This window comes from Actinia tenebrosa, unplaced genomic scaffold (genome assembly GCF_029948245.1).
Source record: "Actinia tenebrosa isolate PJP-AT-01 unplaced genomic scaffold, QUT_ActTen_1.0 PGA_scaffold12__29_contigs__length_12842862, whole genome shotgun sequence".
In the NCBI taxonomy this organism is placed as follows: domain Eukaryota; kingdom Metazoa; phylum Cnidaria; class Anthozoa; order Actiniaria; family Actiniidae; genus Actinia; species Actinia tenebrosa.
Window position 1 is genome coordinate 287,801 of NW_028292572.1, and position 72,089 is coordinate 359,889.

A 72,089-nucleotide genomic window follows, 5' to 3' on the forward strand; every position below is an offset into this window, starting at 1 on the left:
CACAGAAATAAATGTTTGAGTTAGTTGCTCACCTTTTCAACAGTAAATCTGATGAAGTAAATGTTACAGGAGAACAATGTCAACGGAAATGGATTAAACTGGAGCAAAAATACAAAGAGATTGAAGACAACAAGAAGACAGGGAGTGAAAATAAATCATGGAAATTTATGGAAGCAATGGGTGAAATTTTTGGAGACAGTTCAAATATAAACCCAGCATTTTTGATACTTCAGTATCTGATTCTCAAGTTGTCTCACCATCTAGCTCAGCATCTAGTGATGCTAATATTGCAACAAGTGAAGCCGATGACACTGACAACAGTGACTCCAAAATAGAACTAAAGATCAGGAAGAGAACAAGAAAAAGTCATTCAAGTGCAAGTGAAATGCTTGAATTTCTTAAAGACTACTCACTGAAAAGAGAAAAAGCTGAAAATGAGGAAGTTGAACTGTTAAGACAAATACATGAAGAAAAACGTTTTTCAGACAATTTCTCCAGATAATGAAAAGCAAATAAACATTGTTTGATTCTTTTAAAATACATTTCTAGAGCGCAAACATTAAAAGTATGCAATAGTGTCACCATTAATTAGAAGTAATTAATTACACTAACTGGTTAATAGTGATAATTATTATGCACACTTTTAGTGTTTGTGCTCAAGTACGATTTTATAGGATCCATCTGATTTTTGAAACAAATAGTAGCTATTTAGTTTAGTAGCTATTAGCAATACTCAGACAGTTGTAGAGTTGAGTAGAAGTAGATTTACTTTGATTTGGTTAATTGCATGAACTCTACCTTTACATGTGCAGCTAAGGACTACGTTTATATATTTGTAATAACTAAACTTAAATATTTGACCAGAACCAAGGCCCACCACAGTGGTGCCAATTGTATGTTTCTTATATAATTTTATCTTGGAATAAGGTGTACAGTTTTGTAAGATTATACTGCTCATGCCGCTGTTAACAGTTGACAGTTTATACAAAAAACAAATAAACTTGTATTGAGTTTTGGTAACATTTTGATCTATGGAGCAACAATGTTCATTAAATAGTTTTTTTTATCGATAGCTTGAACATCCATTACATTGTTACCATCTTGTCCATCATCTTGTTTCTGATTGCCATCGTCTCCATCATTTAAAAAGTAGTCATTGTCAAAGTCATCATGAACCAAACAAATTATGTAAGACACATTCAGAAATAATCAAGATGATCTAGGTACTTTAGCTTTCGCCCTCTTCCTATTAAAAGTGAAATTGATCTCTCGACTACTTGTGTTCAAGTCGTTAATTTGTTTTGCGACTTTTGAGTCTTGGAATCGTTTATACTCGAAATAGCGGTTATTTGATTCCATATGAGGTGGTTTACACGTGGCGTCCTCAGACCAGTCACGTTCTGTGGTCGACGATAAAGACCGATCTTCGATTGAATCTTTTCTTCGGGTAACTTCTCTTTCAAGAGAGAGTTTACAATGGTTACCAGATTCTCGCTGGCATCTGGGCCAGTTTTCTCACTGGCATCTAAATCGTTGCGATGTCGTCCAAGACAGTGGGTTCTGATGGTTGTTTATGGATTAACTGGACGACTCGTTCATCTAATCCGTCCTCGCTGCCGCCTTGTGTATTGTTTTGTTCCTCTTGGGATTCTTCGCTCGGATCGACAGGCTCCCTTATGGCCAGTATATTTTCGTTCACTTTTTTCATCTCCTGGAGGAGGGCAGCGAAAATTGAGCCAGTATCTGGCGGTCCAACGGACGTTTATTATCATCGAACATCTCGGCGGCGTCCGACATGCTCAAGTTTTAGCTTCAACTACGTTGAAGTGCGACCTTGCTGGCGGAGCAAACTATGCAATGATCTTGCGCATGCGCTGTGCTATCTCATGGGATCTCCCACTTTGATAGTCATGTGATAAATTAACGAGTATTTTGAGCGACCACACAGTCACAGAACCTGGCCACCTAACTAACTAACGTTCTGAACGACCTCACTCGCCGCTGAACTTTTGCCAAATAAACGAATATCGCGAGCGACCTAACAATGCCGCTGAACCTTTCCAAATAGCTAACTAACGCTTTGAGCGATCTCACTCGCCGCTGAACATTTCCAAATAGCTAACTAACGTTTTGAGCGACCTCACTCGCCGCTGAACTTTTGCCAAATAAATAACGAATATCTCGAGAGCAGCAGTAAGGGGGACTCGCGATCGATGCCGTATATTTGCGGGTTTAACCCGCGGAATTCCGAACGCGGGTACAGCAGATTTACGGGATTTCCCGCGCGACAAGTCCTTACTGCTGCTGTGTTGGGTACCGCAAACGGAGGTTAAAATATTTGTCGGATATACGATGCATGAATGTAAAAAGTTCGCCAATGATTTCTGTGTGATTTGTCTAAGATTCAAAGTTAACATACCTAAGCCGAAGGGTTTCTGGTGTTGTGGTAAGAAAATGCAAATAGAAGATGACACGTCAGCACAGTGTTACGAGTGTGGTAAGAATATTCGTAATGCCGTACCAAATGCTACCAAAGAGCAATATTACGCCAATGGAGGTCGTACGAAAACCCCATACAAAAGAATAAAATACTTCCGAGACTGGATGAGTCATATCCAAGGTTTACATCCGGTATATTTAGACACCGAAGTAAGGAAAAAAATCATAGACCACTTAGAAGAGTCAACCCCGCAAAGTCTACGGAAAGCGTTGAAAAAATTAAAGCTAGGGAAATATTACAAAGCTATTCCCTATCTTTTGTCTGAAATTACCGGTAGGCGTATTCCTCATGTCCCAGATATGCAAAGGGCCGAGTGGTTATTCTGTCGGCTGGATAAGGATATTCCCTATTACCCTGATGTAATCTATGAAATATTCCAGCAAATGGACCCCAACCATCCGCTGTTAGAATGGATTCCGAGAAGATGAAATGTGCAGCCGAAATCCACCTACGCTTTTTTCAAAGCAAATGTCTACTGAGCGAGTTTTCTTTGTAGCTCCTCTTTTGCCTCCTGGTAGATCTTTTTGCGAGATTCCTCGGAAAGATCTTTTACGATGGTTTTTTTATTACCTGACTTTAACTCCCCGTATTTCTTTTCCTCCGCGAGGATCAAAGAAAACTCCACGTTGTCGATTTTACGGTCCCGCAGAGCTTGGGAGACTAAGTCGGCGATGGTGTTAGCCTTTGCTCTTGCTAGGGCTATGTGAGTGTCGTGCTTGGATATCTTACCGGACAATTGCTTTATAATGCCTGTCGTAACAGCGGAAACGATGCCGCAGACGGCTCCAACGCTGGCCAAAGGAACGCCAACAATTATTCCAGGTCTGGTGAGTGAGGTGGCAACGCCGGTGCCCGTTAACACCACGGACATGGAGCCGGAAGTTATTGCGATTTTATGTAATATGCTTCGGGCTCTAGCATACTTTTTCCTGACCTCCTCATAGTGCTTCGTTTGACCCTCTAAGTAAGCGAGGATTAAATTTGCTTTATTCAAGCGGAAGTTCTCGGCGTTTAATTCGTTAGGTCCCTCCTTAGGTAAATCAGGATAAAGTGGAGGTGCTGATGGTATAACATCCATTATATACTAATGTACGACGCTTTTGGAGATAACATAGAGGAGCAGCCGCATAACAGCCACTGGAATTGGGAAGCATTTAAGAAATTGTATCCCAAAGCAGTAACCTCGAAGTTTGAAAGCAGACCTGACGGGATTTACTTCAAAGAGTATAATGACTTAGTTTACACCAATAAGGATTTGGAGGAGGGATTGGAAAAGTTACACCCAAAAACACCCGTTCATAAGCCCGTTTATAAAGCACCCAATTTCCCAAGGAATCTATTAATGACCAAGGAAGATTATCCATCTTACGATGCTGAAGGTGGCGTAAACGACTTTGAAAAGCTGGTAACGCACCTGAAGATTTTAGTGGGTAAGCAATCATTTAACGTAATACTAAGAAATATCTATAAGAATACGATGTTGAAGCATACGTCGGGTAAAGAGGCCAGGGAATGGTTAGCAGGGCCCAACATGCGGTATTGGCCACAGCAGTTAGACTTTGCTATTTGGGCTGCCACTAAAGGTTGTGGTGTTGCCGCGGACATGTTTCACATTCCAATTATGCAGTTTCACGTTGCCTTTACGGTAAGGAGGTTGTTGAAGGAGATTAACGTACCCCTACCAGGAGATGGAGCATTTGATCCAATGAATAACCGCTACGACTCCGCAGCCCTGGAAAGGTTAATTAATGAGTTCAAACCACAGCAAAAAGATTTTCGTTATAAGGAGGGTAAGACGCATGGGCTGGGTATAGTTTATGTTTGGGGTGCCAATGGTGAGAAGCCGGCCGACTACGGGCATCAGGAATATCCAAGTGATGAGTTAGAGTTTAGCGATATGGGTGGTGATAAGGGCAATAATTCATTAATTACTAGAATTCAAACAAACTACCCCGGCACTTGGGATCCGTTCGTGTTAATGAAAGGAAAAGGTCTAAGAAACCTAGCCAGGATTAACCGTAGCATAGAGGCATTCGTGTACTGCATCCTGGGAGCGCAGGTAAATACCCGCAACCCCATTGTTGGATCCCAAGGCGCTTCACAGGAAACGCAACAAGAATCCCTAACTTTATTTGAGTCTGCAATAATAGAAAATGACATATTTAAATCGGTGCAGAGATATCAACTTGCAGTGCAGCAGTCTAAAGTGTGACTGGATTACGCTTTGTCGCCTGGTTGTTGGTTAATGCCAAGTAATTTGGTTATTAACACCAATTCCGTTGTGGGTTATAACAACAAGCTGCAGCGAGCTACTAAGGATATGAAGTTTGGGGTGAATGACGTGAACTCTGACATGACCAAGGGCATTACTCACTTCGTAGAGAAACCAAAAAAAGAGGTAGAAAAACCATCGAAGAAGGCGCATGTAGGAAAACCCGAACCAAAGAAACCAGTAAAGAAGGTTATGCCGCCTGAGGAATATGACCATAACTTACTAAAGGCCGGCTTAGCCGCCGCAGGCGTTGGTCTGAGTTATTATATATGGCGATGAACAACCCCTACGTAGCTGGAGTAGATTGTGTTTATACGACTTACACAGGCGAGAAAAAATACACTCAGAGCTCTTGGGTTGATGTCACGGGGATGTCCGTGAATTTGAACTACTCGGGAAAGAAGTTAATCCTTTGTAGTATTTGCATTGGTACGAGCAGTCACGCCAACATTGGCTTTAGGTTCCTGGATGAGAATGGCGTACTGCAGCCTATGAGAAATAAGACAAACAACAGGGAGCCTGCGCATTTCTCCGTAGAGCCCAACCCAATCAGCGCTGAAAATCATTCCGTTTGGACTTTCCACATGGTTGCTGATTGCCACGGGAAGGTAAAGCTGCAAATGCGCGTAGATGACACCGGGAGCGTTTGCATAAATAGTATAGAAAATCAGAGAGATACAGCCTATAATCACAAGACCATTAGCACTTTGACGGCGGTGAGCCTTTAAGTATATGGACAACCCACACGTGAAGGAAGATTGGTTTTGTCATTGCTTGGAGGAGAAGGAATACTCAGGTGATAACTGGTACGACGCCAACTTACAGGTGAACGTTGGAGGGCTAGGGCTGATCATGTGTACTATTAGCATTAACGGGTGGTATAGCTGTAATGCCGGGTTTAGGATCGTCGATGAAAATGACTGCCCATTATTACCTTACAGGAAAGAAGATAATACCAGAGCCTCAACTCATTTCTCGTTTGAGCCTCTGACGAGAAGCGCGGAGAACCTAACGTCGGTAACTTTTCATATAATAGCTAATTGCCAATACGCGAAGCTTCAAGTACGCCCTAGTGATACCGGCGGCGGGCAGGATGGCATTATTGGGATTAATGCTGTCGATCGTTCCGGCCCGGTGAATGCTGCCTGGAACCATAAGACCATTAGCACTATGAGCGCAATTCCCCTGATACCGCATTATCAAGGCGGTGCGAATACTATCTTTACTTATCCCCAGTCGAGGACGCCTCGGACGCTCGACGACGATAAGCCGCCAGTAAAATACTCGGACAAGATTAGCCCTTCATCTTCTTCAGGAGGACCACGCCGATAGCGACGACCAAGATCCAGACGTTATTCCCCACGAACTTCAACAGTTCTCCGCCGGTCTTCAGTGTCAGGCTTAAGACGCTACCAAGCAGCCCAGGAAGACCGGCTGCCATCTTTTTTCCCAAGTCCGTCAGTCCACTACCTAATTTCTTTACGCCCGCGCCCGTAGCCTTAAGCGTGCTAAGGATCACGCCTACTACGGTGCTAATAGCGACCGCGAATGCCAGCGGCACTCCATACTTCACCAGAGCTCTTTTTATCTTTTCCTTGGTGGTAAGCCCTAATTCTCTTTCCAGGTTTTCCCTTTGCGCTCGTAATTCCGCAAGGCGTACCTCAAGGGCTCCTACTTCCTTCCTAGCAGCCTCCCTTTCCTCTTCGGAGCGAGTTTGGTCCGCAGCTACTTCCTGCTGCCGCTCTATTCGACCCTGCAGGTCTTCGATGGTCTCCTGAAGTTGTCTTATTTCCAGATCCTTTTCAGCCATTTGTGCTATAATACGCCTTTCCCTGGCGTGACTCTCCACTAATTCATTTCCTATGTGTACTAGCTGCTCATCCTTACCAGCCAAGCGGCTAAAGGCATTCTGAAAGTCCTTCACGGCAGTGGTCTTTTCATCTAACAACTTAGATATCCGCTGCCGAAAGTCGGCAACTTCGGCGGCATGACTTTCAACAGTAGCTTGGCTTCCCCTCATGAATTCGTCTTCCATTTCCTTAAATCTTTCTTCGAGGACGTCGTTTTCCAGCTCTAGATTCTGGAAAGACACCTTAAGAGCCGCCAAATCCTCACTTGCCCTTAAGAGGTCCTCGCGCTCCCTGGTGATTCGTTCTAAGTCGTTATTAACTGCCTCCGTTCGGCTAGTAATCTCGGCCAATTCTCGCTGCGCTTCCGCTAAATCATACGCAGAAGAGGCTTGCTCGGCAAGGCGTGCTGGTAAGGTCCGTATTTTATTTATCTTGGCCTCCAATTCCTGTTTTTGAGAGTTCAGCGTAGCAACTTCCTCTGTCTTGGTTTGGAGTGACTCACTTAGCGTTCCTACTTGCGCCCTTAATTCTTCGTATGTTCCATGGCCGCCTGCAAAGACCGGTAATTTAGCTGCCGCCTCAAAGATCTTACCGAAATCCAGTCGCATTTCCTCCCTAGTCGAGCATCGCTGCGTGGTTAAGTTGGGTTCCCCTATGGCTTTTCTCAAGGTGGGGGGGATCTTAGGGTCACTAAAGTATCTACCTCTTTCATCTCTAATTACGTAAACTTTAGAGCCGCTCCTAGAAAGTCTGCCTACGATAATTTCCTTACCCCATTCGTTGCTGTCGTCGAATTCCAGCTGGGCTTTGTTGTGATCCCAGTCCGGCAGCAGCTCCACCAGTCGGTCAAAGTCAGGAGCTTCGTCTTCCGACAAGGATTCATCTAAGCGCGCGGTAACCGATTCCGCCCAAGTTTGCGTAGGTGGCTCTGGTACTGGACCTAAGTCTTCCATTCGCAAGTATTCTGGAATGGGTTTGTGTGGATTTTTGCGCGTAAACATACGATTTAAGGCGGCCTTGAACCTCCTCCACCTTCTACCGAACTTGTTTTCTAAGGCTGCGTCGTAAACTAGGGGGTCGGTATCCGCGCCTTTAGTCCATGCGTCGAATTCGTCGTCATTAATGTCTACTTGGCCTTCTTCGGTAAGGGGATCGAAATCCGTTCCTTCTACTTCCATTATATATGATAAGCTCAAAGTTAAATCCCAACGTATTACCTAAGCAGGTTGGCGGGCTGAAAGCAGAACGCACCTTTCACCGGGTCACATTCACGCCCAGCAGCGCAAAGCCTGGAGAAACGCTGTATGTAGGCGTGCCCCGCCTAACGGATAACCTAGTATTGGTTCCTGGCACCTTGGCGTTAAGGTTCGACCTAGCAATACAACCAAGCACAAAATTAGAAACTTACGTCGTCAATAACGCAGGCAGAAACCTCGTCTCTAAGATGAGGATCAAGTTTGCCGGGGAATCCCTTTTGGACTTAAATAGGTACGATCTGTATACCACCTATAAGGACCTATGGTTAACGGTCTTTGACCGCGCACAAAAGATAGAGCAGGGAATTGGAAGCATTATCTTACGTAAGGTCCGCAGTGATACTAAGACACAACCTACGGATTCTGGTGACGCAACGGCAGTAGCAGACGCAAAGCGAATAAAGACCGCCTATGGCATTAAGTATGTTATCCCGCTGGACTTCGAGGTGATTACGAACCATGGCGCGTATTATCCCAGACAGCTATCCGAGTTACAGTTCGAAGTAACCCTAGCGGATACCACGAACATCTTGCAGATGGACGCATCTGGGACAGCACTTACCGGAAGTATTCATCCCTATTCCGTTACCAACTTAGAGCTACAGTACGAAACCGTGTACAGCGAAGAGCTGGCCCGTAGCGCCGGCATGGAGTACAGCTCTGGAAAGGCATTCCTTTACGACCACGTAGTGATGTATAAGACGTTCAGTTTCTTGGATAAGACGGATGAGGTTATCAACCAAAGCATTAACCTCCCCCGAAGAAGTCTCACGGGGTTAATGCTGGTGTTTGCTAAGCCCTATGAGGCCGGTAAGCGCGACTCCGAAGCGTTCCACAACCCCAACATTACTAACGTCGGCGTGAATATCAACGGCGTTCCAAACAAGGTTTACTCCCAGGGAATAAAACCTGAAGACGTCTACAGGGAGGCAAAGCGTAAGTTTGGCGACCAAATTAGCCCCGAGGAATTCTTTAAGGATAAGTACGCGTTGTGGATTGATATGCGCACCATTAACGACGAAGACCTACGTGGTCAGGGTCTGCGGTTGGTAAATACGCAGGATGGCATAACATTGGAAATCAAACGCACCAAGAACACCGATGCGCAGGATGCTGACAAGATAAACTGCTACATCTTCGTCGTCTCAGACGCGCAGCTAAGCGTAGAAATGAACCAACTTAAAAGTGTTGCATATTAAGGTTAAAATATTTCTTAGATATACCATGTTACGCAACTTCTGCAAAGAAAACACCAAACTGCAATGCATAGTGCAAGGCGAAACTTTGTACTTTAAAGCGAAGGAAGTGGCTTTGGCGTTGGAATACGCAGACCCTAAGGATGCCATTAAGGTGCATGTTCGTGATAAATACAAGGTAAAGCTTAGCGAACTTAAGGTAGAGGTGAATCGCCTCCCCCTTAATTCACAGCCTAACTCCCTGTATGTAACTGAATCTGGGTTGTATCAATTGATATTTAGCTCGAAGCTACCAACAGCAGAGGCATTCCAGGATTGGGTCTTAGAGGACGTTCTCCCTACCCTCAGGAAGACAGGTAAGTATGAAGTAGAAAGGCGTTTTAACGGTCCAAACAAGTTGGTATTCAAAATAGAAAATGAGTTTGACCTGCATAAAAAGGTAGTGGACTACATCCGCAAGTTTTACCCTAAGATACTTTTAGCACCCGGTCTAGGTGAACTGCAGGATTCGGACGGCAAACGCATAAAGTGCTGGCAGAAAGGATATCAACGCGGTCAACCCGACTTAATGATCTTGAATGCGCACACACATTACTGTGGATTCTGCATAGAGCTAAAGACCCCAAAAGGCAACGGCAGGTTATCTGAGGATCAGCAACTACTCTTACAGAGGTATGAAGAAAACGGCTATAAGGTGCTCATAAGCAGCGACTACGACGAAATCTGCAGGGAGATCACTGCGTATGCTGAACACCTACGAATTCCCTGCAGGTGGTGTTGTAAGGTCTTTAAAACCTCGGAGACTTTGGCAACACACTTAAAGATATTTCATAGAATATATGGACAAGGATAAATTTAACGAGTTAAAGTTCATACAAACGCACTGGAGGGATTTGCAGGTGGGGAAGATTTATGAGATAAAGAATTATGTGGTCTTTGAAGACTTGGACCACCTGCGTTTGGTCTTAAAGAATAAAAAAAGAATATACACCCTTTGGGCGCCTGATAGGATAAGGTACGCCATCGAAGGGCAGGACGTTACCCATGTTGTGAGTCATGGTAAAAAGGATGGCAGGTGGGTATTCGACGTGGTTAAGTATGAGCCTGAGAGTCCTCTGCATTCGTAATGTCTGCTAAAGTCCGCTGCGCTTTAGGATCCGCCGAGCACCAATGCCCCACGAAGGATCCTTCCAGGAATACCTTGCCGCAATGAAGGCAGGTGTATTTTTTACGCGGTTTTGGGGGCGTAATGCAATCGGCTGGTAGTTCGCACGTAATACAGTCCATATATTGAAAGGGTGATTAGGAATCCTCCAAAGAAGGCGGCTGCGTAGGCTAGCATATACCTTTAAAAGGGGTTCCTATTATTCTTGTTGTTTTGTTAAATGTTGATGATACTTAACAAACAACAAGAAAAATAAGAATGGGATTTGAGACTCTTTGCACAAGTCGTACTTTACTACATCTCTTGACGAAAAAAGGTAGTGACCCCTTTTAAAAGGGTTCTTATTCATTATCCTGCAACCTCCTTTAAAAGGGGTTCCTATTATTCTTGTTGTTTTGTTAAATGTTGATGATACTTAACAAACAACAAGAAAAATAAGATCAGGATTTGAGACTCTTTGCACAAACCCTATCTTACTATTTTAGGTCCCTTTGTAACTTCTACGGGCTTTCCTTGCCACCTCGTTACTGGCATGCCAAGCATCAAAGCGATCTAAGTACTCTCTGAAGGTGCCTTGGCCTTCATACAAACACTGCCAAATATGTTGACCGCTCCTTTGACAGCCGCAGCGCTCACAGTTGGCCTCCCAATATTCCCTATCTTCCCACCTTACGCCTTCTACGAGGTCAAACTCCGCAAACGTTTCGTCTATTTCTTTCTTGCGGTGCGTTAACTCTTTCGTGGTGTCTACCGGACAACACCGGGCGGCAACGTCACCGTGCTCCTCGCATGCTACGGCCAGCAGATCGTAATTGCGGCATCGATGTTGGTGCCAGGCGTCGGTAACGTCCTTGTCGCAGCGCACGCATACATTCTTTAAACAAACCCTTTTATTACGGTGGTACTCCAAAGCCTGCGCGCTGCTGAACTGCTTGCCGCAGTCTTCGCAGGTGGTAACGTTGCTTACTTTCTTACTACATACCCGTCTTTCGACGTGATATTGCAATCTTTGCTTGCTGCTGAACTCCCTTTCACATTGCTCGCACTCCATTATAACTAAGTGTTATTTAAGCCTCATATGGGATACCGCATGAAGTCCTGCACGCTTTCTTTCGCCCAACCGGCCATTGTTAACAAGGCGCCAAACCTTTCCGCGCGCTTCAGACCGCACATTTCATCGTACAATTCCTGCACGCGCTCCCGCAGCCGATCGATCTCCTCCCTTTGCATTTCTATGGTGTCTCTTTTATCTTTTGCGTCGGTGGCAATCCTTCTTACTGCGTCTACTGGGTCCATCGTATATATAATGGATCCGAACCATATTCCTTGTAACGCTCTGATCGTAGGACCCACCGGCTGCGGAAAGACCCAATTCATCGTGGAGCAGCTATTAGGACCCTTTAGATACCGCTTCGACTATATCGTGTTATTATGCCCCACATACGTGAATAACCGCACCTGGGAAGGCATAGGAGTGAAAGATGACGACTTCTTCGTAGATATCTTAGACCCTAATGAGTTATCCAGCCATTTGAAGTTTTGGCACAGACAATTCCCTAAAGATACACAGACACTCCTTATATTGGATGACATCGCCTGTGGGGACGACGTAAAAAAGCGCACGTCAGAGCTCGTTAAACTCGCCTTTAGCGGCAGACATGACAACATCAGCGTTTGGTTGCTCTCCCAGCAACTTACCAGCGTCTCTAAGCCTTTTAGGGAAAACATTGGCGCCCTTGTCGTATTTTATACTCCGAGTCGGAGTGATCTGGAAACCATCTTAAGCGACTACGGCGGTGAGATAAGCAAGGAACAGTTACACGAATACATGCGGCATTTAAAAACGCACCAACATTCCAAGATGATCTTCTCTTTGAGGTTTCCGTATTCCATTAACATATATGGATATTGAGCAGTTGATAGATGAAGTCCCCACACAGTTAGACGAAAGTAACCTTAAGGAACAACTCAACATCCTGGTGTCTTCTGGGAAGTGTAAAGAAATGATAGGCAAGGAACTTACCCATGAGCAGGTTAATAAGTTGTCAGAAGAGGAAGTCAAGAAGTTCCATAAGAGGTACGAGGCCGCCCTTGCAAGTAAGACCACGGACGCCGTAGCAGACTCCGCTATCCGACTTGCGACTAAATTGCTTGGACTTGCGCTGCCCATAGACGACGTGGAGCAACTACAGAAGGACATAAGAGATGACTATGTCATATCCCAGGAACTTAAGATAACCTGCGGGTGGTTGTCCTTGAAGTGCGGTAAGTTAATGGCAGTCGCCTCTGCGGCTTTGCACGTAGCTCAGCATGTCGACTTGAAGGAGGTACTGGTGTCTTGGAAGGACTTCAAGAAGGACAGAGAAGTCGAAAAGGTCTTCCAGGCAGCACTTACTGAGGTACCTGATCAAGTCACCTCAAGTACTTAGTCAAGTCGTCGTCAAGTACTTAGTCAAGTCATTCTCAAGTACTTAGTCAAGTCGTTGTCAAGTCATTCTCAAGTACTTAGTCAAGTCGTTGTCAAGTCACCTCAAGTACTTAGTCAAGTCATTCTCAAGTCGCCGTTAAGTCGTTGTCAAGTACTTAGTCAAGTCCTTCAAGTCCTTAGATATAAGATGAGTGGCACCGAAGAACAACCACCCGTAAAAGATACCAAGATTACCAAGGCTAAATCTCCAGGCAGAGTCGCCGCGGGGAAGAAGCTCGCAGAGATGAATAAAAAGAACAAAGCCAAAAAGGAGGAAAAGGTAGAAGAGAAAGAGGAGGAATCCTTTTGGAATCCCGGCTACGTCATCGGCGCGATAGGAATTGTTATAGCAGCAGGCAGCCTTTACTTACAATGGCGGGCAGCAAAGCCAAAAGTAAAGTGGGAGGCCACAACATATCGCGCACCCGTGCAGGAACCGGCTGTTAGAAAAAGTAAGATCCCTGAAATGGAATAACCTTCTCGCTTTGTAATATAATGTCGACCGCGTTGTTGAAAACTGTTGAAGAAGCAGCTATTATTACTTCCATCGTTGCGGGTATTGGTTGGGTAGGCAAGAAAGTGCTAAAAGAAGACTTTACTGAAGACCCAAGCAAGAGCTTCGCTAATTTTGCTAAGATGACCGCTGCCATTGGCGGGGCTATCATGCTAAAGGATTACCTACGGAAGGAAAAGTACCTGCCGACAACATAATTTAGAAGCAAACTGTGTTTGCTGGTATATAATGGCTAGCGTGGTCATAGGTGGAGTCGTCGCAGCTTTAGCATTCACTGGAGCTAATTATGGCGGTCAATATTTGGATAGATTAGATAGAGGCGACAAAAGCGGAGAATTAGCCGCTGAGAGGAAAAGGCACGACTTAGCGCTGGAGAAATATCAGCGGGACGTGGCGGCTTGGAATGAAAAAAGACAAGCTTACAGGGATTGGTTGGACAAGAACTACCAAGACAAAATGCAGGCAGACAAGAACTTCGAAAACACAGACTACGCCTTTAAGCTCTATGCGCAGGCGCACCCCGTGGCATCGATGGGATTGAGAAAGCCCCAGTTTAAGGATTACTATCAGCCTTCTAAGAAACAAAAAGATAGCGAGCTGGTCTTTGTAGGAGTCGCAGGGCTGGCGGGAGGCGTAGCTTTGGCGTATCTAATATAATGATCGTCTTTTTGGAAAGCGACAAGAATAACTTTACCACTTATCTGAATCCCCCCATCCGCGCGGAAAGGGTCCGGCTAGTTAGTTGCTCTTTATACAATTCTTGGTATAATTTAATTAATGGCTTTGTCATCGGAACTTCCGGCACCAAACCAAAAATACCAGATTCCCATTACACCCCTATAACACTGGCTAAGGAGCTAGCAAAGCATGGATATACTCTTACCACAGGATTACCCCATGAAATGAAGTTCAAGAAAAATAATGGGAGCGCCAATCTAAAGGACAGTTCATTGGTAGAACTCCTGGGCCTTACTAGTACCACGATAAATAGCGGCAATACATATGATGTGAAATGGAAAGTCGCATCCTCTTACGAAGTCTATTGCGACTTGGCCAATAGTTACAACAATGGAGAAAAGTCTTCTCTTATGTCCAAGTTTCTACCCAAAGGTAATCCATTTGACCTGGTAGAATACACTCCCATTTCTTTAAGCTATGACTTGTCCAATTTGGTAGAAAGCATAAACATCACCATTAAAGTGGACGGAAAGACGGTGGATTTCAATGGACGTAAGATCAATCTCGTTTTGGAATTCATATAATGGGCCGCGTAGAGGACAAACTCAAAAGGATTTACTATGGGCCTGAAGGCTATTGGAAAGGAGCGTCAGCTATCAAGAAACTCGCGACCGCGGCCAGGGTATCAGAAGAAACGACTAAGAACTGGCTAAGAAAACAAACCCTCTGGCAGGTTTATCTTCCCGTGCCCAAGTACATTCCCAGGCCCAGCTTCACCGTAAATACCCCTAATGAAGTTCATCAGGCGGATTTGCTTTTCTTACCGCACGACAAGGTGAGAAGAAAGACCTATGGGTACGCTTTGACCGTAGTTGATATCGCAAGCAGATACGAAGACGCCGAACCCATAACCAGCAAGGATTCTGGGGAAGTCGCAGAAGCCCTAGGTAGGATTTATAAGCGCGTTTTGAAATGGCCTAAGCTGCTGCAAGTGGATGCGGGGACAGAGTTCATGGGCGTGGTTACTAAGACCCTGAAAGACCACGACACTAAAATTAGGAGAGCCGAAGCTGAGTACCACAGGGGTCAGAGCATCGTCGAAAGATTCAATAAGACCCTGGCCGAGCGTCTCTTTGGGTACCAGTATTGGAAAGAGCTGGAAGATCCCTCCAAACGCAACAGGGAATGGACACAGCGGCTCCCCCAGGTCGTCGCGGCTTTGAACAACGAGGCGGCCAGGGCTACGGGAATGAAACCCAAGGATGCCATAAAAAAGAAACACGTGGAACACAAGTCCTACGTCAGAAGTTCGAGGGCGGTCGGACTGAAGGAAAAAAAGCTCCCCCGCGACATAGTGGTCAGATACCTCTATCAGCCGGGGGAACTCGAAGGTGGCAGTAAGAGAGCCACGGATCCTAACTGGTCTTTGGAAACGTATGAGATTTCAAGGTCCGTCACCAAGGAAGGGCAACCCGTGTTGTATTACCTAGATGGCCCAAGTCGTGGATTTGTCATGGAAGAGCTGCTCATAGTTCCCAAAGACTCAGAGTAGTGCTGCTCCACGCGCCCGATTGCACTCTAGGCATGTCAGCCTTACGTTGCCTCTACAATGCCCGCGTTTATTATTTATACGATCCACGGAGAACTGTTGATCGTCATTTGGGTCAAACCTCCATAGTAGAGGTATGTTACATTTGGCGCAGCGGGCGCCTTTTTTATAGACGTCGTCCACGCATAGGTCGAACGTCATATTTTTTTCTTCGTCGTGCCGCTTGTAGCGAAGGAGTTTCTTAGCAATGTTCTCTTTGGCTATGTCTTCTGGCGTCTCATCGTAACGCAGTTGCGGACCCCAGCTTCTCTTCAACTGTTTGGCATACTCCACACGGCTCACAGCGGTGTAGATAAGGTTGCTCCAACACAGCCGCTGGTCTATGATCCATGAGGTTTCTTTTATGGTAAGCCCTTGCGCGCTGTGGACTGTCATGCAGTAACCCAAGCGCCAATCTGGATGGGAGGTAATTCTTTCCACCTTTTCTATGGGTACCCACGCTTTATCATGCGTTACTGCGTTCTGCAGTTGGATGTCGGTACCAGGTACCCAGACGTCTCTTTTTTGCATGCGGGTGTCGTGGGGCTTGTAGCAAACAGGTACGGGATGCGTAGGGAAGCGCTCTCGGTGTATATTTAGCAAATCCTTTTGTATGCGAGACTGTGCTGCACGTTTGCTGCTCAGCACCAAATCCTTTGGATGCCAGGCGTATAGAAAGTCCTCGTAGGACTTCGCTCGTACGCGTTTGCGCAGCGTTTTGCATTGCTCGGCATCACTAAGGCCCCGAAGTTCTGCTTTCAGGTTTCTTATTTGATCCTTACTGCGGTAATCTGTGTTGATGTCTTCAGAGTAGTCTACCATTTCTTTTAGCCATTCGTGGGGCATCTCTCCGGCTATTGGAGAAGGCTGGCAGGGATCTCCGGCGAATATTACTTGACACTTTCCACGGAGGAATTCTACGAACTCCTGCAGGATTTCCAAAGGTACGGTGCAAATCTCATCCCAAAGTATCACCGGAGGTATGTCATGGATGGCTTCAGGTACCCACTTTTGGCCATTCCAGCGAAAGAAGCTGTGGTAGGTCTGCGCGTCGTGGCCCATACCGCAGAGTTCTCTTTCCAAACGGTGTGTTGGCGTTAGCACCTTTATCTTAGGAAAGAGTTCTAACACACGCGTAGTCTTACCGCTGCCTCCCGTACCATACAGATAAGAGAAGCGTTGGTAAGAAATGGGGTCCTTTACGGTTGGCATGGGCCTCATTGTGGGCATTACGACGCCCCAAGTATTTTCGCCGCGATATTCCACGCGTTCTCTCCATGCTTTTATCTCCTCATCTTTAACGCGCCATTGACCACTTTCCGCCAACTCATCTTCGGTGTAGAATTCCTTCATCTTCTCTAACACTTCGGGCTTTACGTACAAGGAAATGGAGGAAATACAAGGGATGTCCTCTTTGTCAAACCGTAGGAGCATCGCAAGTAGGTTAATATGCGCGTAGGCTAACATACTCGCACGCAGATGGTAATATTGCGGTCGATGGTCTTGGTAGTAACACAAAGCATTCCATTTGTGTAGTTTATCATCTACAAGGTAATCCCATTTCTCCACGGATACCATTGTTCCTTCATCATGTGCACGCTTTATAAGGAAACTTAGTTCGCCTTCGTCTGTTATCAGGCGTCGCTGCATATGTTTTTCACCTTCTTTTGCGCCCTGCGTGAATTTACCTATAACCTCGCGCGCTGTGGGGTTATGCTCTGGTAACCACTGCGTAAAGGCGCTGTGACAAAGTATGGCTTCATGCGCTGTGTATTTTAAAAGTTTGCGCTCTTCAAAGAACTTCAATAGGGGTATGGGTATCCATTCTTTCTCCTGCAGGTGCTTTCCGTACCACGCATAGATTATTGGATGTAAGTCTTTCGTAAATTTCCAGCTGGTCAACCGTACGAACCCCGTTGCTGGGGCGTCGTAGTGACCATCCAACGCAACACAGAAGAATTGGGAGTCTGGATGTCCGTAACGGTCGTAATATTCCTTACAATCCCCTAGACCTTTAAAACTTGCGGGGTAACAATGTTTCATATCCAGAGACACGTACTCGTCTTCGTCGTACTCCATGTTCCAAAGACCACCGTGACCGTGTTCTACACAAGATTTAGCTATATCTTTGAACTCCTCCGGTGTGGATTTCCACCCGTTTCTTTTCTTTGCGGCTAAGAAGTCCAAACTGCGGGAGCTAAGCACTTCGTCGGAGAAGTCTTCCCCTAAGGTCTCACATGCACTTTGTATGCGCAGGTGTTCCATTTCCGGTCGGTATAAAGTACCATCTTGGGTGATGAATTGACTTCCCTCCGCGTCCATTAACCATATGGAATTCTCATGAACTAATTCTGTCAATGGTGACTTCTTATAGACCTTTGTTTTCTTCTTTTTAGGAAACCTTTACTCCCTCCACGCATGTGCGTTGTGCTGGTAAATTACGATAGGAGCACCCCGGCCCCCATACTTGTGCGTCCCAGAGTAGATAAAACCGTCGGTGATATCCTTGACGTGTATGCGCCTTTCTAACGCGGTTTCCAACTTCTTGATGTTTTAGATGGTTCCTCCGGTTTTACGAGTAGCATGCTCCCATTTCCTGATGGCTTCTCTTCTCTTTAAGGTTAATTTACCACCGCGGGAGGAATCTTCGAAGAACTCTCTAACCAGCTTCCCTACGCAGTTACCTGGATGGCGCATTGGTTTTAACTTTTTAACATCCGGCGTCTTTATCTTGTACGCACCGTAAATAACCACGGTAACCGGGTAAGCAACTTCGTAGAAGAGCATGTCTATTCCCTCAAGTGCTCCCGGTCGCGTGTCCTTGTTTAAAACAAACAGGTCCTTCGTGCCAGACGCCCGTATTGGATTCCTGCCCTTTTCTATTATCCACTCGCCGTCTAAATACTTTATAAACGTCAACTCCAAACGGTAGTCGCCTTCGGGCATCAAATTGATTATCCTTTCTGCTCTTTCCTCGTCCATCGTCTCGTCTGTATCTCCCTCCATAAATGTCGTGAAGGCAAAGTCGGCGTCTAAGCGGTCCAGCACCTGAGTTCTGAGCTTGCGCACAGTTTTATTTCTAATGCTTTTGATGGTATCCATCTATATATAAAGGATATTTTAACCTCCGTTTGCGGTACCCAACACAGCAGCAGTAAGGACACACCGCGGGAAATCCCGTAAATCTGCTGTACCCGCGTTCGGAATTCCGCGGGTTAAACCCGCAAATATACGGCATCGATCGCGAGTCCCCCTTGCTGCTCTCGAGCGACTTTACATGGCGCTGAACCTTTTCAAAAAGCTAACTAACATTTTTAGCGACCTCACTCGCCGCTGAACATTTGCCAAACAAATCACGAAAATTTCGAGCGACCTCACTCGCCGCTGAACATACACGCTGGGGCCAAACCACCCCTGCAATCGCTCATCGCGCGCTCGAAATGCATATTGGGTAAAATCCAATATGGCGTCCCAAATTTTCAAGGAAAAACTTCCTTCTGATGATTTAAGACGCCATTTACTGAAAAGTAAGCTTGATTACATGGCAAAAACCGAAGATGCCGAAACTCTAAGTTATATTGCAGCTTTTTATAGAGAACTTGATGAGTGTTTTGACCTACTTGAGAAGAAAGACACTGTTGATTCTAAGTATGTGGAACGAGTAGTTGGAACCAAGAAAATGGTGATCAGATGTCTAAAGAAAATACAAATGAAGATTTACAGTCGGCTACGTTCAACGCCAAATCTTGCATCTCCATTGAGGGGTCATTTTACGATGGATGTATCTCAGGAAGTGTTTAATGTCATAGTAAAGAAAATTGTGGAGCGAAATTCCTTTGGTCACTCGTATAAAGAAACCTCTGCTTGTACCAACGTGAAATTTACCGACATTACAAAAGCGACATTCGTGTTGGACAAGGTAAACCTAGATGGTCTTGAGATAGCCAAGGCAGATTTACTTAAAAAGAAGCTACCATCCGTAAAAATTGATACGGCAAGAAGATGTGAAGTAATTGTCTCTGAAGAGAAGCCACTAAACTTCAAGTATTTCAAAAATAAAGAGCTGCTATCGGTATCTTTTTATTACGGCTACTGGAATGACTTTGGAGTGCCACAACATTAGAATTTTGAAAACTAATTATTTTAAGACGCAATGAATACACCGGAAGTCGCTTGATTTGAAGCTGTAGTTATATTTTTAAACTGTATCTGCACTGCAGGAACTGATCAAGAAATTGTTGGACATTACAGTTGTTGAAAATATCAGTGCTATCTATCCCTTCTAGTCTTGGCAATGGTGTGAAATTGTCTCAGTTATAAAAATTTTGAATATTTTGATCATAGTTTTGGTTATTGATGACTGTTGTCAAATATGAACTTAGCAATAATGTATTGTCGCTGAATGAATTGCTGGAATAAATGCTGTCATATTGAAAAAAACAAGCTTTCACAAAAACTGATTTTTAAACATACTACATACCTTACAATCCTGAATTGCTACAAAACAAATGAGCACTTCCGAGAAATTTTATTGTATATAGCAACCAACATCTGGACCCTCCCCCTCCGTCAGAGCCTCATAGAATCCCAGACCACTTCAAAGTAAATTCCAAATGTATTGGTACATCTCATTATTTTTTATTGTTTCACAAAACATCTTCAATTTCAATCTTCAACAGGGGCGGATCCAGGCGAGGGGTACATGGGGTGCACACCCCCTCCCTGAGAGGAGTGTTTTGGAATCAAATACGACTTTATTGCAATCTATTTTTAGTGCTAGAGTCCTAAAGCGGTGCACCCCTCCCTAAACTGATCCTGGGGACGCACCCTTTTCTGAAAAAAATTTGTTCAAAGACCATATGAAAAACAAACTTCTTTATTAAAGAAATGCTGAAAATCATTTTAAGAACACAGCACATAACTTTTAACAGGTAAATATCCTTTTTTTGTTTTAAATATTATTTTGATATTACATGCATATTTATAAATATCTACATGGATTTCAGACCATGTATTATTATCAAAATGAATATGTATAGTGACAATTCATATCATTGTCATTCATGTGCCAACCAACTTGTGAAGAGAACATTTGTGAAAATGTTTTCCAATATTGACATCAAAATGGTTTTGCTAGTTAACATGAACTACAGTAAAAACCCGCGTATAAGAACCTAGGTTTTTTCAAGTTAGCCTAAACAGGTTCTTATATAAATGGTGTTTTGTGTTAAATTAGGCTAACTAGGTTCTTAATTAGGTTCTTAACTTTTGTTCAAGAAATAAAATAAAGTTTCATTTCAAGTTGGATTTTTTCATTCAATGAGGACATGTTCTTTACAGTAACCATGTACAGTTATAGTTTTTATAGCATTATTGTGTACAGACTGTGTTATAAATGTATTTTTGAACAGATTGATTCTTTTATTTATTTTTTCTTCTTAATCTTTTTTCTTTTTAAAAAATAGGATTTTAGGATTTTAGCATAAAATGGTTATTATGTGAAGGGTGCTTAAAGATGAAATTTTAGCCTGGTTAACAGGTTCTTAAACTTTTGGTTCTTATACGCGGGTTTTTACTATATTACTAGTTAAAAAACTCTTGAATAATTTGTAAGCCAATTGGAGCCACCATACACGTCCCGTGCACTCCAATTGGACCAAAGGTTATAAATAATGAATTAATATAAGGCTACCATAAACAATATAGAATAAAAAATGTGACAATGAAATGGTATACCACTTTAACTATGTTGCCCAGGTTAATAGCATCTATCCTTTGCCTTAAATAAAAGTGTTTACCTTTAAGTGTATAAATACAGTGGAACCCTGCTCTAAGGAGACCCGCTTAATAAGGACACCTCGCTATTAAGGACAGGTTTCAAAGTCCCAACGAAAACTCCATACATTTTCTGTTAAACTAACCCGCTTTATGAGGACACTCATCAATAAGTACAAAGGACACATTTCTAGGACCTGAATGACAGTTTCCATACAAAATCAACCCCGCATTAAGGACACTTGAAATTTGAAGACGTCTTTACTGTATTTGTTTATTGATATAATGAGCTGAATACGGATTATATTGTCAGTTTTTGCATATCAACGGACCTCACTGCTGATCATTGCAGTATAGTTTCCTATTACAGCATAATGAAATAGACAAATCTCGCAATACCATCGCATTGTTATTTTCCAGAACTCAACTCAAAATGAAATTGTACAATACAGTTCAGTTAATGCGAATGTAGTTCTCGTACGGAAATGCACTATTTGTTCCAGTTTAGGCTGTTATATTGAACATTGTAGTTCAAGCTTTACAGTACAGTAAAAATAAAGGGTTTAAAACGTGTTTTCAGCCGTTTTTCTGCCGTTTTTCTGACACCTCGGTTAATAGGGACACCCCGTTAAAAAGGACAGTTTTGTCCGTCCCAACGGTGTCCTTATTAACGGGGTTCCACTGTAAGTTTTTTGGATTCAACCATTTTTCATCAGTGTGTTGCGAGATATTTTGAAGGAACACATAGACTTCCTTTCAGAGCACTTTGGTGGATGAATTTTCTTAATTCATGTTTGCAAATCCAGCAGTTCTCATCATCCACTCTCTTTGGTAGTCCACATTGGCAATACCCTGGCTCACTGCATCTTTTTGGTATAAACTGCTCACTTTCTGGACTATCCTTGCTGCCTGTCAAAATGACATATTTACACATTCATTTATAAGTGTTTCAGTGATTGGGCAAGATTTTCAATAACTTTTTTTTCCAGCTTTACAGCTGAGTATATCAAGCTTCTTATCACTATTGTAGCTAAGGGCTTTCTGAAAAAATGTATTTTATAGTACTATATACTATATATGTATATATATATATATTATTATTATTATTATTATTATTATTATTATTGATCTAACACTATCTATCTATCTACCTATCCATCTATTTACCTTCACGCTGGGGCCAGACCTTCCTTGAACTCGGCCACTTACAGCGCGCGCTGGATCATGGGTAGAATTTGAGACAATCCAAGATGGCGGAAAGGATTTTCAAGGAAAATCCTCCATCTGTCTCTTTAACTCCAATTTTGCAAAGAAAAAAACTGGAATACTTTGGGAATACTGACGACCCTCATCAATTAGGTTGTATTTCTCGTTTTTTTTTGGGAAGTTGAGTCATGTATCATCATATTAGAAGAGAAATATTTACGGGAAAGAAACCAGCATGTACAAAAGTTAATAGCAAGCCAGCCGATCGTGATGAGGACCCTTAGCAAACTTCACTCTAAAATACTGCGGAAAATGCACAAAAATCCGAACATGTGTAACCCATGGAGAGGAGAAGTAGAAATGGATATTCCTTTAGAAGTTTTCGAAGTGATCATTGATATCATCAACAAGGTAGGCTATGGACATTTTCAAACTGAAACTAAAGCAGTGGTCACTGTCACTATCTATGAAGCCAACAAAGCCAAATACATTTTCAACAAGTTGAACCTATATGGGGACACAATTCCGAAGGATCTGTTGTTGAAGAAATTTTTTACTGTGAACCTCAAGGAAGAAGATGAAAGATGCGATGTTGTTATAACAAAGGAAAAGCCAATGACCTGGAGGTATTACAAGAACAGAGAAGTACTTTTTATTAATTTTTCGTATGGATATTGGAACAAAGAAAATATACCTCAGCATTAATATATTCTTGCTCTTTTTTTGGTTAGTTCATGGTAAAGTGCCTTATAGCCAAATAAGTCTCAGTAATTCTCCTTATACACTCATTTTTTCGCAGTATTTTAGAGTTTTCGTATTAAGTCAGTCAGTTATTTTGGCATTTCTCATCTAAAGTGTTGATACATGGCTCAATCTCCCCCCTCCCCCCAACAAAAAAACTAAGCAATACAGGCTAATTTTATTTGTTTGTTCTTAAAGTCAATTTAACAACAAGCAAATTGAAACATCTTATTACTAAAGCATTGTCACAGTCAACGCAGATGAACGGCCTACAGTATATTACTCATGATAGCCTAGTAAAATCTGCATTCAATAATAAACACAAGCCAAATTTAAGGTACATATATAAGACCCTGTGCTGGTTAATAAGATTTTAATGTGTATTGTACAATGACAATGAAAATGCCAAAATCCTGTGTATACTTCACCAGATTATGTAAACTTTACACCAAGTAGCAATTAAATTTGTTTGCTAAAATACAAAGAGTGTACTTTTCATCAAATATTGGTCATCCCCAACTGAGTTACCAATTAAACTGTTCCATTTAGATATGGGTGGCTTTGATTAGGATAATATTCCAGGGATAGTAAAGTAAACCTCTCTTAACAGGCAAGTTAATATTAAAATTAGTTTGATAAGATGCAAAGTCTAGTGAATTTTCATTTGTTGAAAATGTTGATCATCCCCAACTGAGTTTCCTCTACTGTTATTCAATTTTGATATAAGGGTGGCCTTGATTTAGATAATGTACCAAGAATAGCTGGTTAAAGTCTCTTTTAAATGATCTCCAAGTAGTTTTGGGGGGGGGGGGGGTGGTTATTTTGTATTAATGGAACTCACAGATCTGGAGTGTCTCTCTTTGTTAGAAAGTCAAGAAAACTTTTTTAAGTCGTTGTGGAGCTTGCCTTCTTTGGCACTGGTTTCAATTAAATGCATCAGTTGGCTATTGCAAATTTCACATTTCAGCTGGTCTGGGCTATCAATTTTCTTCAATCCACAGTAGCAAAAACTTGTATTCTCTACACATTTGGGGATAAAGTGGTCGCGTGGCTGATTGATCTTAAGCCAACTTTCAGGCTTCTTTTCTTTAAGCCACACAGCATTTACAAATTCATGTTTGAAAACACTCAACCATCGGGAATGCTTGCTGGAGGATGGTGTGAACTCCATGTACTTCTTAAGTTTGATGTGCTTGGCCTCCCTACCCTGCATGCTATTCAGGCCTAAACCATTACCGAGTTCCCTGACTAGCTGTTGGTGATGGAATGGAACTGCATAAGCAATTGTCCATACAGTGGGTGTTATCCTCCCAAGAAATATGGACCATGCATTGAAGAATTCTGAACATAGGCTCGTAAGTCTTCCAACATCTGCATCATTAGTCTCAACCTGGCTGAAGATAGAAGCACTATCTCTCAGCTTTAAAGCTATGAAGGATAAGACATGCAATTTCAACTTTGTCTTGTTATCAGAAACAAAGGCCAGAAGAACCTTGATGAGCTCCTGAAATCCCCATGAACAAAGCTTGGATTCTTTTCCTGTGAAGCGATATGACAGAGCTTGGTTCTTCTTTCTTCCTTCAGAAAACCATTTGCAGATATTCTTCCATAGCCTGGTACATTTCACTACCTCTTTTAGGCTGGTCATGAACTTAACAAAGGCACTTTGACTTGGTAGCTCATTTACTGTTGAACAACTTTTCAGAGATCCTTCTGGAACAAAGCTAATGGCTAGGGTGAATCAACATATTTACCTAGAGGAGGAACAAACTCTTGGCGTGACTTAGACTTAGCAATGAACTGTGTCACTTTTGTCCTACCCTTCAGTTCACTAGCTGTGAGTTTAGACTTCTCCTTTGTGACCTTATTAGCTACATCCAGTCTGCCTTTGTAGGTCCAAGGCTGCCAGGTTGATGTCTTTGGGTCAGTGCCAATTCTGCTATTCCTTGTGTCCATATTTCCTTTGTTGACATTTGCAAAGGAAGAAAAGTAAGTGGCTGCATTATTGAGCTCACCACACATTGTTGCCATCCACTTCATATCACTAGGGATAAGTTTTAAAATGAACTTGCATGCATGCTTTGTGCCATTGACTTCTATATCATACACCTTTCTCTCAACATCTTCCATTTCTTTAAAAAGCTGCTTTGTATAAACTATTAGTAGCTCATCATCTTCTGAACAGCTTGCACCCATCAACAGATGATTGTCATCACAGCTGTTGACCTTCTTAAGTAAATTAAGGAAACTAACAAGGTAGGCAATGGCACACTCATCCCTGCCAAAGGGTGCTGCATCTGCTCCAACTGTAACAAGAAACTCATATTCTTTTCCATTGAACCAGTGAAGTATTGGGCTCTTGGCATGGATTGAAAGATACAGGTAGGCTAGCCTTAAAAGAAATGGTTCCAGTTGTCTATACACTCCAGGTGAGGCAGGCATATTAACTGATTTTCCAAACTCTTGGAGGCTATAAAGATCACCTATTTCAATGCTAGTGTTAATAAAAGAAATGAGGGCTTTGTAAGACAGAATTTTGGGCATTTCACAATCTTTGAATACAGGACCTGTATATGTATTTCTTATGTTGGTATACTTCCTTTTACTAATCATTCCTCCAGTGTATAGTATTTCCAAGCTCCTGACCTTGTTGTCAATACTGGTTTTATATTGTTCAAAGTTTTGTTGCACAATTTGGGGAATAACTTTATCCATACATGTATCAGAATTTGATATGTATTCAGCCATTTCATTATCTCTACTGTTATTTATGAGGGTTACCCACATTCCATCATTAACACAACGGCGTTCATCTTTTTCTCCACTAGCACAGTGAATTTTCTTTTTTTTGAAACTTGTGAACTTTTTTTTGTTTTCTTGCGTCGCCTTCTATTTTGCCTGTCAGAGAGGTTTAAGCGCTCACTACTCTTAGGTAATATCACACTCGAAATTGATGGTGCCTTTTTTTTCAAAGGACTGTCTAAGGCCTCTGCACTTTCCAGGTCTGCTAGCTACAAGTATAAATTAAGTTTTTTTATAACTTACTTAACTTCCAAACAGATACTTTTGATCCTAGGAAAGGCTGGTTCAAATTAGAACAAATTCCAGTCAGGCAAAAGTGCAAGGGACTGGTTATATTACACTCAAATACCAGTTGGGCAAAAAATGCAAGAACTGGTTCAGTGAGAACAAAAATTCCAGTCAGGCTAAAGATGCAAAGGACTGAATCAAAAAGTTTAAAAAAAAAAATTCCAGTCAGGCCAAAAATGCAAAGGACTGGAACAAAAAAATCTTTTAAATTACCTTTCTTTTTTTGTAATTTATTCTCTCAGTTAATGCTTTTGCTTCTCGGTTTAGTTTCTCATATTCTAGCTTATCTGCAACTACTTTTTCCACTAATTCCTCTCTCTTTCTTTTAAAGTCCCTTGCAAACTGACCTATTGGGAAACGCCGACGATGAGGCATGTCGCTATTCAGAGAAAAGGATAAAGAGCTTTGTTTATTTGAGTACTTGATATAATCATTCATGGGGCATATTCATGAACATTTTATTACAGATTACAATCATAAGACAGTACCTAAAACCAGCTCTTATAGATGAAAAGCTTTGTTTATTTGAGTACTTGATAAACAATCATCTTCAGGGGGCATATTCAAGAACACTTTTTTACAGATTACGATCATAAGACAGTACCTAAAACCTGCTCTTATAGATGAAAAGCTTTGTTCATTTCAGTATTTGATAAATAACCATCTTCATGGGGCATATTCAAGAACACTTTTTTACAGATTACAGTCATAAGACAGCACCTAAAGCCAAAAAAATATAAAAAGCTTTCATTATTTGAGTACTTGACAAAGAATAATCTTTAGGGGGACTATAATCATGTAAATTCTATTATATATTATATTTATAACACAGCAACTAAAAGCCAGCACTTTTAGATCATAAAAACAACAAAAAATCAGAATTATTCACAAATGCTTAATACCAACACTGCTGTATTACCCTGCTGATGGGTTTGTTTATGCATACAAAATGTGAGAATTCAATAATCCATTCATCGTAAGCTTTAAAAATTCTACAAACATTAAAAGAAATTGGTCAGGCCTGTATTAACGCTCTCATCGCGATGAAAGAATATAAGAATTAAGTATATCGCTTATTAAACTTCTGACCATCCTAAACATAGCATTTTGGCTTTGCGGAAAATATTTTTTTTGTACAGAGTGTTAGAGCGCGCGTCATTTTTTTGCCTACAGTAGACAAATAGAGTCAACATGAATGTTGACTGATATTTTACTTATAAAACTCACCTGAATGTTAGACTGCGTTCGACTGCAGTGATTTAGCCTTATTTGAAATCTTTTATAATGTCCAATCACCACTTTTCAAACACTAAACACGAAATATGAAAGACTTTCGCATGAAAGACCAACTTTCGCACTGAAAACAGAGAATAAGAGCTATATTAGTTCATTCTTCGTTTCGAACGTGCCAAAACGATCTTGAAAACCTCAACAAACCGCTTGGTTTAAAAAATTCTAAAATAAACTTAGGAGGTTTTTCACTGCATAAAATGAACAAACAGTTCCTTAAAGTCAATCGTATCGTTTCGGAATTTTTGATTTCTTCTTAGTTGAAAATAAAACGACATTAAACACACTGTACTTGTCTTACCTTTTCGATGAGTCGATATACATAATAGCTGAAAAATAAAAAATTATCGTCGCTCGAAAAACCAAAATAAACCCGCCATGTTTGGGCTCACTGCAAAGGCCTGTCAACAAAGCAGCAATATTCGACAGTCGGTCGTATTTTCCGAATTCCGATCGGCTGTTATGAATTTTTTCCCGAGCCTTCTCGGATCCCGAAGCTACAATAGCTATACCCATAATGCTATACGCACCAAAATAGTCGCCATCTTTGCCAGAAAAATGTGGCCGAGTTCAAGGAAGGCCTGGTCCCAGCGTGCTTCTCTTCGGTAAGTGACCCTCTAAGTCGCATCCAAATCAAGCGCACATACTCGTGTCGAAACACAGTCCACCAGCGTTCACCTTTTCCTAAATTTCCAGGAGTGTTTTCCATGTATTTCTTTAAGATGATATGCTTCGCCTCTCGGCCCTGCATTGTGTTCAATCCCAGACCAAACCCCAATTTGTGGTGTAACTGTGCTGTATGGTAGGGAACTACATATCCTAGTGTCCACAGGCTTGGGGTGACCTTTCCCAGGAAAACATGGTGGGCATTGAATACTAACTGACAGTTCTGCTTTAAGCTTGTCACTTCATCATGAGATATGTTCACCCTTGAGTAAACAGATGCAGCATTCCTTAACTTAAGAGCTATGTAAGCAAGGACGTGTAGCTGCAATGTAATGCTGTTGGTAAGGTTGGTAACTTGCAACAGCTCATCAATAAGGTAGGCAAAATTCCAGTATAAGTTTTTAGATTCTTTACCTGTGAAGCGGTATGAAAACTCTAGCCCCTTAGGACGCTTTTCGTTGAACCACTGCTCAACATTTTTACAAAGCCTACTACATTTTGCAACATCCTTCAGGCATTTCAGAAATTTTACAATGGATTCATCCTCAGGTAAGCTAGACAAACTGGAAGTCTGCTTTATTTCTTTGCACAAACCCATGGCAATTATAAGAACAAGTTTGAACCATTTTTCCCAAACATTGTTGGTCACATTTAGAGGCTCAGCCATGCACTTATCTGTAAACCTTCCAAGTGGTGGATCAAACTCTTGCCTTGATTTACTCTTGGCAATGAACTGTGTAACTCTGCTTCTACTTACATCTTTTTTTTGTTTTGTCTTGAACTCTACTACTTTCTTGGCAACATCAAGTCTCTCTTGAAACTTCCATGGATGCCATGTGTTGGACGGGTCAGTCCCAAGTGAACCATTTGGTTTCATCATGTTGTCATGAGATACATCAGCAAAAGTCGAAAAGTAAGTGACAGCATTGTTTAATTCACCACTCATGGTGGCAACCCACTTCATATCTGATGGAACGAGTTCAAATTTGAACTTGATGCATAATCCTTCTTTAGAGTATTCTTTCTTTTCAATAGAGGTCATTTCAGATACAACATGTTTTGTGTAGGCTAACATGGATGGATGTTCTTCTTCACAATTTGCGCCCATCAAGAGGTAGTTATGATCGCAATTTGCCACTTTGTTAAGCACATTCAGGAAACTGATCAGATAGGCTGTAGAGCAGTCATCTTTTCCAAAAGGAGCCCCGTCTGCCCCCATGGCAACATAAAATATGCCCTTTTCCCCATTAAGGTAGCTCCATATAGTTAAAAGGCTTTTGAAGTACATGTTACATATTACTGTATTTAAAAAAAACAGAGTATGTTTTGACCCTTTTTTGCGCATTGTACTAATATTAGTAAATCAAGGTTTCAGTTTTTACAAAAAAATATCACATGACGGGTCGCCATAGCAACGTAACGTTAGTCTTAATTGAGGCTTTTTTGTAATAAAAAAAATTAAAGCTCGAGTTTTTCGCGGTGAATTTTTTTCTAAATATGTTAAGTAAAATCATACTACTTACTTCATCATTTGACACCGCGACTTAAGTATCCCAACGACAGAACCTTAGATTTAACGCAATTTCTGTCTTTTCACAATTAAAAACATTCTGTCGTTAGAACTCGCTAAATATTTTGCAAGCTGATTGCTTTTGATATCGAAAAAACACTGTAAAAATTTGAAGACATTTTACCGCCAAATTTCCGAGATTTTTAATTTCAAAAATCGCGCACAAAAATACAGTCGATCCCAAAAACGTTGTCCAAGTGAAAGGAGGTTTATAGGACAATAAATGTAACGTGTCTCATTAAATATTCAGTTTTACGCGCGTGTGGAAATAGGAATCTGAACGTGCTGCATCACATGCGTGGCAGAAAATGTCGACGGCGGGTAATTCAAAACAAGTTCTTTCGACTTTAGAAGTTCGGGTTTTGGACTCCAAGAAGAAGTCTAGCTACGTTGTAAGAAGTTTACCTAATTTTCCAGTGTTAGAGACCGTTTCAGAGCTACGTTCTGAGCTAGTGAAAGCCTTACCAGACTTAGAGAACGTTCTGCAAGACTGAGTAATGAGTAATGAGCAAACCAATCTGCACGTACCATACCTTCTTGCGCGTGAATCCAAGCCTGTGGACCGTTCTGCATAATGTTTGGGCACTAAAAGCAGAGCCAGTTGTATTGAATATTTTCGTCGCTATTTCATTCAATTGCATTTCAGGACGTTCTAGAAGACACTCCATGACGATATACTCTTCATGCGGAAAAAGTGTTCCTGTTTGAAGAGGTCGACCGACGGGCCAAGGATTAATGTCTCCACTAGTGTAGAATGTCGCACACGTCCGTTTGACCGTTTCAGGACTTACAAACAGATTAGCAGCTATCTCCTGGTATGTTTTTGCATAAAACAAATGTTGGTATACCAATTTTCCTTTCAGATTCAGTTTTCAATACTGTAATTTACTTTTGCATCAGTATGCTAATTAAAAAATCCACGCGCATAAAACTGAATATTTAATGAGACACGTGACATTTATTGTCCTATAAACCTCTTTTCACTTGGACAACGTTTTTGGGATCGACTGTAAGTCAATTACGTCATCAAAATAAAATTTCTACAAGATCCGTATTTGCGAATGTGCGAAACTGAGCGAGCGAGGTAAACAGACACAGAATTGTGAATTTCATTCTCGTACAAATTTATCAATAAATTGTTATGGAATTGAATACATACGACGTTAGATTTGATCCCACTTTGGTTTATGTTTCTTTTCCTGACTCTGCCTTGAAGTAGCCTACAATTCTGGACAAGATACGGGAAGTTTTGGTGACTCGAGGAGCTTTGCTTGTTGAAGCCGATGGCGGGAGAACCAGGGAATTTCCATCAAACCTTGTGAACACATTTTTCAAGTCCTGGTAAGACAGCCCAGCCATAGCTATTTTCTCACACATGCTCTTGGTTACAGGATAGTCCTTTTCTTTTTCATGGTAGAGTTTGCCTTTGAATGTTTGAAGAAGTTCGTGGCGGTGATCAAGGTACTTGGTATCGTTTTTCACGTGTTCGACTGACAGCATGTTTCCGACCAATATTTCATTAGAAAAGTTCACAGAAGAGTCAAAGACTATTTTTCTCAAGGCCTTAACGTCTTCGAGTGCATCGTGAGCATCATATGTTTCTTGAAAAAGTGTTTGATAAATAGAAGCTTGATTGCATTTTGACATGGAGCCATCTCCTAGTCGAAGTGCTGTATGTTTTGATTGTATGAGTTTCTTCAGAATTGGAAGAGTGTCATTAAAGAAGACATTGAGAGAGGATAGCTTATCAGAGAACTGTTGTTTGCCTTGTCGAAGAAGAGTTGGGGCGTCAAAAACTTGTGAGTTGTGACCAATCATTATTGTGTAAACTTTGTCTGTAATGTCATTCATTCCAAGTGTTTTAATATTTCTGACTATCTGTTGGAGAAAATCTACGAAATCTGCCAGTGCCTTTTCTAAAGATACAGATACAACAGGCTCGTTTTCCTTAAACAAAATTCGCTGACCATTTAATACTCGGACGCTTAGACCATTTACTCTTGTAGCATAAATGTCAATATCATTTGATGGTAAAATGTAAGTGTTAAAACTATTTGATCCCAACTGATCAATGGCTGACAGTTGACAAATTTCTGCTCTTTTTCCTGTTGTGTTTGTTTCTATGTCGTATATTATGAAGTTGCATATGTTGTTTTTGTTATGAGAATTTTGGAGAAATGGGTCTTTGTGTGTACTTAGGAATATGGGTCTCAATTTCCTTTAATTGTTCTTTGGAGATAGTTTCATTAGTAATGTAATAAGGCAATGTTAATTCTGTTGACTTGTTGATGTCAAGGTTAAGACCTACATTGCTCTTATAAGTGTGGCCTTCTTTAGATTGTTTCCTTGCATCTGAGTTAACTTTCTGTTTATGTAGAATTGAACGGCGATGTTTAACATGCAAAGAAGATTTTCTCAGTTTATCATTGGCAGATTTGTTATTCATTTTGTCATTGTGAGAAATGCAGTGTTTTCCAGGTTCTATGTTAAGGCTTTGAAGAGTATGGCTTATGTACTGGTATCCTAAGTTTACTTGTGAAATACCACGGGCAATTCTAAAATCATTGCTTTCACTCCCTCCATAATATCTTATTTTAGGGTTTTTTGATCCAATGACACTATTTAGGGATTCATTCCTTTGTGAGTTGGCTGCTGGTGATAATTTTTGAATGACAAGATCTGTGCAGTATTCATCAAATATCCGTGCTAATGCTGTTTTTAGTTCTTCTCCATAAAGATCTTTACCGTATGGCAGATCAGAATGCTTATAATTATCATCATTTTGTGCTCTACACCACAACTCACTGCAGAGATGGTGTTTGCCAAAGGCATGTGGCACTATACTTAACAAGGAATTTTTTAGTTTGTCAGGATTTCCTTTATTTTGGGATACTGAATAGCTGAAGCATTTGACCAAGTAGTTTATTACTTTTTGAGAGAGTAGTGGATGAGTTTGTAAATTTACCTCGTTGACTCAAGTTCATTAATCTGGTTGTGAGTGACCGTTTTGCGTGTACCGTGTCAGTCCATTTCTCAACAGGGTAAGGAACTTTTTCTTTTATATGGGCAGCTGTAGTAGAGTCTTCATCTCCAGTATATACAGAGAACTTAACTTTGGATTTTAAGGCTTTAGTAAACAGGTGAACAGCTGCTGCTGGTTCCATTGCTTTCGAGGAGCCAAAATGATTTTTTCGACAGTCATGTTTTTTAGCTTTACTTCCATTCTTTTTTGCATATGTACAATGTCTACGTGTTTTTGTTCTAGTTGTAAAATCAAGAATCTTGCCACTTGACAAGCTCATTACAGCCCCCTGACCTGTTGACGAATTGTGACCCTTTCCTCTTTTTTGCCAACCCATATCGTATGAAACTTTTGTATTTATACAGCCTTCCGAATCCTCTTTTTCACCATTTTGTATGGCAGTGTTCCTCTCATCCAAAAGGGAATTTGTACAACTTTGTTTAGCTATTTTCTCTACCGCTTGACCAATTTCTCTCTCTCTCTTTTTAAATGTGACTCGATTCATTGTTGGAATATTCATTGTTGAAAGCAAATTTTTCAAATGTGTTTCATTAATTCCACTGTGCAAACTTCCAAGTACAGTTCGTGAATTTATGTCATATGTAAGTGGGCCTCTCTGCCCAGATCTATGTTCTCCTGATGATTTTACAATGTTGTCATTACCACAAACCTTGCAAGTTACTGTAAACACAGATGCCAAACCATATTTTTTTTCTCCGCTTATGTTGCAGAGTGACAAATTTTCTATAAAAAGAATTTTAGAATGAGTTTATTATAGACTAAAGTACAAATAAGATAGCCATTCAAAACATATTTTATCCTGGTTTCTTGGTACACATTTACTATATCTAGTAATATATAATCATCTCATTGTGTTGATATTTATCATATTCTCTTATTCATAACAACATTATTTTCTTTATATTTCATCCATAGTTTTTTTTTTTGCATTTGTACTGTTTTGAGTAAAATATTTTTAATCTTGTCTTTATACTTTTATTGTTTGAACTTTTTCTTCTTTTTCTTGTCAAAACAATAACACTGGTTTGTGTGGTTAGCTAATCATGCAGTTTTGATAAACTGACCTTTTTTTAAGTCAATTCATTTACAAAAACATGAAATTAATTTGATCTGCCTTACCTGAGTTACAATGATGGCATTTTTGTAAATCATTAATAAGGACTTCCATGTCTATAACCCTTGATCCATGTAGTTGTTTCTATTGAATTAAGTAATTAATTAATTTTCTGCCCGCCTCGATAGCTGCATCCCCAAATCTCAATGTTTTTAAGAGTGGGGTTTGCACTCTCAAACACTAACCTGTCTGACATATCCAAGCATTATTATAAGCCTCGAAGAGAGGGTTTGCTTACATTATATTAAAATAATGTAAATGTCTTGGTAATACTTTAGAATATTTCTCTTTTTTCTTATTTAGCTACAACACAATATAGACCAAATACACTCCAGCGATCCATCCAGAGTCCATTCCAGTCATTCCATTGTTTGTTTACGCCGTGGACACAAAAATCAGTAAATATCCCCCTAAATATCTCTATGATAGTCATCTGAAATACGGAAATCAATTTTGAAAAACTTCATCTTACCAGACTAGAACGAGTTTCTCTCTTTGGCAAGGAGCATTGGTCTGTGTTTGAATCATTTTCCGAGTCGGAGAAAGTTAACTTTCTCCTAGTCCACTCTCGTAGTCCTCGCATTTTCCCGGTGTTTTCAGGGTTGTTTTTCTTCCTTTTTGAAGAGGAAAATCGACCACGTTGGTCACGGCCCACCAGCAGCTTATCTTCTGGCGTTTCTTCAGAGGAATGACCATTTGTGCCAGCCAATACAAACCCACCGACCATCCATGATATTGCTGAATTTCTCGCGGAATTGCCACTCTCAGGCTCATCGATAATGCACGAAATATTAAAATTGAACTTGTTTTGAGCTTCACTTGAGTCGTTAAAAGGCACTGATGTAATTGTTTGGACATTTTTTTGGATTATTTGCAGTGTTCTTTTATTCCAGCATGTTTTGAAAAGTAATTTTACGACATTTTTGAAACTGCTTGGCGCACCGCCATCTTTATTTTGTTTTTCGTGGCTTTAAAAGCTCGCGCCATCATAAAACTCGTTCCCATTTCCCTCGCGGTAAAAATTAACTATATGGAGCTACCTTAAACCAATGAAGTGATGGGACATGTTCGTCTATTGTCAAATACATCTCTGCTAATGTTAGTAAAAATGGCCCAAGTGGTTTATAGACACCAATACGTTCAAAGGGCAAAGAGCCTTCAATATGTATACTTGAAATAAACTTCATCAGCTTTTTATAGGGAGTTATTTTGGGGATTAAATCTTCAAATTTTTTGCCATTAACCTTGCCATTTGTAACAGTTCCTGCATTCCTGATGCTTGTATAGTTTCTTTTGCTTATGAGTCCCTTCTCATATAAAACTCTAAGGCTGCGTATTTTGTTTGCTTCACTACTCTCATACTCCTTTTTGCGGTTAAGACACATGCTAGATAAAACCTTGTCCTGGATTATGTTTGATTCAGTCAAATATTCTCCAATTCTTTCAGGAGATGCTGTATACATAAGGGTAGAAAACATACCATCACAAATGGGTGCATTATTATCTTTGTCTGTCTGACTAGAACAGTGAATTGGTCTCAAAGCTTCCAGTGTGGCATTTCTTCGCCTTAAAAACTGTGCTGGTGACAGTGCTAATTTATCAGAAGTTGAATCACTCAACCTACTTTCAATAACTGGTGGATGTTGTTTAGCAGGTGCTTTATGTTCAACATTGCTGGCCAGCTCTCCAGCCTATGAATAAAAATTATTCAAAACAATTAGGTTTGATGCTTAGTCTTATTATGTTAATAACTTGAGCTTATGATGGTGTAAATAAGATAATGTAACCCACCACTGCGTTTTTCCTGAAAATCTTTGCTTGAAGATTGTGGATTTCTTTGTTCACCTCATTTAACCTACTTGAGCATTTTTTCTTCTTTTCCAGCGCTTCGGCTAACTTCTGCTTTTTTAATTCAATCCACTTCTTATTGAGTTCCCACACAGGAAACCTTTTCCACTTAAGACTCCCAGATTTCCTTTGAGGAAAAAAAAATATTTTAAGTCCAAGCGAGGAAATTCCCGCTCAAGCTCTTTCAATAACTCAATAACAACATCTCTATCATTTCGGATTTCAAACCTTTCAAAGAAAAAATAGTTTTTTTTAAAATTTCTGTCAGCTTACCAATTCGCAGAACATTCTTCGTGAATCCTACTTTGATCTTCATCTTCGGAAAGGTCGTTTCCTATCATTTGTTTACCAAATTACTCCATTTTTGGGCTCAAAATTTAGAACAGTCTCCGAAGAACTCAAGAATGGCCGCCAAAATTAGCTTGCTAGTACTTAGGACCCTCAAAAGTGCGGCCAAAAAGGACCACAGGAAAACCAAGAATTACCCATAAACCAATGCGCGCCAACAAGCCGCTGTTTCGTGTTTCAACGTTTGTTTAATCAAGACCAACTCAAACTCTGTCAAACTAACCTATATAAGGTCACGTCATTACAAATACATTACGTAACATCCCCCTTTTCCTAGTTAAGGAAAACAATAAAAGCAATTACACTATTATGATACTATGATAATCAAATAAAGTAAATGTTAACAAATGGGTAATCCAAGTTCAATGTCTCTAAACAATATACTGTCTTTATAGATCGAAGTTCACAGAGTATTTGGGCATAACAAAGTCTCTAAACCTTGAGGGTAATTTCACTTCCCTTGTCCTGGTGCGTGTAACTTGGGGCTCAGTTGGCTTCTCTGGCTGTGATGGGTTGACCGCTGGTGCTGCATCATAGCTGCTGCTTATCTCTGGAGTGTTGACTTGATTTCTTTCTGGATTTGATATCTTAAAAGCTTGTCTATTCCTCCTGACAACATGATTGTCAACAGCAACTAAGTATGATCGGTCAGAAAGAACCTGTGTACAAGTTCCTGGTCGCCATCTCTGATTGGTCCGTGTCGGCGCAACTCTTACTTCTTGACCGACCTCTAACTGTGGAAGGATCTTTGTCTTGTGGTCATAGTAAAACTTTGCCTGCTGTCTCTTCTTCTCTATCTTCCCTTTAACATCTGTTTGTACCTCTGGATGAAGTAGACTAGAGGCTGTAGGTAGCAAGGTTCTGGTCCTCCTTGACATAAGGCGTTGTGTTGGACTGGTATCCAGACCTTCAGACGGGGTATTTCTATGATTGAGCAGTGCCATAAGTGGGACTTCTTTGGCCTTCAGAAATAACTGTTTCACAACCTTAACATCTGATTCGGCTTTCCCATTACTGATAAATGTTTAAATTCCCACTCTGTAGCAAACTGTCTGAACTCTCTACAATTGAATTGTGGGCCATTATCTGTAACCAGAGTATCAGGTATGCCGTGGCGACTGTATTGTTGTTTTAAAGCTTTGATTACTTCAGCTGACACTGTGCTGTCAACCAGTTCATCGACTTCGATGAAGTCTGAATAATAATCAACAGTTACTAAATAACTCTGACCTTTTATAGGGACGAGGCCTGCTGCTACTTTGCTCCAGGGACGTTCTGGGATTTTGTGCGTCTGCATGGGTTCTTTGCTGTTTTGTGTTTGATATTCAGCACAAATTGGACATTTTTCCACTGTTTCTTTGATGTCAGTAGCCATGCCAGGCCAAAATACAACATCTCTGGCTTTCCTGATACACGAGGTTATGCCTTGGTGACTAGAATGTATCCTTGATAAAACTTCCGATCTAAGTGCCTTTGGGATGATCACTCGTTGATTCTTTAGCTAAATACCATTGTAGAGTGTAATCTCCTCACGGTAGTTCCAATACTCTCTGATATTCAGTGGTACTTGGTCTTTAGTCTCTGGCCATCCTTGTAGGACTGTGGATTGAATCTTGTCCTGTTGCCTTCTGTATCTAGTCCTGTCTCTCTGGGCTGACTTTGATAGACTCCAAGGGGTTGATTGACTCTACCTCTACAGCAAATACTTCAAACTTACATGAATTCTGGCCCTCCTCTATGACTGCTAATGGGGCTCTAGACAAATGATCAGCAATATACATTTGTGTGTCTTGTTTGTAGGATACCTTGAGGTTGTATCGCTGCAACCTTAGCAACATCCTCTGTAGTCTTGAGGGTGCTCTGTGAATGGATTTCTTGAATATAAACTCCAGTGGTTTATGATCTGTTTCTACAGCAATCCCTTCCTTTCCTGCAATATACTGGTTAAACTTGTCTCATGCAAATACTATTGAGAGACATTCCTTCTCTATTTGTGCATAATGTCTTTCTGTTTTCGAGAGTGTTCTAGATGCAAAAGCTATGGGCTGACCTTCTTGTATAAGCGTGGCCCCCAACCCAAATTCACTAGCATCACATTGAATGGTTACTGGTTTCTTAACATCGTAGAATCTTAGAACAGGGTGTTTTGTTACAAGTGTTTTTACCTGTTTGAAGGCTTCATCATGTTGTGGGGCCCAGATAAACTTTTTATCTTTAGCTGTTAGCTCTCTAAGAGACTGGGTGATCTCTGAAAGCTTTGGTAAGAACTTTGATAAGTAATTGACAAATCCTAACAGTGTTAGAAGCTCCTTCTTGCTTGTTGGCTTGGGCATTTCTTCAATGGCCTTGACCTTATCTGGGTCTGGTTTTAATCCATCTTTGGATATTATGTGGCCCATAAATTTAACTTCTGCCTTCTTAAGACATATCTTGCTGCTGTTCAGCTTCAGGTTAATCTTTCTGGCCCTGTCTAGTAGACCTTTGAGATTCTTGTCGTGATTCTTTCCTGCGTCCTCTTGCGTCTCTCCATTTCCTACGACTAATATGTCGTCTCTCAGTACTACTACCCCAGGAAGGTCATCTAAGTGTTCATGTAATTTGCTTTCAAATTCTTCTGGTGCAAGATTTACCCCGAATGGCATCCTCAGATAACGGTATCGACCATGAGGGGTCCAGAAGGTAGTCAGTCGACTGCTTTCTTCATCCAGTTTGACCTGATAGAAGCCATCCTTTGCATCTAGCGTGCTAAACACTTTTGCATTGCTGATTCTGGGTAAGATTTCTTCTAGGGTAGGCATCTGGTATCTTGGGCGGAGAATCGCCTTGTTTAGGTCTTTAGGGTCTAAGCAGATTCTAATCTTCTTTGGCGTTGTCACTACCACCATACTGCTTATCCATTCTGTAGGTTCAATTACCTTTGTAATGATTCCTTTACTCTCCATGTCATCGAGTTTTCCCTTAACTCTATCTTTAATTGCTACTGGAATTCGACGTGGTGTGTGTTGAACAGGTTTAGAATCTGGCTTGAGTACAAATTTTGAGTCACCAATATGACCCAGTCCTTCAAAGACATCTTTGTAGTACTCAAGAATGAACTCTTGTGTTAGGTTAGAACTATCTTCAGGTTGGGCCTGCTGGACGGCATGTACTGGCTCTATGCTGATTGATATAAGCTCTAGCTTCTTACATATTTCAGCTGATATCAAAGGCTGACTGTTAATGTCAACTATTTGAAACTTTGTAGGGTATTGCTTGCCTTTTCTTTCAATCACAAGTGTTGTTTCTCCAACTGGCTTTAATACTGTTCCATCAAATAATCTTAGACTCACTTTTTAATTTTCAACTGCTGGATCTCCATCTTGTAGCATAATCATTAAATCTTTGTGGCTCAACACATTACAGGTTGCACCTGTGTCTAGTTGGCATTCAATCACTTCTTTGCTGTTGTCTGGTGTTTTGAATGATAACTTTGTTGTTAAGCGTTTGCTTGTTCCTTTGACTGCTGATATTTCCTCTATTGTTAGAACATCCTCGTCCGATTCTTCGTCTGATTCCTCTTCCTCCAGCTTATTGACTTGTCGATTGCCTTTCTGCATGCAGACCTTCGCGAAGTGATTTGCTTTCTTGCACTTTCGACACGTTTGACCATCCGCTGGGCAGTTTTTTCTCTTCGCATGTCGTTTATTTCCACAAAATAAACACAATTCTCTGCTTCTACTTGTTAATTTCGACGAGTTTGCTTGACTTGCTGTCTGTTTTGACTGTGTTGTTTTGCCTGAGTCGCTGGCTTGTTGACCTTTGTGACCGCGTTTGGCTCTCACTATGTTGACATTTTCGCTGCTTGGTTGTTTGTTATGAATCGCTTTAACTTGTTTCTCAGCATGTTCACTAGCTCTGCACATTTCTAAAGCTTTGCCTAAGGTTAACTTTTCTTCTTTGAGAAGTCGGAGTTTGATGCTGCGGCTGTTTAAACCAATGATCATTCTGTCTCGTATGAATTCGTCGGTTTGAGCGCCATAATTACATGTCGATGCGAGTTTGCGTAAACGATTTACGTAGCTGTCGATGCTTTTGTCTTCATGTTGACAGCAAGTGTCGAACTCATATCTTTCGTATATGACATTTCTCTTAGCTATAAAGTAAGCTTGTAGGGCATCCTCGGCTTCTTTTACGGTGTTTTCGCTTGTAATACCCAGGTTTTGTAGTACTTGAACACAATCTCTTCCCATGATTGAACGAAATGTGGCGAATCGTACTTTCTCATTTCTTTTGTCGAGACCGGTCGCTATTTCATAATCTCTCCATTGTTGAAGAAAAAATTCCCAGTTACCTACTTGATCTCCACTACATACCATTGAAGTTGGCACAGGAAAATTCGACGGAACCATTGGAGGTTGATCGTTGTTGTCGGGCATGTTTGCCTTCGCTATCCATGCACGTGGCCGTTGTGTTGTTTGCTTGTAAGAATCTCGTTAATTCTTTGTTGTGATCCTTCGTCGACCTGTTGTCTGTTTTCGGATCCCGTTGTTGTTGTTCCTTGTTGATCTTTGTTCTCTTATCTCCGTTTTTCACTAATTTCTGACACCATGTTTCGTGTTTCAACGTTTGTTTAATCAAGACCAACTCAAACTCTGTCAAACTGACCTATATAAGGTCACGTGATTACAAATACATTACGTAACAACCGCCATTTTTATTCGTTTTTCGTCATACTCATGTGAGCGATGCAGGGGGTGGGTTGGCCCCAACGTGATACCGAACTTAGCTAAATAAATGATTGAATGCATGAGCGTCTACATACCCCACCGGAACTGAGCAAGAAGCAACAAATATCAAACACGAAACTATAAAGTGAAACGCGTGACGGGAGCAACACAGACGCAATTTAACACTTACCACTTCGGCCTGACCACCAGGAGCATCCTGAACAGCCTGTTGTGGGGGTTCGACATTCTGTGCCTCTGGAGCATGCCCAATTTGTGGCGCCTGAATCGGAGGTTGTGGTTATGGCTGTGGTTGTGGCTGAGGTAGTGGCTGTGGTTGTGGCTGAGGTAGTGGATTTATAGGCAGTGGGTCGTCCTGAAGAGCGGCGAGGACAGTTGCTTGAACTGGCTGAGCTGGTACTTGAGACATGTGTTTTCCTCTTCCGTAACTCTTCTTTACGAGTCTCCACCGCGCAGGGATGAATATTGTATAGAGATGTTGAAAGTATTTTTCCTCGACTTCTTGAAGGATGCAAACGAGCTAAACTGTGCGAGTCCAGAGCGAACGGGAACGCTTATATAGGAAGCGGGGTGCGAGAATACATGCCTCGAGCACCCTAGGCTCATGCTCGAAAGCGTTAATGTGAAAAACCTCGTGCTTTGGCCTTTTTGTGCCCAAATTCCATAGTGAGAATAGCACGTTTCTTTTCTCTAAACAGACGATTGGCTGCCACTTGATCCTCCCCAGATATTTTTAAAATGTCGTTTGCAGTGAAAAACATCTAACCTTTCGACATAGGATATGAAAGTCTCCTTTTCCGAGTACAACTTGCCGACTCGACCAAACAGTCCTCCAGCGGCCATTTTGAACAGGTGCACTGTACTTCGTCTTGCAGCTTTTTACAGCAAAAAAATTTTCAGTCTCTGTTCTATACTTGCATGGGTTTCTCGTGCTACTTTGTACACGTAGAAATTCGACACACTCGTCGCCAAAATGTGGTATTTCCTTTAAATGAAGACTCTCAAACACAGTTCGACCTAGCTCGCCTCGTGGCTACTTTAATCGCATAGCATCATGGCCATGAATACATTACAGAAGCGAGATCTTTGGACACTTGTACTCGAGCAAATAGAGGAAGCTTTATGTCCTCGTCTACGGAGTTTAATAAAGCAACTCCAACTTTCCATCCTTTTCCTAGGTTTTTTGGTAGTTGCTTAGAAATGTTGCGTGCTGCTGCCAATATATCATCCATGGTGCCTTCGCTCTCTAGTATGTCACAAAAAGCCAAAACTTTGTCTTCCAGAGTAGTGTAGTTTCCATAAACTAGGTGATGGGCAATTTCAGACTATATTTCACTGAGTTGACGAATTTATTTCCTTTACATGCGAATTATCCATACATTTCAACTTCTACTGCATGAATTACACTAAATCCACATGAATCCCAATTCAAAGGCAAGAAATAAAGCTTGTTGTTGCTGCGTAACTTCAGTGAGTCTTCTAAAGAACTCAAACTAATGTGGACTCAAACAATGTTCACAACTGTGTGTTGTGTGCCCTTGAGGTCAGTAAAATTACTGGCACGCGCGGGCACGTGGCAATCACGTGCTCTACCGGAAGTAGGCCGCTACAAGTAGTCTTTTCCATCCTTTAGAGAAAGGTCAAAAAGACATTGTGTCTTTTTTAGTTTCTTTAATTTTTGTCAGACATCGATCTTCTCATGAACGGAACACATTGAAAACAATGGATGATAAGACGGTCTTCTTTGATGTCATTACGTTCGGCTCATGATCGACGTTGGAACTAAACAATTAAAACATAGAAATGAAAAAAATTATTTTATTTAGTAATTCATTTAAAATCAATAACATGGCAATTATGTAAATTTCCATGGTAATTAAAGGGGGAACTAATGGAAGTCCCCGAATAGACTTCTTCCAATCATCCCGATGCCAGTAAACCCTACGAAACTAAAACAATATATATTAAAGGCACTATCTAAAAATAAAACTTTTCATCATAACTATTACATTTTTCTTAAATTTGATTATTCAAATGACTGTCCTATTTTAGCATTTAGACAAGTAAATAACAGTGCATAAAGAAATCAAATTGTCTCGTTTAGAGCCTTTCAGACGCCACTCGTTCAACGCACAAAACTTTTATTAAAAGAATCTTACAATGTTTGGTAAAACCTAGAAAAAATTACTTCAAATCATCATCGAGGAAAGTTTCTTGAAATTATAACATAAATTTAATTACATCCTGGCGTCTTTTGATGAAAAAACGATGAAAAATTTTGAGAACAAATTTTAAGTGGCGGCCATGAGGTCTTCTTATACGCGAAAAGACTCATGGGATCACTTGCCACAGGAAACCGAAACTATGCTGATCGCACGACTTTCTAACTTAAATTTATTCCAATGCACAAATTATGTCACTCAATCACTGTCCTTTTACCTGCATTTAGCATGGTTCACCATTCAAATATATCGGGGGGAAATGGTAATAGTTGTAATTAACTTGTAACGGAATTGAATAATGTGTCATCAAATTCAGTCTGAAATCATAATCGTTATCCTCCCGCTATGCAGTCGTCAAATGCTGATTCTCTCTTTTATGATAACACACCAAATTGGACAACACTAAGCCCTGTAATCATATTTTTAAAATTACTTTTATAAAATTTATTAATTTATATATTTTTTATTGCAAAATTACCCATTATTTCAACCCATCTGGCTGCTGCCTAATTGAGGATCATTGCACTTTTTCTATGCAATACTCTTGCTTTTGCCCTTAAAGTTAATGTTTTCAAACATGCCTTGTCTAATTTCTTTTTCACTTTTCTAAGCTCTTAGCTTTTCCATGGAAACCTCTTAACTGAGTTGCTTATTACCTTCCAGCTCCCCTTTCCATCCTCTTCATAGTCACTTTCCCTGCTCATGACTTCAGTCATGACGTAAGCACTCGCTCAAGAGAGATATACCGGATGAACTGTTTTATTACTCGTAAGCTCTTCGTCTACTTCTTCTACTTTACATGTTCTTCCTTTTATATATTCTAAACCCGTGGGAATTTCCCACGGTATTCTACAAAAGTTACGTTAATACCGAGTAAATAAAAGATATAGATAAAGATTATAATGTATTATTAAGATATAGATATAGTTAAGATATATAGTTTTGACTTTAACTCTAATAGTAGTGACTTCAATTCTTTTGGTTCATAACAATGAGCACTTGTGCCACACTACCTTTCTTGCTGGTTTCTCAATTGACGTTTTCTAGTGCCAATGTCCTTTTTCTAAAAAAATGAAGACATTGTTATTTTCTTGATGTATATATAAATATAATAATATTTCTTTTGTGTTCACTAGCCACACTGATCAGCTTAATATTAAAGTATATCAACAATAATAATATTCAAATTTAAATATAAATATAAATAATAATCACAAGCCCACACTTTGCATTCTCTGTTAGGTACCTGCAATGTGTATTTAAATTAAAAGTACAATTCTCAATCAATCAATTAAACATTATAGTTGAGAATTTTATTAATACAAAATTTCATCTTCATCAATAGTTCTTGTTTCTTGTACTAGTGCAGAGTACATGAAGTAAGATTAAAGTTTGGCTGTTTTTCCTTTTAGTTGTTTCCACCCAGGATGTAAAATATCTCTTGAGTGCATCTGGAAAACAAATATTAATAATATATAAGTATGTCATATAATATAATATAGACCTTTTGCTGTTCATTAACAGAAAAGGTACTTTTATTTACGTCAAGAGTTATATCAATAACGTAAATATATTTTTATTAACTCTGCAATACAGTTCATCAGTGTGGATTGAACTTTCAATTACGCTATTTGAATACTGTTGATATGCAATAGCATTAACTGACTAACAAAAGGTCGTTCAAACATTGTGAGAACCGTATTGTCATTTGCATTGAAATAAACTTCGCTAACACCAATCAACAAACAATTGCATTTATTGACAATCATTCACAAATAACCAAACATTCATTAGCAAAATTGTTATGAACATTGACAATCTATTGAGCAAATACAAAATCATTAGTATGAACGCAACATTCTCTTGTGTGGACAAAAAGCAGGATACAAACCACCTAAAGGATCATAGTAACCGATTGTCTTTAACCTCATGTTAACGAAGTCTTACATAAGAAATGTTTTTAGTGAAGCGAACAACGACAAGAATGAATGAAGTAAATTTTCCGATCCGGTATCGAACTAACGAAAACATCGCTAAATGTCTTATCCCGAGGCAGTGATAATTTCCATGATTCAACGAAAAAAGCAATAAGACTTTGTCTAATGGATTTTTCTGATGAAGACAAAGCATCAACGATTAATTATCATGCTTTCTCGCATGTACCTGGGTTTTTGTTTTCTTCAAAGTTTTGAACAATCATGATCATTTTATATCAAATGCCTTTGACGTCCTAAATTTTTTCGTATCTTTGACATTTCCTCGATCAACGTTGAAGCCCTTTCATGAAGAAGGAAATATGCAATTACCTCGTTTTTCTAGAAAGTTAAATTGTATGAGTATACTAACGGCAATGTCACAATTTCCCAATGAAAGTATATTATAAAACATTACGCAATTACATTATAAAATTCACACCTTAAAACGAGAAATGTCCGTTACTTCATGTAGACGGTATATGACCTAAGGAGATGGAAAAAAGGGGATTATATGGTGATGCTAAATCAATGCTCAACAAACAATTAAAATACAATCGCTTTTCCGAATTGAATAGGTTTAGAGCCAAGAGATGTTGTCGTTGAGCCATCTTTGAGGAGACTCTTCCTTTGCATTATACAGTTCATTTGATGTTGTTTCAGCCTGTAACGAAACCTTTCACATGTTCTTTTACAAAGATGATATTAGATAATCGTATGTTTGTGCCTATGAAATGCATAATAAACATTTTGGAGCAAATAATGACCGTTCTGTAGCAATTAAGCTAGGAGAATTATGCAATTCTCGCACTTATGGTAACCTATTTCAAAGAGATCAAATTTCGTTTGCACTGACCGTGAGTGAAAAGCCTTATATCTAGGTTATCATAAGTGCAATTCAGAACCAATTCCACTTACCATCGGGGCTTTCGTACTGCATTTCCCTTTACTCACTGGTACAACTTTAGCATCAGTTTAGAAGCACATCGCTTAACAGATGTGTTAAAAAATTCATATCTTGCAAGGACAGAGTCCTATTCCTTTAGAAGAAAAAGCGAAATTAAATATCAAGATCAATTGCGATCTGTCCACGAGCGAGTGCAACTTCGATAAACGAATAATTCGGAGTAAATACATTATGGCGGTGAAATACGTGATTGTTGAACTTAATACTTTACGGAAAGGTAACCTCTTGATTTACCTGATGAAATTAACATTACTTAATTATATTAAAAATTCCAAGCTCTACATATCACGGTAACAAACGAATGTAAGAGTCAAAACTTTACTGAATGGCAAAGATTCTGAGTTACAGTAACTCCTTGCTAGACGTTATAGTTTGCCACATTTTGCTTGCTCACCGGTTCTATTAGCCTGCTGTGCAGACGTTTTTAGTGTCGGCTCGTTCCTTTCCCTCCCCAAAAACGTCTCTGCTCAAACTAGCCACACATTCGATTTCAACGATTTGATACTCTGGGAATTCTATTGTTTGCTAATGACCATAACACCAAATTCTTTCGCACCATGCACGGTCTGATCTCGCTTGGCCGCTTTCCGATTTACTCCCAAAGCATGGTAATACACAGTTGTGACAAACGTCCCACGTTTGAATCAATCTCGTACCGAGAGCCTGCGTTTCTTTCGGCCTGCGGCGAAAAAACGAGGGCTCTGGCATAATCCATTTTTTGCGCATGCAAAGCTTTCCGGAAGTGAAACAATCAATGAAAATCATGCTTTCAAAAATGCTTTCAAGCAGAGTTCTGTGTTTACTTCCGATCAAACAAAGAATTAGAAATCGGGAACATATCTTTTTTATTTTTTGCAAGTCTTTTAACGTATACGCTCTTATACCGGAAGTCCAAGAAATCCTGGTCTCAAAAAATGGATTGTGCCAGAGCCCTCGTTCTTCGCCGCAGGCCAGAAGAAACGCAGGCTCTGGGTACGAGATTGCGTTTGAATAAAAAAAACTGTGTATTACCATACCATCCGTGCTGATGGAAGTGGTGGCATTGGCACATGTTGTTGGCGGCTTTGAAGTACTCGCCTTGGCTGTTGATTGCATGCGTACACTCAAAAACTTATCAGTGAGCATTTCATCTTTACTAGTAAGTACGGATGGTAGCTGAGCATCTTTGGCGAAGTTGAGGCTAGAAAGCATAATATTTTTACCTGCTCCAATACCATAAGCTTTCCAGACACGCAGGAAGGTCTTACCATATTCAATATTGGAAATTGAGCTTACACCGTTTAGTTTAACTCGAATTTGATTATTTACGGTAACCAAGGATTCACATAAAGTAGCTGTGAGACCATGGACACCCAGCGATGATCTCATGACGTTCACCATTTGATGTGCTGTTTCGATGTCATTTCCCTGGTTTAGGTACACATTCATGTGAGATTTAATGTTGGCTGCTTTTCGATCGCACGCACCTTTCCCGCCCTGCGGGTCTGAAAACTACTCCTATAACATCCAGCGTTATCCTGCCTGTAGATGATCTTTTTTAGGTTAGGCGTTATCCCCTTCAGCGTTTAAAGCTTCTTTGTAATTTGGGCATTGCATGTAAAGAATTCTACCCTTAGCAATTTATGCGCATTGTTGATTAAACCAAACACTTTATTTGTTCTTAGTTGCAAAATGGGTTACTATCAATAGTCGTCACTTCCGGCAATAGCTGCAGTTTGAATCGTAGAATACTTTGAGTACTTATTTACATGTTTGGCTTAACACCCGCTAGGAGCCCCCCCCCCCCCCCCCCCCCAACTCAAAAAGTCACGTGAATGATAGCAACCTATAATTAAAAGACAAGTTCAAAGGTACAAGACATAACGCTACAAGGTTTCGACCGTTGTTATTGGTATCAGGAGGGGGCAGAGTGCATGGAAATAGCTAAATAGCTCGTGGATTAATTTGCAATCCACGAGTTGAAAGCACACCTAATTAAATACAGCCATTAAATTTGATGCGTGTGGGGGGGTTCACACTAGCGATATTAAAGTAGGTCTTGAGTATACTTTGGTTGCACTTTAGGTGTGAATGGTGTCATGGTCTGCTCAAGTAATATGCTTAGTAGTTATGGTAAAGGAGCCGAAGTACGTTTCTTAGTAGACCGTTAACTATACTTTATGCTTTCCTGATCCCTTATGTAAACACCAAACGCCCAGCAACCTGTCATCTGGTGGCTCTTGTATTGCAAAGTAGATATTTTGATTGACAGGCACAACATAAGTATTAAACTTAGGAAGCTATTGTGAACTCTTGTTTCTCTTAAGTAAAAGCGATTCCTCTAATGTACACTATGGATCCATAATACTTTAGACCTACTTTGGAGCCAGTGGGAATCCACCCACATCAAACTACATCCCACATCGATTTGCAATCAAGTAGCTTGCGTCCCTCGTGTTGTTCGACTTACCAAAGTCAGTTCTTCCATTCGTAAGATAACGTCACTCTCTTCGTTGGCCTCCCCAAGACTCTTTCGGCATTTTGAGCACACACCTGCAAATGATTATGTGTAATCAATGATGTAGCAGCGACAAGCGTGCACAATTTCACGACTGAGCACTGCGCAAGTAGTCATGGCGTCGTATAGACCGTATACATTAGTCAATATAATCAGCTAGCAATCTACCAACCTACCTGAACCAACAGCAAGAAAAACACCAGTCTCTTTTAACACAGTTTTCGATCCACTTTTGCTCAAACCCCGCTCTGCTTTTGGCTTCCTTTTGACATCGGCTTTGTGCTGAGAAAGAGTCACGGGTACAGAACATTTCGCTGATGTCCGTTTGCAGCTAACGCCCAAGGACTCACGGTGATGCGGAAGGATTGTAAGGCTGTCTATGTTTCTTGGTAGCTGAAAAATACATGCTCTTGCGAGAATTAGTTCGACCTCGGTTTCAACTCCAACTATACGAAAATATCGTTTGTGCTCGGCGATATCCCGTTTACATCTTGTCAAATAAACGTTAGTGACAGATCTACTTTATTCTTTTGGGTCAAACCCACAATGACCACCAACGATAGCTTGAAAAGAACACGATTCACTACGCGCCTCCATAACTGATGTTCACCATATTTAACAAACTTCTAGACTGACTAACGCTTTGTTAAATGCTGCTTTTATTATTGTCTACCTGGTAATGTACAACACATTTTTCTAATTTGACTTAAACTGTCAAATTCCTGGACATTTCGGCCACACACGCTTCATGTTCAGATCATAGTTCTATCAAATCGCACTATCTACATAAAATGTTATATATATATTTAATTTAAAATTTATTTTCTTTCTTCTCATAGTCTTATTTCAGATTTACGCTTTCATGAAACAAGGGTAATCTATCATACATTCGATCTATTCTCCATCCATGAGGCTAGTGGGGTAGGGGAGGGTGAATTGTATATCAGTCTACAACTGCACTCATACATGTAACCAATTTTAAACATGGTCGTTCCATCAAGCAAGAAAACATATGATAGCTTAAAAAATCTTGATAATAAGGGATTCTCTCTATTTTATGCCAAATCACAAGATGTTCAGGCAATAAAAATCCGTACTGTACCAAACGACGTCACGTCCGGCTCCGCGCAAACTGTTGTTTGTCACGCCACAGTTTACATAATCCGCTTATGCATGTTTGATCTCTGCTTATTTACAAGATAAACTTTCAAACTTTCAAGCTTTAACATACTCAGTATGTGAAAAAACTATGCGATAACTGGATACCACTAGAGAGGAATAGCAACGTTTATAGAGCATGTTAACAGTCATTAGGTAGATCGTTATCTGTCTGACCATGCAGCAGTTTTATGTAAACTTGTGACACCCAAGCCTCCGATTACCATAAAGAAGGTGAAGTTCAGGAAGATGAAATCGGTTGACATTTTTGCGCTGGCACATGACATAGCTGAAACACCTCTTTGCAAGGACATTGGTACTGGATCTGAGACGGATACTCCATTCAGTCCTAGTGATTTAGATACGTTGGTGGGTGACCATAACTCGACCTTGTCACATGTCATTGATGTGCACGCTCCGTTGAGAACAAAGACTATCATTGCTAGACCTACTGTATCGTGGTATAATGAGGAGATTCACAAGGCTAAACGCATGTGCAGAAAGGCGGAAAGGCAATGGAGGAAGACTAAGAGGGATACTGACTTTCAGTTGTTCAAAAGAAGACGAAATCACGTGACGTATCTTTTGAATGAAGCGAAACGGAAATTCTTTACAGACTTTGTGGAAGAAAGCAGCAGTGATCAAGGGAAGTTATTTCGTGCGTCCAAAAGAATGTTGGGAAATACTGATACATTATCATTTCCGGATTATGAAGACAAGTCTAAACTGGTGAATGATATTGGGAGCTTTTTTTCCCGAAAGATCATCCGGATCCGTAATGATATTGATTCTACTGCTATTGCTGGAAGAGAGGATGTACCTGATGACCCTATTGTTAGTGATACACGCAAGTTCTTACTGCCTTTTGGCCTCTGAGTGACAATGATATCTTGTCACTGATCCAGAAGTCATCGAAGAAGTCCTGTGGCCTTGATCCAATGCCTACTTCGCTTGTTGTTGAATGTTTGGATCAGCTTTTACCAGTCATTAAGAAGATGGTTAACTCATCACTGCTCTTTGGACATTTTCCTAACCACTGGAAAGAAGCACTTGTCGTCCCGCGCTTCAAGCAAGATGGTATCAATGACTTTAATAATCTTCGTCCGGTTAGCAATTTGCAGTATGCATCTAAGCTTACAGAAGGCGCAGTTTGTGACCAAATACACTGTCATTTGATCAAACATGACCTCTATCCTATGTTACAGTCAGCTTATAGGAAAGGCCATAGCACCGAGTCAGCTCTTCTTAAGATACACAATGACATTTTAATGGCAATGAATCGTCAGCATGTGGTACTATTGGTGTTACTTGATCTAAGCGCGGCGTTTGACACGGTGGATCATTCCGTTCTCCTATCACGCCTTAGTACGAGCTTTGGGATAAAGGGAACAGCTTTGAAATGGTTTGCTTCCTATTTAACGGATCGGTTCCAGCGCATCTCTCTCGATGGAAATTGTTCTGATGCAATCCAACTAGAGCAAGGTGTTCCACAAGGGTCCTGTCTAGGTCCTATGCTGTTTACTTTATATGCCAGTAAATTGTTCGAGGTGGTCAAGAGACATCTGCCTAGTGTGCACGCCTATGCAGACAACACGCAATTATATCTTGCGTTCAAGCCTGACAGTGCCTTAAATACTGATGAAGCTGTCGCTGCTATGGAGCTGTGTGCGGGAAATAAGAACGTGGATGCTAAGTGATAAACTCAAGATCAATGATAGCAAGACCGAGTTTACCATAATTGGTACACGCCAGCAGCTGGCTAAGGTTCACATAGATTACCTCAAAGTTGGAGAGGCTCGTGTGAATTCTGTGAGCTCAGTAAAGAATCTTGGAACTTGGTTTGACCGCAACTTAAGTCTTCAGGAGCATATAAATAAAACTTGTAAAGCAGCTTACTTTCATCTTACAAATGTTAGGCGCATAAGGAAATATTTGAGTAATGAAGTGACACAAACACTTGTTCATGCATTAATTATAGGGCGCATAGATTATTGTAACGGTATTCTACATGGACTTCCAGCAATAAACATTGCGAAATTACAAAGAGTCCAAAATTCAGCAGCTAGGCTTATATATAGTATACCTAGATACTCTCATATTACACCAGTTTTAAACTTTTTGCATTGGTTACCGGTTAAATTTAGGATAGATTTTAAAGTTATCTTATTTATTTTTAAAGCAATTTATGGGCTTGCCCCAAGATATATATGTGAACTGGTTAGCATTAAGGATAACAATTCTTATAATCTTAGATCTTCTAAAGGTTTGCTTTTGCAGCCGCCAAGCTTTTTGACCAAAAAGACACTAGGAGACCGTGCTTTTTCGGCGGCTGCTCCGAAGTTATGGAACAATTTACCTCAAGAGATACGTAACGGGAGACATTTTAATAGATTCAAGACGTTGTTAAAGACCCAACTTTTTAGACTAGATCTTAATTAGATTTCCTTTTACTTAATATTTACAAATTAGTTTCCCATTTGTTTTAACGTGTTGGGCCCCGTTCGGACGTGGAATTTCGCGCGTGCCGGGTCTAGTGCAGGTGGACAAACTAATGTTTGGTTTGTCTGCATTGGATTCGGCGCGTGCGGGATTCGACGTCTAAACTGGACCTTAGTTATTAAATCTTTTATATACTCTTTTTGTAGTTTTTTAGAGATTTTATGCCTTGTATTTTAGTGTACCTATATGTAATGCGCAGTTGATCATATTAACATGTTAAATTGCGCAATACAAATAATAAACTATTATTATTATTATTATTATTATTATTATTATTTATTATTACTACGCACCGATGAAATGCCACCTAGGCAAGCAAGACGAGTGTCTTTGACGCCGGAAATTGTAACCTTAACTTCAACAGATAATCATTTAAAATCAAATCAAAGGCCAATCATGCTTAGATAGTCCTTAGATAGGCTAATGTGTGAATTAATAAGTTGTTAAAACTATCAACTGTTAAATCAACTGTTAACATTACTGATCACCTTGATTGCACCTCATTCAATGTTATTTATTGTATTCAGTGTTCTAACTGCAACCAGCTTTACATCGGAGAAACTGGCCGTCGTTTAGGTGACCGTATAAGGGATCACCTCAATGATATTCGGAAAAACGACTCTTCCAAACCAGTTTCCCGTCATTTTAATTCTACCGACCATTCCATTTCTGATTTTGTTGTATTCGGCTTATCCCTAATTAAAGGCGGCAACGATTGCCGCAAAACTAAAGAAATGACGCTAATTCACACCTTGGGCACGCTTAATCCCCTTGGCATGAACGAACGCTTCTCGTTTAATTAGTCTATTGTTACTTTCGATCCTCTTGTTTCCTTTTGTTTTCCCTTATACTTATCTCTCATTGGTTATTTATCATCCACGCTCATTATATAAACACATTTCCACATTCATCTCTCGTTTACTCCGATGAAGGACTAACGTCCGAAACGTCAGTTTCATTTTTACATACCATACGGTGTTATAAATGATCTATCTATCAACTGTTAAAACTATTTAGATGACTTTTTTTGTGGCCGTGATCTGTGGTGTGGAGATGTAAACAAACCGCTAATTTGCATATTTACATGGCAAATTTTTCCAACTTCGCATGAAGTTTTCATAAGGTCTGTGCAAAAACCCAAACTAATCTTTGCAGTTCGTGTTAATATGTCACTTGAACATTGTACAGCTTGAGTTTCGTAAAAATTGGAGAATGGCCACATGCAAAAAATCGCTTTTATAAATGCGAGGTAAAATCAGTGTTTTACGAGACTGTGAATTACTGTGCTGGAAGAATGCAATTTCTTCTATCTAAAGTTTGATTTAAAACGTCTAAATTCACCTGGAACAATTGGTAAACACCCCTTTTTCTTGAATTCAGTTGCAAATTTGATTGTAACTTGGGTTTTCACTTGGAGCGAGACTGTTTTTGAAAAGCATAAGTCGCAGAAAAACCGAAAAACCGACCCCAGTACGTTCATAAACTCATCAAATAGTGTCTACAGACCAAAAATGAAGGACACAAATTTTCGATTTTGCTCGATATATATCTGGACAGTCGGTCTTAATTCAATTTTGATGTGACTTATGTGCAAAAAAGATTTGCAATCGGATAAAACACGTTTATGCCCAAGCGTTCCAAAAGTGGAAGGTAGCGGTCAAGCGTGAGGGGGTCCAGCCACCTTAAGAAAGGCATTAAATTTCCATCTACCCAGTAGCTGTATTTGGGTAGCAGATAAACCCAGCTCCGCGGAATGAGAAGCTGCACCTATGCGGAAGCTATGACCTTTGTAACGAGTTGAGTCTGGGCCACAACGGCTGAGTGTAGGAGATAAAAGTACAACATGAATCCCTGATATTGAAGTAAACAGAGGACCTTGACTTTTTCCTCGAAGTTTCAAATCTAAAATAATGAGAACCAGACAGAAGTGTGGTTGTCTAGAAATGGTGATAGAAAAAGGTGTCTTATCGTAACTATGCTTGTAATTTTAAAACGTGAGCTTCAACGCAATGGAGGCAGGCCCCTGAAAGTGGATACCTGCAAACGAGATAAAGCATCAGCCATGGAATTTTTGATCCCTGGTATGTGCTTAGCTCGATAAATAATATTCTCCCTCAAAAGACATCAAAGATTCTTCCTTACATGATTTTATGGTTTATTAATCACATGAACAAGGGCTTCATTGTGCGTGAAAAATAGGATGCATTTATTTCGCAGCTGATTTCCCCCAAAAAAGAGACAGCACTATGGGGTAGAATTCTAATATGGCAATTTTGAAGCCAGCCCATGTCTCTGGCCACTTTCCATAACACCATGAATTACCGAATATGGCACCAAACCCTAAAGATCCAGATGCATCAGTATTAAGACTAAGCTTATGAGAATTAGCCCACTTATCATCCAGGAAGAAAGACTTAAAAGAGTTAAACTCATGAAAAATATGGACGAGACTCTCGCGCACGCACACCGATGGTCAAGTCAATAAGGCCGCGTAAAAAGGCACGGCCTGGTGAAACCACAGAACAAGCGAAATTAAGGAGTTCAACGAGTGACTGAATTTCTTTTAACGTAACTTTTTTCCGTTTCAAAATATCTGATCACAGCTCTAAACATTTTTCGATTTTTCCCAGGAGTAACCTAGCTTCCATTATCGTGTATCTAGCTCAATACCAGCAAAAGATAAAATCTGAGGACCAAAATTTTTTTCCTGATGCAATGGGGATGTCCAAATAACTACACAAGTTGACAAAAATATCCAACTGTTTTCGGCAGAGTGACTCGATAGGAGCAACAATAAGAAAATCATCTAAAAGATGTAAAATGTGACCAGTGCTACATTTTGTACGGGCAACCCATTCAATTGCTGTGGTGGTTTCAAATATTTTACAAGAACTGGAACAGCCCATAGGCATGCATTTATCAGAATAGAAAAAGTCATTCCAACAAATATCAAACATTGAGTAATAGTCAGGATGTACAGGAATAATAAAAAAATGCATTTTAAAAGTATTTGACTTTATAGAACGACGCATGTTATAATAAGGATGGTGAGTCTGTATTTTACTTCATAGAACGACACATGTTATAATATAAGGCCCCGTCCACACGTATCCCGAAATTTTCGTATCCGCAAATTTTTTTTTGCGGATACGGGTTGCGTCCACCCGTGTCCGCAAATTTTTGTGTTCGTATCCGCAAATTTTAAGAAAACGGATACGTGTGGACGGTGAAAACGATTCGAATACGTTTCGTGTGGACGCAAACATTTTCGTATCCGCAAAAAAACAATTTGCGGATACAAAAATTTCCGGATACGTGTGGACGGGGCCTAACTTTACAGAACGAAGAATATTCACACTACTACTCACTTTCTGTAATGTATCGATATTGGGTTCTCTGTGTTTTTTATTTTCACGAAATGACATCCGGTGAGACGGATCGTCAAACCTCATGACGGTCCGCGACGGATCGTCACGACCTGTCTCGATCCGTCGTGATTTCAAAGGGGGGCCTCATTGACCACAGGAAACCCAATGTAAACGTTAAGTTGTATCCCTGTTGATTTGCGTATTAACGAAATGACTTCCGATAAGACGTGTTGTCGATACCACAGGAAGCCCAGTGCTACACCAACTCCAGTTGTGAATCGCTAAAATGGGCCTCCTGTGATCTTTCACGAAATGACATCCGGTTAGACGGATCGTCAATTCTTCATGACGATTCGTCTCATTTCATGTGTATTGGACATGCATGACGTTTTCTGGTTTTCTAGCTTCCACCACTTCTCTTATTCTCTCTATCGTTAGTCCTATTCCTTTTTCTGAGAGGGGGATCCCCATGAACACAATTTGGTCCATGTTGTACCTACATTTCTCTGGGTTCAAGGTCATTCCAGTCAAATATATTCTCAGCTCCTTCAATCCCAGCAATCACAGTTGAGACCTCGTGTTGGTATTGTTCATTTGCAGAGTTTCGAACAATAGGCGTATATATCGGTATAAGCCGGCATGTGTGGCGAACGTCGTTATCTCTCTTGATTCTGGGCTCAACTCCAGCTGATTGTAATCCCACTTCAGATCTATATTAGAGAACAGTTTGGAACCATTAATTCGTTTAAGGACTTGGTCAGCTGTAGGGGTTGGGTGTCTTTCTCTCACGATGGCTTCATTGGCCCGCCTCATTTCGACGCACAATCTTATCTCGTCAGATTTTGGGACCACTACAGACGGGTTCACCCAGGGGGCTGGACCATCAACCGCTTCAATGATGTCCAACTCGATCAGTTCCTTTAACTTGTCTTCTACCTTCTTTCCGAAGTTGAACGGTGTTTGTCGCAGGGGTTGAGCGACTGGCTCCACATCTGGGTCAATGTGAAGTTTCACCTGTCTTATTTTTAGCTTAGCAACGCCGTTGAACACTTCAGGATAATGCATCTTCAACTCTTGGGCGGTGTCGGTAACTGCTGCTACATCTTCTATCTTCAAGGCACCCACTTCCATAGCTGTCTGCTTCCCCAGCAGTGGTATACCTTTTCCTTTCATGACCACAAACTCGGCTACGACTTCTCCCTGGCCAGTCTTGACGGTCGACTCGAAGGTTCATCTTTCGTGGCTTATGCATACAGTTTTCTCCCTCCATCTCCTGCTTTAGACTTACCTGTGATACGCTTGCTCTTGAGCCACTCCCACGTCTGCTCGTCTATGATGTTTCGGGTAGCACCGGAGTCAATGAGTACTTTCAGGTTCACTCCTGCCGCACAAGCACGGATGGTCGCTTTGTTACTTCTGTTGGTCATTTGGAATGTATAATCGTCGCTTTCACTCTCACCAACGAAGTTGGTTTCGAAGTGATCTTTGCCACCACACTTATGGCGTTCTTTTCCTTTGGCGAGACAGGATGGATCGTTACCAAATGATCTGTGGCACTTTGTTGTATTTTAACCACAACAAGAAACAAGATGGCCACACTTATTCTGCTTTATCCTCCACGTGCAGTTATACTAATGAATTACATACATGCATAATATACGGAAGTAAATCTCTCTAGTAAGCGGAAGTAATATCTTACAATTCCCCCCTCACTAATTCTGGTAAACTCAACAAGTCCTAGCTATCTTTGACCTAATAGCTTAATGTTCAAAGTCCTTAAATCTAGAGGGCGTTCGCCAACCCTCCCAGATCTGGTAGTCTTGACTTTGTGTGGTACTTCTTCTGGCACGCCCACCACTGGCGACAATACAGTAGGGTCTTGCTCCAGTTGTGGAACATCTCCTGGTGATTGGTCCGGTTGGTCCAATTGACTCAGTTGACCCAAAACTGCTTCTGTGGTTGAAATCCCAACTGTCGAGATCGGTGGAGGTATGATGCATGGTACAGCCTCGGTTTCTCCATCATCAGTGTATTTGGCTACTCTTGTCCGTAACTGATCAGCATGCCACTTCCAGACCATGCCCTTGGCACTAACATGATATAGCACCGGACCCACCTGTTTACTTCTTTTACGACTTCACCTGGAACCCATTTGACACCACTAACAAAGTTTCTGGCCCAAACCTTTTCTCCAACAGTGAACACTTTCATGGGTTTGGTCTCGCTTGTGAGGAGCTTTTTATCAACTTGTCTCTTCACGTCAGGCTTAAAGTGTTTATGAAACCAAATGTTCGACCTCCGTGTTATTTTAAAACAACAAAATTTAACATTTTCCGAGTATCGTGATGCTATTTTTTTTGGAATTCAGTGTAACTAAATAATTTTTTTTCGCCTTCGAAAATCAGTCATTTGCACCAAAAACTGTCCGGGGTCTGGGACCTAGTTTACAACCACGATGACGTCACTGCGAGGACTCGTGTTTATCCGTGCAAGTCAGTACAGAGTTGTATTTTTATAGTTTTTGTGCCTCATTCGCTCGAATCTATCATGTCTGACTTAGAATCAGAGTTATCCACGAACGAAAGTATCGAAAATGAAGACAGTAATGATGAGGACGAAATCAATTTTAATTTTGAAAGTGTGTTCAGACCGTACGAAGACGAACCACTCGTCTTGGGTAATGATCTGGCAGAAGAACAAGTCGGTGATGAGATTTGACTGAGATTTGAGAAAATAGTGCCTCTACAAAATTGGTAAGTTTATAGTGTATAATTGTTTATTCGTAAGTGTCATGTCTTTGTAATTGACAATTTATCTCTTGCTTTTAAAGGTGTTCTTGTGGAAATTGCCACGACAATCATCTGGTCCTGAGGGCAGAATTTCGGTGCTGTAAAGAAATGGCTAGTTGCTTGGGACGCTTCACTTTCGAAGGGTTAAATGCTCAATGTATTTTAACACACCCGGATTACCAAGCGTTGACCAACAAAACAGTACTACTTCAAGTTGGGCCTCTGTTCACAGATAAAGAAGGCAGACGATACCGTAAACAGGGACACACTGAAAACGAGTAAGACATTAATTCATAATACTTTAGTCAAGTTCTGTCGTTATTACACATACATTATTTGATATACATATCGTCATTTGATATTTTTCAAAGCATTTTTACCTAGTTCCCACATCTTTTTCTTTATCCAGTTATTAATTCCTTTTTACCTTATAGGTTTATTAAGGCAGTGGCTTATAGATGGTTGATAAGATGGTTGTGTGGATATATGGGATGGGAGAATACTAGACCTCTTCCAGCTCCCCCCCCCCCCCCCCCCCCCCTACCCCGATATGGGATTTGGAGCATTTTTTTTAATCCTTGCACTTTTATTTCATTTTGTTTATGGAGCTCATTCCCTAAATTACCTGTTGGTACCAATTTTACAACTTTTTGTTTTCTTTCTTCATAGTAAACCATTGCTTCATCTTTACTTCTTTTCTGTGGGAATTTATTGTTTAAAGGTTCAGGGACTTTGGCTTTATATTCACTCATTATCTTCTCTAACATGTCTGGATGAACTGAACAGTATTTTTTTCATGTTTTCCACATAATCTAGAATTGATACTTTAACAACCGTTCAATGTCAGATACAAAGTAAATCAAGTTATTTGCTATTTGTATCATTATGTAATCATAGTATATGTGTAGCTCACCATATGTTGGCTCCACAGCTATGTCATGCACAACTTCCTCACCCATTTTGTATTTCGGGTAAGTAATATTGGTGTATCTTTTGCCATCCTTTGACACTTTGGTCATCCTATTGAGGTTTTCGTTAAAGTGCAAACTTGCAAGTATATGTCTACATTTTTAAAGAAGAAAATACTTGGTAAGTAAAAAAATGTTGTTTCTTCGGAATTGTCCCAACCAAAAAAATGCTGTATTGGCCCCATTTTATAATGTTGTAATAAATCCCCCATTTTTATATTAGCATTTTTTAAAAGAAACAACCACCCATCCCTACTGTGAACTGTCCCGCTCTCCAAGTACCAGCACCCTGTAAGGCAGAATGACACAATGTTTCTAATACATATACACCTAACTGCCAGGAGGTTGTCATACAGGAATATAACATTAGTAATTTAGTGAAAAAGGAATACATTAAAAGACAAAAGAAAAAGTTTAGCTTCAGTGATCTTCTTTTGTTTTTTAATATAATATTATTCCTAACCCACTAAATCACTAATGTTGTAAATTACTAATTTTCATGTGACAACGTTCTTGCAAGTAGGTGTATACAATTTACATATATATCATGGTATCAAAATTTTACCTGCAATATGTTCCAAGCCAAGAGAAACAAATCATCTTGGGATGCCATTGATTTAATGTGGAGTGGAACCCCTCCAAGCAACTAGTTTGTGCATCAGAGGAAAGCATTTTGATATCATTTAACATTCTTGTTTTGTTGAGTATTTCATGGAGTTTAACATATTCACGGGTACCTATGGGAATGAAATTAACAATTACTGTAATCAATCTGACAATTAATTATACTGACCCCCACGCATGAATGTTATTTACGTAGCAGGATGTCTTGATAATGATAACAAACCTTCTTTTAGCCATTTGCGTGGTTCCAACCTGCCATGGTCACACTTAGTGTACAAGGGATCAGGATGTTTGTCATGCCTATTTGACACATGTCTCATGAAAGACTGCCACTTGGCTAGAATAAGCTGTTGATATCCTTCATTTGTTGAAGTAGCACACCAATAGACATGATTGCGAACTGCTTTTATCCACTGGCTTATTATCTCACATCCTTTTTCTTTACTTGCTTTAACCATTTTCTTTGTAAGTGCCTTTGCAATGTGCCATATGTCAAAGAAATGCCTTACTCCTTGATGAGAGGTCCTGATCCAGCTGGCTATCCCACGATGACGGTCAGAAATAAATTTGGATATTTTTACCTTAGGCAACAAAAATTTGAAGCATCTTTTCGCCCCTTCCAACTCCATAGCATTGCTGTTTTCTGTTTCATTAGCCTTCAAAACAGTTAAGATATCAAAGGGTAAAAACTGGATAATTTATAATACTACATGCATATTCATTTTTATTTTTATTTTTAATTTTTGTACCATTATAAAAATATTAAATAATGAAAATAATTTGATAAACACTGTGTGTTCACTGAAAATACTGAAATATGTATAGCTAGCATTTTTCAAAGGGACACACAAATTTGAAGAAAAGCCATTTTGTTTGTACCCTTTAAATTCTCACCGAAAAAGGTATATCCCCAACCCCTTGATTTTTTATGGCAAATTTTAGACCAGAGCCTGGTTGTATAAAGGCTGAGTGAGTATGTGTTGGTAAGTAGTTGGATACTTACTTATCTGTTGGATAGTTCTACACTCTTTGTAATATTAATTATCATAAATTAGCTGCGAAAGAAACATGAAAATATAGCACTATTACACCATACCTGTATCAATTCAAAGTGAACAATTTTTTTGATGGATGAACAAAACATGGTGTACACCCCAAACTTTGCCGAGTGACCCATAGAATCAAATCTGCCATCACCACACCAAGAGAGACAGTTCCATGACTTTAACCCTTCCGACATGTTGGTTGTATACACCTTCCAATGATGTAATAATGGAAAGAGAAACCAGTTTTGATGATAAAAGTCCTAGATCCATAGACTGTCAGTCCCATATGTTTAAATACAAGAAGAATCTTGCTGATGGAGGCACCAGCCATTAGTACAGCAAAACTCAGAAGTATATTCCCTGCTGGGTATTTACCCAGTACAAATGGCTGGCTCCTCCATTTAAAAGGGTTTCCTGTGCAATTTTGACAATGCTGGCTTACAGTAACCATTGTCCCATTTTTATCCATCGTAACTTTGGGATTGCTTTCCTTGCATTTGAAACAAAATAGGGAGAATAGTGTCAATAAAGCACTGTAGAACACGATGAATTTTGGTTCACTTTCATGTGAAGTTTCAGGGTCCACCCTAGAAAGAAGAAAAAATATAGCTAACACTTGTATCACAAGCATATCCTCCACTATTAAGATTTTTGACAAGGATAATGGACCTGTCAGAGAGTCGTTTATAGGGAGGGGTTGCAAACAAAGGAGGCTAGGAATTTTTATGCTCCACAAAGGATGGGGCATAGATAGGCAGATGAACATTTGTGGGAACAAATATCAAAGTGCACCAGCCTCCCCCACCTCCCCTACCTCCCCTATAAATAATGACCAGTCCCTAATTATCATTATTTTCCATAACTACCTTATGTTGTTTCGGGAACTGGGATTTTGGTCCTCATCATTCCATGCCGATGATTCATTTTCTGCTGCTTCATTTTCCAACACATCCCAATCTGGATCTTCTGGATCTTCATTATCACAGTAACTCCCTTCATCTTCTGAACTGTGTCCTAGTTCTTCTAGTTCGCTCTCGCTCTCAGATTGAGCGTCTTCCTTGGAGCATTCGTCTTCTAACTCGGTGCATACTCGAATATCCTGTCAAGGGTAAGTTACATTTACTTTTGCCTACACTAGGTAATATAGTTTAACTGTTTTTATCTATATCTATGATTTTTACCTGTTGAAGTCGTCTGTTTTGACGTCTTAGAGCACGAACTTCCAGTTTCATTTGGGCATTCCTTGTTTTGGCTTTTCTAAAAGTTCCTTGTAAGCGATTTAAACTAGCTTTTGACTCTTTACATGTCGGGCATACAAAATTTATATCATTTAAGTTATTAGTAGATTCTTCGGGCTCGATAGAATCCATCTTCGGAAACTCGTCAGGATTTGAGGTTGAAGGATTGGTTTCTTCAGTTGGCTGTTTAACAGAAGCTAGACTATTCACTATTTAGTCTTTCACAGAAATATTGCGAAGTATCTAAAATAAAAGTAATGATGTTTTGACAAATATTCTATAGGAGGGATTTCACGGCTAAAGTGATAAAAAGTCATTACCGAGTTTGTTGAAAACTTGCCTTTCGTCTTTCTCGTGCTGTTGGCATCGTAATTAATGGCGTACCCACCGTGTCGATTGAAGGAATTGCAGTTATTTTAAGCCATGGTTTGGTTCTAAAACTACTTGCATTGACAAGACTAATGTCCGGTGTTTGGACAAAACATTCAGCATGAAAGTGAACAGAGCATAGTACAGACGAATCACTTGGCTGCCAGCCGGGCCTGTGCTTTTGTACGAAACGAATCCACGCCAATCTCCTTTGATCTTTGGGAAATTTATGAAAAGAAACGTTTGGAGTACTAGCACTGTTTTTACAGCTTAGGTTACCCGGCCCACCAGCCACACAGTATCTTCCTCCACGCTTTTTTGACTCCGCCGACATCACTTACAGTGTAAGTAGAATATAAATATATCAACAGAGCCAAAGCGACGAGTCCTCACAGTGACGTCACAATGCTCGTATGGCCGCGCGACGGAGCCGGACAGTTTTTGGTGCAAATGACTGATTTTCGAAGGCGAAAAAAAATTAATTAGTTACACTGAATTCCAAAAAAAATAGCATCACGATACTCGGAAAATGTTAAATTTTGTTGTTTTAAAATAACACGGAGGTCGAACATTTGGTTTCATAAACACTTTAAGCAGACCAAGCTTTGTCTTCAGGTTCCTCCCAAAAAGGAGCTGTGCGGGACTCTGTTCTGTGGTGGCATGGGGTGAAACACGGTAGGCCATGAGGAAGCGATCAAGTTTGTGCTGAAAGTCTCGACCAGTCAAGTCAGCCTTGACAGCGCGCTTGAAACTTTGAACCAAACGCTCAGCCATTCCGTTTGTAGAAGGGTGGTACGGTGCGCCCATGATATGGCGAATGCCGTTGGACTGTGCAAAACGTTTGAACACTTCGGAGGTAAATTGGGGCCCGTTATCTGACACGATTTGCTCTGGCAACCCCATTCGGGCTAGAAGCGTGCGCAACGTTGCCACTGTTTCTCTGCAGTAGTGTTCTTCATTAAGAATATCTCCGGCCATTTGGTGCTTGCGTCCACCACGACCAGTAACATTCGGCCCTGAAAAGGGCCTGCAAAGTCTATGTGTAGACGTTGCCAGGGCGAGGCTGGATACTCCCAGCGATGCAATGGTGTCGGCGCGGGATTGTTCGCGACTTGTTGACATCCATCGCACTCCTTCACTGTCCTTTCTATGTCTCCGTCCATCTGTGGCCACCAAGCGTAGCTCCGGCCCAGCCCCTTCATCTTTACCATGCCAATGTGGCCTTCGTGTAGAATGTCGAGGACTCTGCTTCGCAGCTTAGGTGGAACTATGACTCGAGTACCCCACATTAGCACTCCGTTATGAACAACTATCTCTTCACTGCGTGATGCATATGGTGCGAGCTGTGTACAAGCTTCGTAGGAGTCCCACCCCTCCTCCACAAATCTGACCACACGAGCAAGATCAGGATCCCTTTGGGTTTCCCGTCTTAGGTCCCTTTCAGTGACTGGAAGGGTGTTTATTACAGTGGAGTAGAGGAAACTAACACTGTCCAAACGGTCCCTTGGGGCCGCTGGTGAAGGTAGTCGGGATAATCCGTCACAGTTTGCATGTTCCTTGGTTCCGCGATACCCAATCTCATATGAGAACACGCCCAAAAACAGACACCATCGCTGAATTCGGGCTGCACTTGTCACTGGGACGGCTCTTTTTGGATCCATTAGGAACTTCAACGGTTGGTGATATGTAATCAACTTGAAGTGCCTGTCCTTCTAGGTATGACCGGAACCTTTTTACACCCCAAATGATGCCAAGTGCCTCCTTCTCTATTTGGGAATATTTCTTTTCTGTTGGCGTGAAAGACCTTGAAGAGTAGGTTATTGGTCTTTCGCTTCCGTCGGGCAGCTTATGAGAGAGCACCGCCCCTAACCCATACGAAGAACTGTCATTGGCCAGGATCACTGGCAAGTCCAGGTCGAAATGGATAAGGACTCGATCTTCTGTCAGGATGTTCTTGACCGTTTGGAAGCTTTTTTCCTCCTTCTGCCCCCAGCTCCAATTCTGGTCTTTAGCCAACAGGCGGTGCAGGGGATTAAGATGAGTGGACAGGTCTGGCAAAAAACGAGCATAATACTGTACCATCCCCAGGAAAGAACGTAGTTGAGAGACATCCTGGGGCGCCGGCATATCAGTTATGGCTTTCACCTTCTTAGGGGACTGACGAAGGCCTTCTGCTGCAATGATATGTCCACAGTACTCTACGGAGTCCCTGAGGAAGGTGCATTTGTCTTTATTAGCCTTGAGTCCATTCTCTTCCAGCCTTGTCAGGACTTGGTCCATGGTCTCCAGGTGCTCTTCCTCGGTCTTGCCTGTTATGATTATGTCATCGATATAACATTGCACCCCGTTGAGACCTCGCAGCACCTGGTCCATTGCTCGCTGCCACAAAGCTGTTGCTGAGGCAATACCGTAGGGCATCCGCTGATACTGGTAGAGACCGCAGTGAGTGTTAATCGTGACGTATGGTTTGCTACCTTCGTCCACTTCCATCTGTAAATATGCTTGCTTCAAGTCAATCACAGAGAAGATCTTACCACCATTCAAACTCTCCCGTATATATCCTCGATACGGGGCAATGGGTACACATCAATTTCGAGAAAGGGGTTGACTGTTACCTTGAAGTCACCACAGACCCGGATACTACCATCTTTCTTGATGGGTGTGACAATAGGGGCTGCCTACTCACTGTGGGTAACCTCTTTCAAAATTCCTTGAGACTCTAGTCTTTCTAGCTCTTTATCAACAGCCGGCTTACGAGCTAAGGCAATAGGCCTTGGCTTCCAAAACTGAGGACGTGCCCCATCCTTCAGGGTAAACTTGGCTTTAATGTTCTTCAGACAACCCAAGTCGTCTGAGAACACAGTCTCATGGCGGTCTAGCACGCTTTGCAGTCCGCTTGCACGGACTTCCATCTTTAGCAGCCGCCAGTCTAGGGTAATCTCTCTTAAACACCCCCTACCCACTAGCGCCGGCCCACCTCCCTTTATTACATACAGGGGTAGCTTTTTCTTTTGGTCTTGATATGTCACCATTACGGTGCACTTGCCCAATGGTCTATCAGTTTCACCAGTATACGTGTGCAGCTGAAGAGTGGTATCTAACAGGGGAATATGTCCTAGGTATTCCCGGTAACTTTTTTCACTAATAACAGTAACAGCTGAACCTGTATCGATTTCCATACGAAATGGGGTTTTCTCCAGGGCTAAATCAACGCAAATGGGCTTCTCTTTTTGGCAGTGGTTAGATGGTTCAGATCTGAGGAGCTGCTTCCGTCATCACTACACTCTAGGGTTTTCACTGGGGTCCCCTTGGCAGTTAAAGCACGACACGCTCTCTTAATGTGTCCCACCTTTCCACAATGGTAACATTTTTCTTTTTTAAATTTACATGTCCTAGGGTCATGCTGCTCCCCACAACGACCGCATTTTTGTTCAGGCTGCTGAGTGTTGTGCTCTTGTTTGTTAGTCTCTTGTTTCTTTGGGATTCTACGCCTTTGCTTCCCCTTTGGCTTAACATCTTTCAAAACGTGGACCCTCGCGCTGACATTGGGTTCCACCTCCCCCTTAAGGGCATGCACATCCTTGTTAGCTTGCTCATGAGCTATGCACTTAGCTACTGCTCTGTCGAACGTCAAATCATCCAAGTTTTCTTAGCAAATCACGTAGCATTTTGTTATCGCGAATGCCTGATACCAATCGGTCTCGCAGGCGCTCATTTCGCATGGCATTACTGAACTTACACTCACTTGCTAGGTGCTTTAAAACAGCTACGTAATCTTTAACTGACTCACCGTCCCTTCTAGATCGGTTATCAAAGTCAAATCTTGCTACTAAGGCAGATTTTTCCGGCTTGACATGATTTTTAAGTCGCCCAACAATAACATCATACGTCGTACCTTCGTCGGTTGGTTTGGCGGTTATAAGTAAATCCTTTAATAACTGATACATCTGCGGCGACAAATTTGCCAGTAGAATTGCCTTCTTTGTCTTGGGGTCTTCTATTTTATTCGCAATTGAGTAGAAATCCATTTGTTCAGTGTAAGTTTCCCAGTCGGTACCCTTTTGATATTTCGCTATTTTGCCGTAGCAAAATGAACTCGCTGCACTAGGTGCTTCTCCTGCCCGGCATTTCGACACAATAGCTGATTCGACGGCTTCTTCGCTGAGAACTTTTCCTTAGGACCTTCTCTCCCAAATTTAGGCTGATTTGGATCCCGTCCTCGTCGCCAATTTGTTGTATTTTAACCACAACAAGAAACAAGATGGCCACACTTATTCTGCTTTATTCTCCACGTGCAGTTATGCTAATGAATTACATACATGCATAATATACAGAAGTAAATCTCTCTAGTAAGCGGAAGTAATATCTTACACACTTCTTTTCTTTTTCCTTTCCTTTCCTTTGGCTAGTCTTGGCTTCTCCTTTATACGGCGCTCGTGCACTCTATTTATACCACTGGTTTCTGTGGCGCCCTTCTCTTTCTTCTTTGAGAGGAACATTGCTGCTAGTTAGTTCTCTACATTGTCACATTGCTGTGCCAGCTCTAATGTGCGTGTGCGTGTGAGTCCTGGGCCTTCTTCCAGCAATTTCCGGCGTAAATAATCTGTACTACACTTTTGTACTACAGTAAAACCCCTCTATACCGGACAGTGCTGGGACCGATAAAAATTTACCTCATCTCTGATGTGATTATCCGCGTCTTCACCATAACCACAATCTTGGGCCGCTCTCTTCGAATGAGTGACAAATTGGCCAACGGTCTCATTCTCTTCTTGTTTTAACTGACGGAATGCGTGTCTGGCCAGTGTTGAGTTTATCTGTGGGATAAAATAAGCGTTGAGAGCATCTACGGCAGCCTTGTAGTCTGAATCTTCTCCAGTCTTCTCGAGTGTGTAGAAAATATGCTGTACGTCCGGTCCAGTGTAGTGAAGTAGTTGAGCGCGTCTTCTTTGTTTATTTTTATCGGAATCACTGGTAAAGAGTAGGCCTTGAGCATCTGCGAATAATTGAAATGACTTTACCAGCGTTTCCATCGTGTTCCAAGTGTCGAAGGATTGGAGTAGCAAAAAAACTTTCCGATAACGTTTTTCTCTATTTCTGTTGTCATCTTACTTTGGGTTTGCTTTCAAATACTTTTTCCAATTTTACGCAAATATTCTTACCTCGTCGCCAATGTCGGATGGTCGTTTAACTCAATGATTCAGACAGATTAAATCTTATTGGGTTTATTCGCCCGCCATCATAAAACCACAACTAAAACTAAAATTAAAACTACACAGGAGTCCCAGTACATGACACTGACATCCTCTCTTAATATTCTTGTATCTATGTGTTATTGATAGAGTGCAGACACATGTCCCCCTAGATTTTGATTTGTCCCATTTTACTATTTCCCAAGGGTCAATTTGTTCCTGATGGCTCTATTTCTGGCTAATCTAATCCCTGGCAAGCGCTTCAAATTCTGGTCTTTCAGCGTAAACCTCGCCATATCCGTTTGGTACGTGCTGGCAGTAAAGGGATGCTGCCTCGTCTGTACTTGACCATTCCTCTGGAGACAATTGTGCAGGACCATTAAAGGCGTCAAGAAATCCTTTGATTTTGCCACCATTGAGGCGTGGACTGGCAATTCTGTCCACCACAGACTGGGAGATCATTTCTTTGAGAGTGGAATTATTATTACGTTGCTTCTGATTCCTTTCCTAATATCCACAATCCGTTGCTTCGGAACATCTGCATAGAAAACTTCAAATGAAGGCATAAAACCAGAGCCAACTATCGCCAACCAATCCTCGCAATTGCACATAAGCTCAGATGCACAGTCACCCCTTGCATTCATGTTGACAATGTGGTACAGAGTTTTAAGCTTTGATATGAGCTTCCCGTCCTGAAATTCTGTAGCTACACTTGAAATGGGTAGCCGAAACTTTTCATTGTTGTTGCTTGTAGCTTCCTTGCTTTTGTGGAAACGAAAGCTTTTTCTTTTTCACTTCTTACTGAGAGGTCGGCCTTCAAGACACAAGCCGTTACACGTTATTTTTCACATCCGTGCAGATTGTTTGTTTTAATAGTCCATGACAGGTTTTCCACTAGAAAATTAATTCATGAAATTTACCTTTTCCTTGCTTGATTTACTAATGTCATAATCCGGATAGGTTGTTGCTGCGGACGCTGCATTATTTTCATGCTCAGTGTCTAAGGAAAAACAAATGAATGTTTTAACATGGCTGTCGTCGAGCTTGTCCTTTAATGATGCAACGTAATATACATTACCATTTCTTTTTATTGTGTATAGTTATGTTAGCTTTTCAGTAGGGCTAATCTAGTGCAATATTGTTATAAATTTGTAAACATCCTAATACTACTCTACAGATATCATATGTAATATTGAATCACAGTTTTACAAGGTGATTGGAAATAATTTATTTTTATTTTTACTTCTGACTGCCTTAGCTCTTCCATTTCTGTGTAAACTTTCTTCATCGGAGGTTCGGAGAAAATGCCATGGTCCTCTTTACCTAACAAGATCTAATCAATATTAAATTACACTGTACTAATAGAACTATCAGTATATAATTGATTATAGCCAGCTGCTCTTACATGCACGTCCTAACATTGAAAACAATTCTGTTTTTAGAAAGTGGTTGTCATAAAATAGAGGATGGCTACTTGGTGGATACTTGATCAAGTCAAGTCAAATTCATTTTAGTACCTTATTTACATATATATATTCAGTAAGAAATTATAGGGCATTATCAATAATAACTTAGCAAAACGTCTTTCAATCTTTTCTTGAATAAAGGTTTGCTAAGTTTTTTGATTTCCTCATTAATTGAGTTGCAGACTTTAGCCCCTCTAAAGCGTATATCAAATTTCCCATAATTAGTTAATAATGATTAATAATAATTTATTACTTATATTTCCCTATTTACAATAATAGATCAAAAGCGCTTTACAATAAGAAATTTAAATAATCGACATCTAAATAAAAGAGAAAAATGCCTATTTACAATAAAAATCAATCACAAATATGATACGTAATATTAATAAAATAATAAAAATATTAATTCTTATTAAATGCTTCTTTAAAAAGATACGTTTTAATAGCTCTCCTGAATTTTTCCAAACTTTTTAATTGTTTAATGCCATGTGGAAGCTTGTTCCATAATTGTGAGAAAAGAGAGAGCACCTAGAGTCTTAAACATCTTTCCCTTAGGGGATTCTAAATAATTCTATCATTAGATCTTAGACCATATAAAGATTGTGATTTAATAGTAACAAGGCTATTAATGTAGGATGGAGCTATACTATGGATAATTTTGAGCGTAAAAAGGAGAATCATAAATTTAATACGAGCCTGGACTGGTGGCCAGTGTAATTCATATAAAACAGGAGTGATATGTGAAAACTTCCCAACATCCATAATAAGTCTATCAGCAGCATTCTGATAGGCACCATACAAAAAACTATTACATTAATCTAATCTGCTAGTTGTAAAGGCATGAACTAAACTAAGAGACTATCTTTATATAAATATTTTTTTAAACTCCTAATATTTTGAAGATGCCGATTTGCAGACATTAGTAATATGTTTGAACATACATAAATTAAAGTCAAGCAAACAGCCTAGATTTTTAACATTAGAACTAGCACTGATTGATGAATTTCAGACAGAGTTACTGATTGGTTGTAATTTCGATAATTGACGTTTAGATCCTATTAGAATGAATTCAGTCTTACTATCATTAAATAAGAGTCTGTCATTATTATCCACCGTCTAATCTTCTCAATGCAAGTCTCCATGACACGTAAGGCTTCATCCTGAGAAGTACTGTTAGGTTTGAAACCCAGATAAGGCTGGGTGTCATCAGCTTAACAATGAACATTCGGAAGCTCATCTTCAATGATCTTAAAGAGCTTTGCCATGACACTTGGGTTGGGATTTTGGCATTTAAATACTGGACTTGAAAATTCCCCTTCCCCACAACCCCCTCATACAAATATTTACATCACTAACACCTACATCACTAACACCTGACCTAAAGTGTTCTGTGTCAATATCAATATAAAGAATTGTTATTATCAAATCATTTTGCAAAGCAAATCATTTTGCACTTGAACTACAAACATTCTCATCATCATAGTTAGTGCATCGAAAGCAGTCATGGTACTTCCCAGTTTTCTTGTTGTCGTTCGCCCATCCCCTGAGAAGCGAAGTTGATGAATTGGTGTAGTGATATTGTTTCGCAAAAATGTTGGTCATTGGTCAGTATAATGTTGTTGGATGAAAAAGAAACACACACCGCATCTCTGGTCTCTGGTTTACTTTATTCTCTAATGAAGTGCGTGTATGCACGTGTGTATGTATAATTCAAAAGGCACCCGGTGATTAGTTACATGATTGGCATGTGACAACGACACTACAGTCAGGTACGTAATGATATCTTTGATGGACCTTGTACATTCTTTAGCAGTAGACTCCTAATTCAACATATGAACTGATTAAATCTGGGCATCCTAAATTAGCACTAGCTAAACATAGGTCAAGCTTTATTTTGCACTTGTTGCTTTCTTATTAAATGGAATGGATTTGAAATTGAAATTTAATTGATTATGGTATGCACATTTAAAAACAATATCGTTTAAATAAATTATGTATCCTTTATTTAATTCTTGAATTTTCATTATAGAGTTGAGGTTGGCTCTTTCTTTCATCAAACTACATAAGCTTGGTGGTTCTGAGTTTGGCACTTGTTTTAGCTCATGATAAGCAAGATCTGATACATCACCATCATCCTTTGCCTGTTAAAAAAATAGTGCAAATATTTAAGATAAATAATATACCATATAATTCAGTTAATAATCATTAAAGTAAAAGTTGATAAATTAGTGAATAAATATGTAAATTAAATATGTATATTAGAATAAGTATCAACTAGGTAAATAAGCTCAGTTGTACTCGTAAATATAAATTAAATCATAAATGCCTGAATACTTTTTGAATTGTGAGTATATTCTTCTCTTTTTGAAGTGCAGACTCCACAACTGCATCATTAAAGTCAAAAGTGATTTCTTCTAATCTAATTTTAAACTTTATCTGAATAAGGACAAAAAGTTATGTTTTTTTATTATAATAAATGACAATAAATAATCCATGCAAATTAATATGCAATTTTGTACAAATCTCCATCAAGACCCACTCCTGTGGTAACTTCTCCATTTGTGCCTGAATCCACTTTTTGATTTGGTTTTTCCCCGTGATTCACTGCTAGGCTGAAGCTCTTTAAATGGCTTTCTATTTTGCAAAAAGTCGTTGTCTTGCTTTGTTGCTGTACGTAACCGCTACTCTATCTCGAGTTGGGTTTTTTCTCTTTCAAGTTGTAAAATTTTAGCGTTCAGATTACCTAATTTATCTCCTAACTCATTGATTTTTCTTTCTTTCAGCAGCACCTGCTCATCAGGAATGTTTAACA

The 72,089-nt window shown here is 40.4% G+C and overlaps 1 protein-coding gene and 4 pseudogenes across 1 annotated transcript; 2 read left to right on the plus strand and 3 right to left on the minus strand.

The window, feature by feature from the left end:
* The window catches only part of LOC148911891 (uncharacterized), a 1,167-nt pseudogene extending 651 nt beyond the window's left edge, over positions 1-516 (plus strand).
* A 30,493-nt stretch (positions 517-31,009) lies between these two features.
* On the minus strand, positions 31,010-33,366 carry LOC116304652 (uncharacterized; annotated as a pseudogene).
* Positions 33,367-54,423: 21,057 nt separating this feature from the next.
* Positions 54,424-55,174, minus strand: LOC148911892 (uncharacterized; annotated as a pseudogene).
* A 2,958-nt stretch (positions 55,175-58,132) lies between these two features.
* On the plus strand, positions 58,133-58,893 carry LOC148911893 (uncharacterized; the record flags this gene model as incomplete). Its single annotated transcript, XM_089028339.1, has 4 exons — positions 58,133-58,262; positions 58,308-58,338; positions 58,416-58,652; positions 58,809-58,893. Coding segments are annotated over exons 1-4 (483 nt in total), but the record flags the coding sequence as incomplete, so codon positions are not given.
* Positions 58,894-58,949: 56 nt separating this feature from the next.
* LOC116308670 (uncharacterized) lies at positions 58,950-61,573 on the minus strand (annotated as a pseudogene).
* Positions 61,574-72,089: the final 10,516 nt, after the last annotated feature.